This window comes from Electrophorus electricus, chromosome 2 (assembly GCF_041902795.1).
Source record: "Electrophorus electricus isolate QZ-2024a chromosome 2, ASM4190279v1, whole genome shotgun sequence".
NCBI lineage: Eukaryota > Metazoa > Chordata > Actinopteri > Gymnotiformes > Gymnotidae > Electrophorus > Electrophorus electricus.
In genome coordinates, this window is record NC_137498.1 from 23,536,735 (window position 1) to 23,597,054 (window position 60,320).

Sequence of the window (60,320 nt, forward strand, 5' to 3'; positions counted from 1 at the left end):
TATAAACTATGCCGGGTGAGATCACTGTATGGCCTTATAGCCTCTCCATAACAACAGTGCAGGTGGGGGATCTCCAATCAACCACAACAAAAGCTCCATGGAAGGCTCGTGTACAGTTGAAACCCTCAGCACCCTATCATGGAGACAGGCTGGATGCTATTCCAGTTTTCAGAAACTTAAAAAATGAGTATTTATTTTTTCTTTTTTGATTGTTTATATTTTAATGTTAATTTGAGAGTTTTGTTAAGAAATCAAATGTATTAAGAAATTAAGAACATAGGTTTGTCAATAAAGCCTTTTTAATTATATATTTGGAAGATGAAATAAATAATCAAATGGTGAGAACTTTATGCTTATTTATGAATCATACATAAAGTGTCATCATATTTTCTTTAATACCATTAAGGAAATGAGACAGTATGATTAGAGAATGTTCTTAAACCATCTGTGGGTGCACGTGTCATTACCACCAACTGTCATATTGAAGGAATCACCTCCAACTGTTTCTCAATTTCAGTGATCCAACATGCTGTTCCTCAAAAATTAGCCTCTCAACAAGGGCATCAAGAGCTCATTTTGACAGTTGCCATCTTACCTCATACACATGAATTACATGTCATTACATACAGCAGTTATGACTTTTACAGCTCTCTGCCTCTTTCTAACCAGGATTGCATTACAAGCTAAAATGTAAAGATAAATGGATTTTACCCCAATCAAGTGCTGATATAGTAAGTTGTTAAAATGAGCCCTTTGTTCTTTAAAAGGCAATAAAATGGCATTTAAACTACATTTTGAGGATAAAGGAGCGTTTAAAATTCAACTCCTTCCTCAACATGTTTTGATCGATAGAGGATTATTGTCAGACTGCAAATTACTGCCACTCTGGTTAAGATGAGAAATATCAACACGTGGGCTGCTCCATTGTGACATTCTCCTTTGATTAGATTCAATACATTACTTACACAAAAGCAAAGAAACCTAGACAGTCTATTTAATTTTATAATATGTTGAAGGTTTCATCTTGGTGCGCCGAACCAATACACCTCTTAACGCATTAAATTTAGAAGGGAGTGTTAACTGATATTTAGAACAAGAGGCCAAAAATCGGTAAGAAGAGAGCACAACAACAGAACAGAAGGCCACCGAAAAACACGGAACATATGACGGCCCTGAGAGTGGTCTCGCAGCGTGTGTCTCAGCAGTCTAACATACGCGCCCACCTTCCTACTCAGCGCTCGCCACCACGGCCAAACGTGAGGGGGGAAAAAAAACAAACATGACAGAGTAGGCGAGGAGCCTGACCGAAGAACACAGCTTGCTGTTTACAAACAGCTGCAGCGGACAAATATGCACGTCCAAGGCCGTCGCGGCACATGTCGTGGACGCGCGTCACCAGGAAGGCCAGCTGAGCAAGATCAGCTCTGGGTCCTGGCAGTCCACATTTTCCTTACTAGGCACGGATAACGAAACACCTAAAAGCTTTACACACACACACACACACACACACACACACACACACACACACACACACACACACACCCCAAGTGTCTCGGCAAACTTGGGCTGCAGATGCTCAGTCTGTCTATATAAGCCTTAAAAGCACAATCTGTTTACTTAAAATGTGCCAAATCAGCCTGCTAATAAATGTTGAGCCACAAGGGCCAACTGAACACACAAAATTTACTCAATTATAAGGCACCTAAATCTGGATGAGTCTAAAGAGAACATTCACTGCAGTGAATAAGATGGCCCGCACACAGACCATAAAGACAAAAGTCCAAGATCTTGTCAATGACTGGCTGTCAGTATCTTAGTAAATTAAAGATAAATTTACCAGTACTATTTTTAATCCTTACATGCTCATGTTGCAAGATTGTTAGCACAACAGCATAATTTCAAAAGCAGAGAAACAGACCTAATTACTAAAGGAATAAAATATTAACACAGACTTTAACCTATAGTATATTATATATATTTTATTAATCTAGTCTTGAAGGTTGTGATAAACACCTTTAAGCAATCAGTGCTTTACTAAGTAGCATCCATAGTGAAAGTGATGGATTGTCACCTTTTATAACTTATACAGTTCAAGCTGTCAGGAGGTCTATGTATCTGCTTTTGTGAGGACCCATCCAACTTTTTCCATTCATTCATAAACTACAGTCTGAACTGAGAGGGCAACTCTGGCTAAGCAGAAAAAAAGTGCTTAACTGCCAACTTGCCAAACTGCTCCTGCTCAGCCCCAAACCCAACCTGCACCCCACCTCCAGGATCGGCAGAGTCTGAAAGCAGCCCACCTCGGAGAACGATGGGGTCTTTCCCCTCCCGCTGCAGAGACTCAAGAACCACATGTAGGGGTTGGGAGGGTGATAGCCGGCCAGGGTCCACCGTGCCCTCGTCGTAAACGACGATCTCTTTGGAGAAAATCCCCTTGAAGGACTCTTTGCTCTGGCGGCAAGAGATGAGATCCAGCACAGTGATCTTGCCCTGCTGGAGGCGCCGACGGCTGATCTTATCCGAGCAGTTGATGTGCACAGCGCCCGTGATGTGGCTCTTGTTGTAGTCCAAAAAGGGCCTGCAGTCGATGATAACGGGCACGGGCCCCACCGGGTGGCCCATGGGACAGTGTGTCATCTTCTGAGCCAACTCGTTTGGAAGGATGACCCGCACGCCGGAGCGGGGGAGCCCCACAGTGAGACTGGGCGCACTGTGGGTCTCGCTTGGGCTCGCCGTCGGCAGGGGGATGCTGCCATGGCCACCAAAGCCGACTCCGGAGTTCAAGTTGGGGCTACTTGTGCTAACCTGGCTCAGGGTCGGGGCCTGGGTTTGGTTGTCCTTCTCGTAAGTGGTCACTGTGCAACAGCTGGCACTGCTGCACCCACACGTCAGGGAGCGTGTGGAGCCACTGGACGAGGGCATATACGTTAGGTTGTTCGCCTGGATCTTCACCACAGTGGTGCTGCTGATCACCGATTTGCTGACAGTGCCCACTGTGGCCTCCAGGTAGCTGGTGTCCAGGTGGAGGTGTAGTTCCTGAGGTCGGATAGGCCTTGACAGCGCCACCACAATTCTGTCGTCAAGGGGAGATGGAGGCATGGGGAGACCACAGAGGAGGGCTGGCAGACCACAGAGAACTCAGGTGTTCAGTCTGGGGAGGAGGGGCAAAAAGGTAAGTAGTATTGGTTATAAGTTGAGAAGTACACTCATTTACGTAGGGTGGGAAAACAGTTACTGAGGTCTGAATTCATAACGTAAACTATCCCCGCTCTGCACACGTCAATAGCCTATAAAAACGAACTGTAAAATATGCATCATCGGACACTGCAGTTAGGTCTACATCTACACTTCTCTGAGGGGTGTTAAGCTAACGTGTACCGGTTACTGATACTGACGCTACATGCGATCGTCTATTATATATATATATATATGTGTGTGTGTGTGTGTGACATATACAATGCTTGTCTAGTTCTTTGCGCATTCATGAACTACTGAGGGTGAGCTGCGGACCCGCGTTGAAAACCAACACAGCCCTGTTCGAAACGCGGCATGTGGACGTGCTGAGAATATGATATAGAGATACGTCCTGCATCCGACCCCAGACTACCTAATTTATGGTTCCTAGTGAAGAAATTAGATATTTACTCAGCCGTTTTTGCATACATCACACACGTCAATTCACAAACGTCAGCGTTCATTAAAAAAAAAAAAAAAAAAAAAGTTGCATGGGACAAGAAGCAAAATAAGTGTGTATAATTTTCCATATTATTACAAAATGGTAGCGTTTCTTCGTAAAGAATTGCTACAGAAGATATTAAGCTGACTATTATAAAAACAGCACATACCTCTATTTCAAAACAAGCAAGAGTCGAAGATTCGAGGGGTGGGACTATTAACCTGAGAGGCGCTTGAATGCTCACTGTGGCTGCTGTTTCGCACGGCGATCCAATAGCGAAACAACTTTCTCGCCCCGCTGTCCTGACGTTAATACGGAATACAAACACAAAACTTACCTTTGGCGTATTGATGTGAGATAAAGTCTCCTGGCCGATATTTCAAGACGTTTCTTCGAGTTTTCAGTTGACGACTGCTTCCATTCAGCCAGCACCGGCGCCATAGGTCTGCAACATTTTCACTTTCCGCCTCGCTCTGAGGAGTATAATATGAGTTACAAGAGAGGCTAACCAGCCCGCTGAAGTAGCACTTCAGAGTGACAAGGGAGTAAGCCAATAGATTTCGTCAGTGATGTAAGCCTCACAGCCGGCTGTCCCAACATCAAAACCAACGCAGAAAGGGGAGGAGGTTCAGCGAGTGTAAAGTCAGCTTTCGGTGAACAATGCGTAAGGGTCCCGTGTGTTGAAGCGAAGGGTGATGTCATTGACAACCAATCAAAAAGCTTTGTGGTCAAACCAGGAAAAAGAAGCGCAAACGCGAACAAACTGGATGGTGTCGTACCAGACAGATAAGACCTTCCAATTCAACCTCAGCAGGACAAAAATGGGCTCGGTCCAGCAGCCCGTAGGATGCCTATGAGCCTAGAGGAGCACAAATCTGTGCTCAGATCAGCAGTAAACATGACCAACAAGAGAGCATTAGAGAGAACCGTTCAGAACCCCCTGATTTTAATATAGATGAGAACGTCACTGAATGATCTGAATAGAGGAAGGGTGCAAATATTTGTAGACTGCCGTGTATATACAAAAAGTTTTAATATGTGCGATACATGTAACGAAGCAATAGCCCTGATCTCAAAATATTTCCAGAAGTAAAAATATACACAAAGCAACACCTCACAGTAAACCATATTATTTTGTTATACTGTAAATAAGGAGTTATCCTTAAGCAGTGTATCCTTGCCCTGAAATACCCAGTTTAATTATTGGTTCTATACCTGATGCATTAAATAAGATTTGTTGGCTCGCAAAAACTGCACACAAATCTAAGGACTGAGACGGGTGACAAGGGTATTAGCGCACAGATTCCAGAGCACAGTTTATATGAAATCTTTGACTAAATGGATGTCACGAAATGTTCTGTTGAATTGAATCCTGTTGAATTGAATTTCTATTTGAGACTGAAACTAGATGTTAGATGTCGGGGGGGGTTGGGAGAGAGAGAGAGAGAGAGAGAGAGAGAGAGAGAGAGAGAGAGAGAAATTAAACTGTTTTAAAGAATATAGCACTTTTGGAAAAGTTTAAATTTTGGTGTTCAGTCTAAAAGATTCTGTAATTTTGGTGTTCAGTGTTATTTCAAAATCAAGAAATATGTGTTTGAATGTGTGGAAAATGTGACATTGTGTGGTGTGATATTTACAACCCACAGTACACAGGAAGTGAAAAAACCACTTCCTCTTCCTCATTACAGGGTGCACTTCATGGAGCTTTGCTTTTCACAGAACATCACCCTGATAAGCTGATAGGAGTAAGTTCTTTAGCCTTTTTAAAACTGTTCTCAAAGAATTAGTAGAACAAAAAGATTCCAGCAAGATATTTCTGACTGATATGTATTATCCTGATTTGTTTTTTTCTTCCCTTCAACTACCTGGTCCATGACTTATCACTTTTGGAAGAACATAATGCAAAGGGGATGCATTGACCCAGATCTTATTTCTGATTTGAACCACATTTATCTCAATAAAAAAGATACATATCTATAAGATGCTTAAAATTAACTAACTGTATGAGAAATCAAGAGAAGAAAATTGGATTCATAATCTTGTCAAAATATAGACAAAGGCACTGCAAGACAAATATAAAAACAACAGAGACCTGGTTGCCAAAAATAAATTAAATAAATTCCAGTACACATTTCCAAAAGACATGTTTCTCTCCATCTAGCTAAAGATGTATTTTTCCATTTCTCCAGATGAGGATTATCAGAGGTCTACAGAACTGACAGCATGATGATATTTTAGGGCAACAGCAAACAGCACTTTTCTGTCTAGGGAAGGGAACAATTTCTGAAATTATTTTGTACTGTTTCAACATTTCAGGCTAACAAAAGTACAAGGAGTTCATCTTCTGAGAGCCATCCAAAACTAGCCTGTCACATGCCAAACCAAACAAGTTGTATTCTTCTTGTTCATTACACATTAAGTTTGGAAGTCACAGTATCAATTTCTGAACATTGGTTTAGCATTAAATTTCAAAAATTTATGCCAATGCCTCGGTTATATATGCTTTCCAGCAGAGTGACAAAGTATCTAAAGGTGTTCTGCTACTCTGTTATAGACATTGTCTTCTAACAATGTATGTAAAGGCATCACATTGATTGTCCTGCATCAGTTCTACATTCTCTTTAAAATCCTTCCTGCACTGGCACTTTCTAAAATGCATAGCCAGCCACAGCATTATCCTTTCATCCCACTCTTTGATTACAAGATGTTTAAGATCTATGGAGAAACAGAAGCATACATCAGCCATAGGTAGCAATGACCACCCTGGGGATAGATGGCATATAACAAGACTGTATTGTGTACATCAGTGTCTAGAAAACAAACATATACCAAACATTTAAGGTTATACAAAATAATAAACACCTCCTCAAAAATGTTTTGTACTGATGTGTAACCATTATGCATATTCCCTGTTTGAATTATAAATTTAAAAAACAGCACAGAGAGAAGCTTGAAACAAAGTATCTTAAGGTGATCTTCCATTCTGGTATAGACACTAATACTACATAGGCAAATGCATCACAGCTCAGGGAGGGGGCTGACCTTGTAGTCTGGGCAGTATGAATTTAATATAAACAGGCCTTGTTCTTTAACAATGATGAATAAACAAAGAGTAAATTATATATGATTCCATTTAGTTACATAAATTGTATAATTAAGCATGAATTATAAATCTATTCAAATGTAATGGCTATAGATCTTTAGAAGTTGAAGTAAGATTACCCATTCTTAATTACATAAACTAAATAACAATGAATGTTTAATACATTCAATTCAAAGTGCTTATAATTAGACTAATAGTGATGAATACCTACTATTAGGGTTAGGTGTGATTAATAAAATCTTACAACCCACATGAATACATTCAGTACTGTTAAGTCATCTTTAATATTATAGTTTTCATAAGACCCACAGATGACTGCCTCACCACCAGCCTTTTTAACCTTTGTGAGATAGACTGCATTATGAAAATAAGCTCCATTATTTCTGTAACTAGAGAATATACTGTTGCATTTTAATGTACAGGTTCATGTATGGAGGCTTAGGCCCAGGAGAAATGACAGCATTGCAACTCCTTGGGGGCACAGCAGACAGACATTTTTCCAAACCGCTCAAGACTATGATTCAGTTACTTTGTTCTCTTGTAGTGAAGTCATTGTCTTATTTTGGCTCAGCTGTTCCTTGATCAATGAGATGTCACAACATGATAGGCTGATGGCACTTTCACAATTACCAAGTGATTAGTAGTAAAGTTAATAATGGAGACTAGAGAAGCAAAGGTTAGATTTTACATATAACTTATTAATAAACTGAAACTTTTACCCCCACCCCCCAGAGTGAACATTAGCAATACTTAGAATATAGAATAAAAATACATTATACACATGTGCAACACATAACAGCAATAAATGAACTGAATACGGATCACGAAATAACATCTTCAAACGGGCTTTTTTTGAACAAGGCAAAATAGTGTAACTTTTGTCAAACATTTTTCTACTAATAAGCAAAGGGACCATAACATGTTAGGCACTGGCACAACCCAGTGGTCAAATCCAGGAGCACAACCAATTGCACATTCATAAGTCAAGACGATCACTTCTGTCTGTACTTGTCTTCCTTTTTCTCTTCTGAGTGCTGCGGGCCATTGAAACGTCCAAATACACTTTAGAGTAGCCTGTGTCTGAGATAGGAAGGGTTCCTTAGTTAGTTAAAAGGGTGATTTAACAAGTTAGAACTGATTTAAAAATAGCTAACTGAGCAGCTCTGAGCAGTTTAGATCTTTTAATATAGTTAATAATGTTTGCAGATAATTATATTAAATAATTATTCATTTTATTTTTGACATATGTAACACCTGAAAGTGCATGAATCAAAATGGTAGGAATATTTCAGACAAATATGATGCCATGGGAAACAATGCATTAACGGTAGTAAGGATATGAGCAATAATCAGTGGCCTCTATTGTCTGGAATGTCAGAATGTTTGGGTGACGTAAATTCATTTAGGAAGGTATTTCATCTTTCCTTGCAAGAGTAATGCTCATACTTACTGTATATACCAAGGAGAGTGATTACTTTGATTTTGACCTTCACCAGTTCTGCATTTTCTTTAAAATCCTTCCTGCAATGGCACGTTCTATAATGCATAGCCAGCCACAGCGTTTTCCTTTCTTCCCACTCTTTGTCTATTAGATGCTTAAGACCTCTGGAGAAACAGAAGCATACATCAGTCATAAGCATATAACAATTCTGTAATGTGTATGTCAGACAAATGTGCACCAAAAATTTATGAAGTGTATACAAAACACCTGATTAAAAAAAATTATATTTTGCACTTATTTAAAAGAAAAATAAAGTTGTTTTTCCAACCATTCTTCTTCACATAATTAAACCATTATACTGACAAGTTAATCATTCCTGACCTCAATACTCATATGATGTGTTAGGTTGGGTGGTATGAGCAGTCCCCCCTCTAAAGTTGAAAGCACACCTATGCCACTGCCCAGAGCTCTGGATGTTTCAGAGATTATGTAGTAAACCTGTTTTACACATGGCTGCTTCCAAGTGAGGAACCTGCTCTATTAAGTCAGAGATGAGGAGGCCAGCCACTGCAACACTAATATGAGGAGGCCAGTCACTGTCACACTCAACACTGTGGCTGTAGCCCAGCAAGTCTGCTGTCAATAAAAAGAACCAATCTCCTCGTTGGTAAAGGAGTAACCATGAAAAAACTTGGCCTATCATATTCCAAGTTTGGTGTCATGAAATCTTTGTTTCTCCTTTTATGAAGATATGTGCCTGTATAGAAGCTGGAGCAACCTGAAAAAAAAAACTGAACTTTTTTTGTGTTATTAGTGCAAAAGAGCTCAGGGTATTTTGTCCCATTCTTTTCAGAGTCATGTATTTGAAACAGTATTTCAGATACTATTTTCGAGTATATAGGTCTCTCCCCATTGGAAGCCTGGTCTTGTATGACTTGAAATAACTGAGGCATAGCCAAGATGGATGCTAAGTGGACAAACTAGCCTATGAGAATTTTTATGGAGTATAAACTAGTTAATTTGAGGACTACAAAAGCAATTTGATTCTTCATCTCATATAAGATGCACTTTTTAAAAATAATGACTTTCATAAATATTATTTGCTACTTTTTGGTAGTTAAAATAAAACTGCTCATTTACAGCCAATCTACGTATTCCCTATATGTTTATGGTTAGTCTGTCATTTAAACCTCTGTAGTGTCCAGATCCAAATCAGTGGAGTAAAGCTATTTAGTCTTCTCTTGAAGCTCGCCTGATAGAGCAAGTGGAGCAAGACACTAATAAGACCATCACGTTATCTATGCCCTGTATGTACATGAGTTAACATACATGCGAGGCATTTACAGACACATTCATTTGTTACAATTTTGCACAGCAGTACACGTCAAAATCAGAATGCAAACGTTAAGGATTAAAGCCTTTTAAAACCTTTTCAGCTTGTTTACCATTTTACCCTTACTTGCTTTTCAGCAACTTCAAAATGTTCATCAGGCAATTCCATGCATTTACGTTTGTCTTCCAGCTGGTATAGTCGAGGAGATTCATAGCAACACCAAGAGCCTCCTGTAGATCCTCCTGCACATCTGCCAAGGAGCAGAATAGAGGCTTAGAATTCATCCAGCCTGGAACCAAAGCCACTCCATAAAGGACAGGTTCAATATCTTTAACCAAATACTTTTTCAATCTTGTTGTTCTCCATTATTTATACTCGTGCACAACCTCATCAATATCTTAACTGTTGAGGACCACCACTCCTTCACAGTGTCTCAATGGGCATAAAATCAGTATGATCATGCAAGCCTTTAAAAAGCTACAAAGCTACAATAAACAATGGAAATTCACAGTATTGTTGTCATTTGTTGTACTGATAAAGAGGTTACTTTTTGTCAGGGTTTACTGACTTTAGTAAGAAAGTTTACAAATGGTTTGAATGCATTTCAGCAATTACTGCAGCTCCAAAAATCTAATGTAATACCAAAAATACTGTCCTATAAAATGTGTTCTGAATACAAGACAGGATTATACCTGGAGTTTCCCCATTTTCAAAAATATTTATCTGGTAATTTCTTAGTACTAAGGCTACAGGCACAGTTTTGCTATGTATAATTATAAATAATGGAAAACAACAATTTTACTAAGATCTAGGTTGAAAATAGCAAACTTATTTAATAACTGCTACTAGAACAGCAAATGGAGAACACACTGACTGTCACATGGTTTTAATTACATAAGGCAAGTTATTAAAGTGAATTTAAGGTTAAATTATTATTGATGTATTAATTCTTAAATTCTATTTCAAAGTGTAAAATGGTTATTTTAGATTTACCTGAGTTTAACAGCAAAGAGCAATATTCCAGAATGAGCTCATGACTGGGTACTAACGAGCACAAGACCTGAAAACAATTATTTGAGCCAAATATACATATCAAACACTTCTATTAGATACTTTGATTTAAAGTTTCAGAAACTATAATAGAAATCAATGGGTTAATCAAATTTGTTATACCTTTAGAGTTCTGATAAGTTTGATGTTGGGTGCATTGTGTCTCTTTAGAAACTGGTACAGGTAGACATGAGCATTTGGGTTTGCTGGATAATCCTTATTATAAGCATAGTTCTGTAGAACATTCAAAGCCTCTTCTTGATCATTGTAGAATTCCAGCATCTGTCCATTGCATAAGGTAGAAGATTTATTTCACATACAGTAACATGAGCTTTGAGAACAATCAAATCCAGCAAAATTTACACTCACATCGATGTAACTCAGAATGAAAGGGTCCCAAACTCCAGGCTGACTGATGATTTGCTGCAAGGTCACTGAGGCTTGCCTGAAGTAGGTGTGCATCTCTCGGTTACCTACATCAGCCTCTGCTTCAACAGCTATAGGACATGCCATAATATTTGTTGGTATGAAGTCTCAGCACTTGCACCCACAAAGGTCTCTTTTAATTAGTGAATCTGATCATTTCAATCAAACATTCATCATTAACAGGTGCATAAAATCAAGTATACAACCATGCAATCTCCACAGACATTGACAGCTGGATGGGTCAAACTGTTACAGGATGCCTTTCCAAGTTTCCAAAATTTCTGCCCTGCTAAACAGCTAATGTTGTTATTGTGAAGTGGAAACAACAGAGCAACAATAGCTAATTTGTATAGCAGTAGGTAGCAAGTTCACAAGACGAGCCATGCTGAGGGCTGAAATGCATGCTGCACAGAAACCATCTGTCCTGGCTTGCAGCGCTCACTACCAGATTCCAAATTGCCTCTGGAAACAGTGCCAGCACGAATACTGTACACCAGGAGCTTCATCGGTTGAACTGCCATGGCCAAACAGCTGTACACAAGCCTAATGCCAAGCATCAGCTGGAGTGGTGAGAAGGGATTGGCATATGCCAGGAGAACGCTACCTGCCCAAACACACAGCACCCGCTGTAACATTTCAGGGTGAGATAATGGTCAGGAGTTTTTGTTTTAGTTCGGTTTAAGGGGAATCTTAATTTTACAGTATACTTTGGCACTCTGTGAACTTTATGGCAATGGTTTGGGTGGGCCCTTTCCTGTTTCAGAAAAGCACCCATGAACAAATAAGCTTTAAAAAAAGAAATGGTTTGTTGAATCTGGTGTGAAAAAACTTGGATGGCTTCCACCAAGCCATGATTTAATCCCCATCAAACACTTTTGGGATGAACTGGAACCCCAGGTGCAACAGGAACCTAGGCCTTATTGCCCAACAACATTGCCTGACATCACAAATGTTCTTGTGGCTGAATGGAATGAAAATGCTTCAGCTATTACTGCTCAGTTTTGGAATAGGATATTCCAAAGCAAGCATGGACATGGTGTCCACTTACTTTTGGCAATGTAATGTATGCTGTACAAAAGTAACCCCAGAGTGCTTCAAAGCTCTGCTGACAGATCTAGTGGAAACATAATCCGGCCATGCTGAATGCTGCCTTTGGTTCTTGTTTAATCAGTGGTTGAGAGGGTGTCAGCAAAAAAGGAAGGGCTCAGTAACATCATCTCACCTACTTTAGCCACAGATGACCTCTTCATACACCAGATGAAGTAATCCAGAAAGCCACAGTATGCATGGATGAGCTTCAGCAAGAGAGACTGTGTTGCAGATTGCTTGCCATACCTCCAGCTCGCTGCGACTGATAGCTGTTGCTTGGATTCGTGAAAGTGTCCGTTCAAAAGCAGATGAAAAGAATGCTCCAAACAGATCTAAGAATACAGGAATATAAGGATTTTAATGATTTTTGCACGGGAAAAAAAGGGTACTTTGAAATAAACAAAAAATAACTATTCCTGACATCATGGGTTTAATAGTTTAGATGTATTCAAGACATGTTTTTAGAAATTCAGAGTACAAATACACCTTTATAACATTTTTATTTTGAATAATTGGATTTATTTAGACTATCCACTGGAAATATCACAGCAATTAATTTATTGTACTTTTATTTGATTTAAAGATAAATGTAACTTTAGTTTAAGGATGCATTGAATGAAGTGGAAGAATGCAGACTTGGTGGCTGAGGTGAGAGAATGTGGGTGGCAGGTTTAAATAAGGCCAAAACAGTTAGGTGCTAGGTCTCCTACATCCTTGCTTGTGGTAGTTGGTAAGTAAGAGTAGTTGTTAAGGAATTATCTGAAGTAGCTGAAAGGGTAGTTAGTGGCTGTGAATGAGGAGATCACAGGTTAGTTGGGGAAATGCATTATAAAGATGGCTGAGGTGTTTGGTGTCTCAAGTACATGGACGAATAGGCAGGTGAGTGGATTGTTGTGTCATGTCATTGTCGTGTCCAGAATGGTTGCTTGAGATGGAACTGGTGGCCCTCAGCATGCATTAACAGTGCCAACATGGCTGGGTAGGGCCTTAGTCACCAGGGAGGCCAGTATGGATCTGCTACTTGGGAAATGTTTAGTGGTATAGCAGGTAAAATCCATATGGAACTGGCAGCACTGACTATGCATAAACAGTGCCAGTGGGGCAGGGTATAGCCTGAATCAGGTAGGCCAGTGTGGAATTTATGGGTTAGGATGTGATCTGCTGCACAAGGGCAGCACACTGGGTAAATATAGGGAGATTAATTCAGGATATGCTGGCGGTGTTGTGTGTAGAGCCAAAATGGAGCTGGTGGCACTGGGAGTGGGTATGGCCTTAGTCATCAGGGAGGCGAATCAGGTTTTATATCTAGAGGGTTTGTAACTAGGTTAAAAATGAGCTTGGAGAGAGGTGGGTCTGGGACACCTGACCTCACTGCTGAAGCTTCTCAAGTTGTTGTGCACTTTATTCAGCGAAACACGAAGGGAGGTGCCTACCCTCTTTCTTTCTCCAACTCCTCATGTCATGTTGTTACTGAGCCTCAGCCCATATCAGCTGCCACAGCTCCTCCCGCCACCCCGATGCCCCCTGCTATAGCCCAAAACACCTCTAATCTATTCTCATGCAAGATGGATTTCGGACACATGCACACCGTCTAAACGAAACTAAGACTTCAAGAAAACTGGAAAAAACATTAATTGCTCATTTCTTTATTTTTCCTCTCACTACTTATGTTCTTTATTGTTACTATATTATTCTAGTGACCATTGTCAGCCAAAGGAGGATTCCTTCCCCCCCCCCCCTCCTTTGAGTCTTGATTCCTCTCAAGGTGTCTTCCTCATGCTATACTGGGTTTTGCTTTCCCACTGTCGCCCTTAGCTTGCTCAGTGGGGGCTTGGACATGGACATGTGTAAAGTTGCTTTGAAACAATGGCTGTTGCAAAAAGCTCTATATAAATCAATTTGCCTTCCAATCCTGTGAAGAGCTCATTAAGTTGCAAGGTTATGGTTTCTTTTATGAAGTAGGAGGCATGGGCCTTATGTGAACTTCTTATGGTCTGACATGTTATCCTGTGTGTATTTACAATACAAATGAAACATAAGAATCCACTTGATAAGTGATTTGGATAGTTCTTCCACCACTAACTTTTTCTAATTGTCAGACTGAAAAAGAAATAAGGTATTCCATTACTAAAAACTTGTGATCATACCTTAGCATAATTTTTCACCCCAGAGTTTTTCATCCGCTCATACAAAGCATTGAAGTCTTCCAGTTTGGAGTTTGGATGATGGTAAAGGATCTCAGTACCTAGTCTCCAGATAATCTGAAAAATGAGATAATTAAGAAATGTCTCACACTAAATTTGTAACCATAAATACAAAATCAAACTGATAATGTACTCTGGACCTGAGTGTCACAGTTATGGTGGACAATTGGTGTCCTCAGGGTATGATGAGGTGTAAGGGCAGTTCAGTGGATTAGTGCTCTAATAGAAGGTTACTGGCATGGCATAAAAACATGATACACCAAAAGGCAAGGACAGAGATTACATTTGCCAATCTCCTACCTCACCAGTGACAGTATATTAGTGCTAAAACGCAAGAATATTAACATTTGCCAGGATTTGGCATATGTAATTGGAAGGAACTACCATTTACCTCACTGACTATTAACTGCTTTTGGGTCGTAGAATCTTCCAGTGATTGAGAGTATGCCGCCAAATATTGCGCAGCCTCTTGCCAGCGATGGTGGAGCATAGCATCTCTCATGGCCTTCAGACACAGTCTCACTGATTTATGAAACCCGCTTTCTCTACACCTTCCTAAAGGGAAGAAAGATTTTAAGTGACTGCCAAATGCATAGAATAAAAGTTTTGTGAAGAGTACACTTAAATACTAACAACTGCACAGATATGCTTAACAAGTTCAAATAGCACTTCAGATAGCTAGCTAGCTACCTTTAATGGAAGACACGTGCAGCAAACCGGGAGGTTTAAGTGTCTTCTGAATTCTTTCATCCTCTGAAGACTCACTCTCCGCTTGCGCCTGGGGAATATTTAACTCCGCTTCGATATCATCCATCCCTTACTGTTTCAGGAGGTTTTAAATAAATGTTAGTTTCCTGCACTTGTTAGTTACCGCTAAAGAGCGCAACGTTATCAAACAAATCTGGGCCGGTTCTATTCTTAAAATTATTTCACAAAAATACCAGTATTATTTAGCGTAGCTTTATGATTCAAACAATCTACGCGCAACTAAAACGTGATCTCAGTCTTTAGCTAAAGTTTAAATAAGTATGTTCACAGGAGTAGTGAGCTACTGCATAAACCACACAGCAAGGTAAAAACAACGCTGTAATAGGGCGCCACGAGCTTCTTCTTCTCTAATCGACAAATATCGTCTCTCATATCCAGTGTGTTTACTGCCACCTACCGCATTAAGTGCTCATTGCGTTCTATGTAAGAAGTTATATTTCGCGCAGTACAATGGAAGACATAAATTTTTGGGAAGAGATCATTTATGTAAAATCTACTTAAAATATGTTGACTTTTTCTCAGTTACAAGCAATATAGACAGCATATATGGCTAATATTTGCTATTTACATCTGCTAGAACACATTCCCCCCAAAACCCAATAATCATAATAGTTATAATCACTACGGGTTGAATGCATGAAGTTTATCTGGAACAAATATAAATGAAACAAGATTATATCATAATTGATGTTTACAGCTTCGAACAATTGGAAAGAATATAGTATTAAATGATACATAATACACACGAGGGAGTTTTATTGTATGTATTTGGCAAATATATGTTTTGCACTTGCTGGATTTATGCTGTGTCCTTTTGCCTTTCTTGTGTCCACACACCACAGCTTTTCCTTTTGCTGCTACCACTTACAACCTCAAAATACTTAATACAAAACTACTTAGTTTATTAACCTCTCTCTCTCTCTCTCTCTCTCTCTCTCCTCCTACAATTCTCACACTTTTATTACAATCTGGTATTGTGGACACGCACACCACATATGTGCTACATGTAGGGGAGTGGCCCAAGACCTATGAATCTCTGGTTGAAAAAGAAATTGCAGAGTAAACACTGAAAAAAATGGTCCCACAGACCACACAAGAGATAAGAAGATGGCTCTCTTTTTAGCTTGGTAAACCACTCTACACAACTAAAAAACTCCAGAGGGTAAACCTCATGTCAAATATGTGCTTTATTTACCTGAAATAACAAGACCAATTTTTGCATATTTACTAATACATTTGCACTGGATAATATAAAATAAAATATAATCTTTTTTTAGGCCAAAGTGAAACTTGGCTCCACATAGATATAGCATTTATTATTTGTGTTTTATGTAGCCTGTGGAGATTGTTTCTTTTGTGATTGCTGTTTGTTAATTTTTAAATGTTGCAGCTAAAAGCAAATAGTTGAAAAAATAAATAAACCAAAACACAAAAACTTTTTAAATAGAAAACATTCACAGGGAATAAATAAAGTTCGTGCTTTTTCAGGAATTTGCTGGAGATTGTGTAACATGGGCTTGAACCCATGTCAGATGGGTGATGACACTTACAGATTACTGGGTGAGCAACCACACTCTAATGATGGTGGGCCTGTGTGCAGAACAGTTAGATCTTGAATCAGGTAAAACAAGAGGAAAAACTAAACACCACACTGAGCGTGGAAAAAGGGAGAACAAAGGGAAGAACGGCAACCCTGATGCACTGGGGAAAACCAAACTAAAACCTCCCAAACAAAACCAGAAAACAGGGAGGAACTTTAATGGCTCAGGGAAGCAGGGGGAGAAAGACAGACTCGAGAGGGAAAACTGGAGAGCACGTGTAAAAACACAGACACCCTTACAGCGCAGAAGTGAGGTGTGGCATGAGGGCTCATAGACCTTAATACCGGAAGTTACCAGCTAGGCGCTTCGCTCAGAACTTTGGCAAAGACACACCACTCAACGATTACGTCACTGGGCTTTTATAGATCTAGCCCAGCTGTTGGGCATCAAGCTTGATTAGTAGTGTGGTTGACTGGAGGCCTCCCTCTGGTGGCTGGAGGGGGCCTTGGCCTGGTGCCAACCCTTACAGATTGTTCTCTTTATTGTACTGACTTTGACTTAAAGTTCCTGACCAGCCAATCCAAGGCAATCATTACCTTTCCTGGAAAATCATGTGGAGATATGAACTTGCATCTTTTCCATGGACTGACAAGACCCACTGGTGATACCTGATGCAATTTTTGGGTGAAAGATGTAACAGTCTGTGGCCTTTCAATGCAAATATTACTGGTGTGTTTACTTTAGTTTGTGCAATGGTGTGTTTGCTTTGTGTTTCTCCCCAACTAGCCCCTGTCTAGCACACATAGACAGAGTTGCAAAAATTCAGTATGCAGAGAAATGTGTATTTTGCCCTTAAAAAGATACTGGACACTTGTCAGTACAATTTAATACATTATAAATTTCTATTAATTAATAATTAATAATAATTTTGTTATGAAATACCAGGTAACTGACTTAACATGTTGCCTGACAGTGTGTAATAAATGGGTCATGAGTCTATCCTTAAAATTCAAACTGTTTATTCATATTTATTCATGTTATTCACTTATATTACAGCTCTCAACAAACATCAGTGATGTAAACAAGACTTCTATGGCCATTCGCTATTTTCAGGTGTGTAAAGAGCAGCCAAATGTTTCATGTTTATATTTTCAGCATTTGCCAGACATTGTTGTGACCTTGCTATTACTATCACCTTGCTCTGCCTGCTCTACTAGGTGAGCCACAGGAGATGACCAAAATAATGTTCAACAAATATTTGTCAGTGACAAACAGGGCTCTGATAAAACTTAAATACTCCTTAAAACAACTTAAATACACCTTTAATAAACCTACATAATGATGATCAGAACCTATGTGTAGCTCTGATGTAAAGTGAATCAGACTGGTTCATGACTCATGTGTTTCCAAGGAGTCCACACTATGTCACTGCTTTGAACCTAGTGTGCTGTTGATTACGTCATTGTATGGGATTCTGCTTTGTGGGAAATATGTTTCTCTATCGGGCATTTTAATGGGATTTTGCATGGAGATAAAGCTCACAGTATCAGTATCCTCACTGCACACATACCACAGCTACATACTGGCTCTCAGTGTCTAGGTCATGTATTTGTGCTCCCCAAAACTGGGGTCAGATTAGAAATTATCTTGTAAGTCATACTTTGGGTGGTTAAGAGGAGCCCATGTCAGAGCATGTGCAGTGCTGCCCAAGATGAAGGAAGTTCCAACAGTGGAACCACAATTACATGAAGTACTGGATCCAATTAAGTATGTAAAGCCACAATCACCTGAAGTACCAGATCCAGTTAAGTATTTACAGCCACAATCACCTGAAGCACTGGATCCAAGTGGGCATTTTAACTTAATATATCATTAATTTAAAACTCCAGACATTATGTAGCATACACAGACTTGGATAACTGGTTATTTGTCCTTTCAGAGTCTGCAGTTTCAGAACCCATGTAATTTTAAAAAATCAATTAAGTTAAATTGCCTCCAGTTACACAAAATGTGATTCAATTATGTATGAATGACATAATATTATGTAGTTTGTAAGTTCTTAGTTAGTTCAAAGCTAAATATAAATATATATATAGTTTATATAAAATATAAAACAAATACAAATATAAAACATAAGACATGTTTTTGCGGCTACACCAGAGGAAGAGGGGAAAGCCCCCTGGAATTTCTTGGGGGTGCCTAGGGCTACCGAGCCAGGACTGCGGAAAGCTGAAGGACTCCATGGTGACCGTGGTATAGGAAGTCTGGTGGAGCTGGCTAGGTCTCTGGCTAGCATGGAAATAGCCTGTGTTCTCCCTATTCTGAGTGCAGGCCTTAAGTACTGGACGGGTTTACTCACAGTTTTGGAGGAGGACTGCCTCAAGGGGCTATTCTTGGGCGGCTGGTGATAGTAGGACCGTAGTCCATAGCAGAACGTCCAGACCCAGGGTGGACATGCCCCTTTTTGTGTGTCCTGTAGGGCCAAGGACGCAGCTGGTGCTGCGTCGAAGCGCCTTTTGTGTTTGTCCACAAGTGCATTTATTTGTTGTTGTGTGCACCCACTGTATAAGAGGGTGCGATATGTTGTTTGACCAGGCTGGGTCCCTCTGAGGACGTTGTCACTGCTGAATGCCGCAGCTACATCTTCGAAGCTGGTGGACCCGCCACGGAGCACAACCGAACTGCTCTGGGAGAGGCATGGACTTTGCCTTTCCCCCTCATGTACTGAGAGACCTCCCTTGTTGGCAGCTCCTAGCCCACCTTGTGTTGGGTGGGCACCAGGCACCAGGCTTTGCCATATATGTTATGTGTTTTGTGTGTATATATGTGCACAGCATATGCAGCATGTCCTGGGGATGGACGCACTGTGTGCCGCGCACCTTGGGAGGGGGTGGGAATTCAGTTTGTCTTGTTTGTAATGTTGTTTATGTTGTTTAGCACACATCTGCACCTGGTTTAGTCTCGTTATGTCTGTATGTGTTTAAATCCCTGTTGGTGTGTGCCTCAGTCATTGTTCATGTTATCTATGTTCGTATTCATATTCACCATTTATTTTATATGTGAATGCCATTGTCTTTTTCGTGCATTAATAAATGTCTGTCATCATCGAGGTACTCTGTACATCCTGCTCCTTGCCCTGCGGCACTTGGGCCGTTACAGAAGCAAATAGAAAATCTTTCCATTTTCTAGTAATCACTTGAACCAGTGCTAGTGCCACCTTCTTTTACATAAAACAGGTACAGTACTTTACTGACATAAGAAATGTTTTGATCTCAACCTGTTTAGGAATGTTTGGCTTAGAGGTGTAACTCTGAAACTATTGTGCTTACTTTATGGTATATCTGTATGGTGTAGATATGTCTATTTTAATTCTTTGTTGTTCAGTTCATCCAACCTATAGCTTGTCAAATTGTTTTATTCAAATATAGGCTGATACTTAAGCAAATTCGCCTAACAGCAAATGTAACCTGATATATTGGCTCTTATGCATGTGGTATGGATGAAACCCTTGTAATCACTTATTGAAGTTTGTGTGTGTGTGTGTGTGTGTGTGTGTGTGTGTGTGTGTGTGTGTGTATTATTTTTATATTAAGGTTATTTGAGTGATTTCCTTTTACACATGTGCTTTCCTTGTTGTTTTGTTTGGATTTTTGGTCGACTGTGTGACTGATTAGAACTTGACCTAAGGCAACCTGCTGTTGATTTTTCAGCATTTTGATTAGAACGGACTCGATTGTTTGCAGGTTGGGGGCGTAGACATTTATGGGATTACTGGCAACATTGATTGCTTCTGTGCAGATACCGAGTGTGCATTTATCTGTATTGTGCATGGTATTAAATTTGAGTTTCTTTACAATTGTATATAAAGACATTATAATGCATTTATATTTAGTAGATGTTGGTGGTGGTTGTGAGTGAATTTATTGTGATTTCTCATTCTATACTCAAAAGAAACAGATCTGCGTTGTTAAAATAGTAGAGCCCCAGTTGTCCACTGAGTGGTGTAGTTGATTACATTTATGTCTCATTCCAGGCAATGAGTGGTACAGCCCACTCGTTGCCCAGAATGAGTGGTATTGCCCTGCCAAGCCTCTGAAATGTAAACACACAGGGCTTAAACCTATTAACTGCTCATTAATATCCACCTTTATGATACTGATGAAGAGTAACTGGGAATGTTTGGTTTAAATAAATTCACCTCCCTTTCAGAAAAACTGAATATGCTAAATATACGTCATTGTAAGCCTACAGTTCATGATTTTGAAATAATGCACCATATAAAGCTTAGTAAATCCCATAAGTTGAATAACTCTTTCACTAAACTAGTGCATATTCTATTATGTTTTCCTACCAGTTCCAGGGCAATCCCCCAATGTTAATTTTAGCACTGTCAGTGTAACCCCATCCTCCATTACTTTTCAGTTTCCTGTGAGTCAGCCGGCTACATCTGATGTTGTATTTCAGTAGAATCTCACTAGCTACTCTATTACTTTGTGCTGTTTGACATGTATATTCCTGAAACTATCCAAAATAACAATTATCTATATTAAACTAACAGATCGGACAGACAAAGAGGACTTGGAAGAGAACCAAATAACCCTTTTTTCTGTATTGGGTTACTTAACAAGTTCTTTGTAAACACCTCAAAATGTTGATAAGGGGGAGTTTGCAAGAAGCAGTATCAGGTCTTCATCCCCAGGCAATCTTCCCAATGCATCCTAACTCCTACTTTGAATTTGCAGTTATCTGGTCCTGCAATTTATAAAAATACGTGAGTTCCAAATGCAGCTCATTCTTTATAATGTAGGTGGTAGGGGATGTTTTAACCATTACAACGTACGTTAATTGCCACTTGGGAAATATTCCGAAATGAGCTTCATTTGCCATTAACTAGTCACGAGACAGATAATAATCAAACAAAAGTCTAATGTGACTATGTCTCTTTAAAATTTTCCGGATTTTCTGTAACATGACTCTCCGTTTTTTTTCGCCTCCTAGGCTTGTGCCTCTTCGTTACGGGGGCCTCCCTAGCAGAACTGCTGACGTGTCGGCTTGGCTTGTTGTTCCTATGCTTAGGCAGCCTGCTGCCCTGGAATAACTTGCCAGCATGGCTGGAATCATTTCACATTTTTATCTTTTTATTGCGTTTTTCCATGTATGTTTATCAGAAACGTCGTTGGACCGGCGGTTTTCCAACTTAAAAAGATGTGCTGACGTGGAATGTAGTAGTAAGTAGCTAGTTAACAGATGTCGGGTTAACTTTTAGCTAGCGTGCTAGCTTGTTAGCTAGCATAGCTAGCGCTGATGCTGAAAAGGCGTCTATTGAACTGGCTCAGTGACAGCTGCTATCGCATTTTGTCGAAGTACAGCAGTTTATCTTCCAAGCGAATTGTTAGTCTATAAAATTGTATATTAGTGGTAGTTGTTTCGGGTATCTCGTTTTATAAGGAGTAGTTAAAGATTTACCTAGCAACAACTAACCTAACACCGTTGGAGCATCTATCTTATCTTAGGCTATTAAAGAAGCTCCCTGCTCAGACTAGGGAGTTGTTGACTACATTATCCGGTTCTGAATTTGTTCCTGAGAAGAAAATACAGATTTCTCTTTATAGCTTAGTTTAGCGTTTAAACGTTGTAGCTGGGGACGAAGACCTGATACTGTTATCTTGCTGTCGTAACCTGCGACAGACAGCTGATCGGGATTCTGACTCGCTAGCTAACCCGCTATATAACCACTAGCTTTATTATTGCCTGATTTGGCAAGTCCTTGAGCTAACACTCGTTACAGCTCTGCAATTGAGTTGTGCCTTATGTTAGCTAGCTGTCTTACGAATTAATAATCGTTTATGAAGCACCAATATAAAATGTGATTTTCCGTGCTGATAATTAAAAAATTGGTAATCCAAAATGTGCGGTCATCACTTTTCACTCTCTTAATCTGATATCTGATTTATTAGATTTTCTACAAAGCTTCCCAGGCCTACCAGTAATAAAGTAACTTACCATATAAATGAGTAGAAAAACATTTTCATCCTAAAGTGTTTTCATTCTTCTTTTAGTGCTTCTTTGTCGGGGGAAAGCAGCCAGGGATTTCTCTGGACCAGACTGTCGATTTCTGTCTTTTAAAAAAGGAGAAACTATATATGTGTACTATAAACTCTCAGGGCAGAGGTCGGACATGTGGGCGGGAAGTGTGAGTATGAATGTTAATGATTACCTGTAGTTGCTGGAGATCAATATCTAACAGAATCCGACCATCATGAAATTGTGCAGATAACTCTGAATTACATATTGGGGTTCTCTTGTAAATAAGTTGGATTTGTCTAAAGATGACAAAATATTAAATGCAGAAAATAATGTTTCTGAAAAGCTCTGGTCATTGTGCAATGGTTGTATAATGTTTAGCCTGACCTCTGATAGTAAAGATCAAATGAACTGTATGATAACTGGGCCTAGGATAAGCCTGAAGCTCAAAGATATATTTTATATTCTGATGAAGTCAGTGTTATACATATGAGAAGATGAAACCATACATAAATGTACAAGATCAATATTGCTTGAGAATATCTCCCCCTTCACCCTTTTTCTGTAGGTTGGTAGTTACTTTGGCTATTTCCCAAAGGACTTTCTTAACATCAATCATATATATACTGAAGAAGAAATAGAAGTACCTGCAGCGGTAAGTGTATTGTTTTGGTGACATCCATTCATATACTTGGGTGTGACTAGGTCTGTTTTACATGCGATAACCTGTTAGTTTCAAATGTTTTATGAAATTCTTAATGCCCAATGGCCAGTATGGTAACAATAGGGTTGGGCTTGGTTGTTTGATTTATTTTGTCATTTGCTCAATTAAAAAAAAAAATCTGCTTTAAAATGTTCAGAAGTCGCACAGGTCAATATGTTTTACCTCTAATGTATTTTATCAAATTAAGTTACATAAATCCCTGACCACTAATTTTAACAATTGCTGACAACTGTACATTTTTTAGATGTGAATCTCCTCATGGACCTGAATTGCAACTCATATACTCACTCATGTTTAGCTGATATTGTCCACAAAGCAGCACTACTGGTACTCAAGTAACTTTTATATTTGCTTTGGATACAACAGGATGTCTTTTTGCAGTCCTAATCAGTATTTACTTAATTCTATTCATAATTCTATTCAGCAAAAGGGCCTAATCAAACCATGTTCACAAGTACAGACTTTTTTTTTTTGATGATGCTGCTTTCAGTACCAAAAACAACTGTTATCTAAATTCATTCTAAAATACTAACTTGAGAAGACCATCATAATGATATAAAGTTGCCATTTAGAATGGCTACTTAGGTAGGGCTTGTTGGTCCTAAATTCAATATTTGCATAAGTATAATACACTGCCTGGCCAAAAAAAAAGGTCACCACCTGGATTCAACTAAGCAAATAGGTAAGAGCCTCCCATTGGATAATTACTGAATGGGTGATTGTTTCAGCTGGCAACAAGTTATTTAACCCTAACTGATGCAGTGAGTAGCTTCTCATTTGTTGAACAGCCATGTCGAAAGACATATCCTGTGGTTGTGGAAAAGATGTTAATCTGTTTCAGAAGGGTTAAATTATTGGCATCCATCAAGCAGAGGAAATATCTAAAGAGATTGCTGAAACTACTAAAATGGGGTTAAGAACTGTCCAACGCATTATTAAAAAGTGGAAAGACAGTGGGGAAACATCATCTTCGAGGAAGGAATCTGGTGGGAAAAAATCTTGAATGCTCGTGATCGGTGATCACTTAAAGGTGTGGTGAAATCAAATTGTAGAAAAACAACAGTAGAACTCGGATATGTTTAATAGTGAAAGTAAGGGCATTTCCACGCGCACAGTGCGAAGGGAACTCAAGGGATTGGGAATAAACAGCTGTGTAGCCTTAAGAAAACCACTTGGCAGTGAGGCTAACTTGAAAAAACGGCTTCAATTTGCTAGGGAGCATAAAGATTGGACTCTGGAGCAATGGAAGAAGGTCTGATGAGTACAGATTTACCCTTTTCTGGAGTGATGGGCGCATCATGGTAAGAAGAGAGGCAGCTGAAGTGATGCACCCATCATGCCTAGTGCCTACTGTACAAGCCTGTGGGGGCAGCGCTATGATCTTGGGTTGCTGCAATTGGTCAGGTCTAGGTTCAGCAATGTTATGTGCCCAAAGAATGAGGCCAGCTGACTACCTGAATATACTGAATGACCAGGTTATTTCATCAATGGATTTTTTTCTTCACTGATGGTATAGGCATATTCCAAGATGCCAATTCCATGCCAGGATTCATCAGGCTCAAATTGTGAAAGAGTGATTCGGGGAGCATGAGACATCATTTTCACACATGGATTGGCCACCACAGAGTCCAGACCTGAACCCCATTGAGAATCTTTGGGATGTGCTGGAGTAGACTTTGCACAGTGGTCCAAATCTGTCATCATCAGTACAAGATCTTGGGGGGGGGGGGGGAATTAATGCAACTCTGGACAGAAATAAATGTAACATTGCAGAAGCTTGTGGAAATATGCAACAGCGAATGCATGCCGTAATCAAAGCTAAAGGCGGTCCAATGAAATAGTGTGTGACCTTTTTTTGGCCAGACAGTGTATATCTGACACAATAAGTAACAATGATTTAGTATGCTCATTAACCTGATACCAAAGAGTGCGGCATCTGTATGTTGAGCTAATTTGCAAACTTGTTTGAAATGGAAAGATGGGTAGATTCCTTTGTCATTGCAAGAGTACAATGAAATTAAGTCATTAAAATAAAATTAAATTAAAATGTGAGTCCACGGAATAGACTTGTGGATTTGCAAGATGTGACTTCTAAGACTTTCAAGCCTACTAAGATCATAAATATTTGAACAAAATAGCTTCTATATTTTTATCTTGCAGGGTGGTGGTGGGGGGGTATCCAATGTGGGTACTTTATCGGAGTGAGGCTTCATATCAAGGACACTAGTCTTATTTAAGCATTTTGGTAGTAATATTTTTCTTTCAATGTTTTTCAGGAAACGGACTTTGTCTGCTTTGACACTGGACAAGACAAATTTGAAAGCTATAATATTGATTTGTTATTAAACAGCTCATTGTTATTAAATAAAAGTGATGAACAAAATGAGGAGCGAGAAGAAATGGCTACAAATAAAAATGCTGGGATTACTGCTAAAGATGTGGAGACATTCCTGGATGAGTCTCTTATTGATACAGATGCCATGAACTTTAAAGATTCTGAACCATTGTATAAAGAAAGTAAAGATGTGCAGGCAGATTATACAGAAGATGTCAATGATTTGGAACCTGCTGGACCTCAACTGCCATTAGAAACGGCAGCTTCAGATACAAAGGATAAAATGTCTCTCATAAAAGACACTGCTGAAAGCCAAGAGCAGAGTGTTCAAGGTGCAGATCTGGAGGAAACTTTAACCAAAGACATTGCAGATGAGCTTTTACCTAAAGATGCTGGTGTTTTACAGAAAAGTGACCCTGTCACACAGGTGGAAGCCATGCCTGAATTAAAAACGACTCTAGGCACAACATTTGATGCTGTTGTTTCTGATAATGAAGACACATGGAAAGTAACCCCCTCTTACAATGAAGAGGAAAGCAACAAATTAGTTGACCAACCCAGTGAACAACTAGAAGAAGGTCAGAAGGAGCCAGCCCTGCTTTCTTTGGCTGATCCGGCTGAGTCAAAGGGTGAAGATATTTCATTTCAGCCAACAGCAGCGTTACAGATAGAAGCCACAAAGGCAACCAAGGACATGTGGTCATCTTTAGGAGACACTGTTTTTAAAATTGTAAGTGGAGGTGAGAGAACTGATCTACCTGATGACAATGATGATGAGGAGGAGGAGGAGGAGGAAGAGGATGAGGAGGATACTGAGACAGACAAAACTGAGAATAAGGCACTTCAGGTTCAGGACTCAGAAACAACCGAAGAAACAGATGAAATAAAAGACTCCAACAGTGATTTTGGGAAGGAGGACTCTATTACATCAAATGCCACTCAATATATTGAAATGCCTGAGCAGGACTCCAAAATATTAAAATATGACAATGAAGCAGAAGAGATTGAAAGCAATGACAAATCAGAACTCTCAGAAAATACTTTAGATTTGGATAAGACAGAGAGTGAGAATAATGAAAAATCAGAACTATCAGAAAATACCTTATATTTGGAAGAAACAGAGAATGAAAACAATGAAAAATCTGAGCTCTCAAAAAAGAATATAAATTTGGATAAGGCAGAGATTGAGAACAATGAAAAATCAGAACTCTCAGAAAATACTTTAGATTTGGATAAGACAAAGAGTGAGAACGATGAAAAATCAGAACTCTCAGAAAATAGGTTAGATTTGGATGAAACAGAGAATGAAAACAATGAAAAATCTGAGCTCTCAAAAAAGAATATAAATTTGGATAAGGCAGAGATTGAGAACAATGAAAAATCAGAACTCTCAGAAAATACTTTAGACTTGCATGAGACAGAGAATGAAAACAATGAAAAATCTGAGCTCTCAAAAAAGAATATAAATTTGGATAAGGCTGAGGTTGAGAACAATGAAAAATCAGAACTCTCAGAAAATACTTTAGACTTGGATGAGACAGAGAATGAAAACAATGAAAAATCTGAGCTCTCAAAAAAGAATATAAATTTGGATAAGGCAGAGGTTGAAAACAATGAAAAATCAGAACTCTCAGAAAATACTTTAAATTTTGATGAAACAGAGAATGAGAATGAAAAATCTGAGCTTTCAAAAAAGAATATAAATTTGGATAACGCAGAGATTGAGAGCAATGAAAAATCAGAATTCTCAGAAAATACTTTAGATTTGGATGAGACAGAGAATGAGAACAAAAAATCTGAGCTTTCAAAAAAGTCTTTACATTTGGATAACGCAGAGATTGAGAACAATGACAAATATAGACTCTCAGAAAATACTTTAGATTTAGATGAGATAGAGAATGAGAGAAATGAAAAATCTGAGCTCTTAAAAAATAATTTAGATTTAAATGAAAGAGAGATTGAGAACAAGGAGAAATCTGAACTTTCAAAAAAGACATTAGAAATGGATGAGGTACCTGCTGATGCTGAATCTGAACTTGACACTCAACCATATAATTTAGAAGATAAGAAACCAATGCTGGACAAACCAGTTACAGAAGAGGCAGTAACAAACAACATGGAGTTACACAAACCTGAGGATCTCTCCAAAGCACATGCTCGAAATTCACCACAGTTTGATGCAAAGAGAGATGAACAGATTGACAGAGTGGAAAATGACGACCATTTATTTGAAGACACACTGAAAACAGAAAGTAAACCTGAACCCGAAGACGATCTTGATGCTTATGAAGAGAATGAAGATATTGACGAGTTACTAGAGGATGAAAATGCTTTATACTCCACCAAAACTGAGTTCACAAATGAGGTAGAAGAATCTATGGAAAACAGCAAAGTTGAAACTGAACTAGAAGACACAAAATTGGCCCATCCTAAACAACCTGCTGTACCCCAAAAAACAAATGAAAGCACACAAAAACAAACTAGTGAACATATGAATGCAAGTGTGGTAACATCTTTGGACATGTCAGTGCCAGCATATGATGAAGAAGCTGATACACAGTCTACTGAGGTTGATGATGCAGATAAAATTAAACAGGATACTACTCCCAGTGAAGAACCTGAGTACCGAGACAGTGTGCTGAGACTCACACTGTTAAGAGACCACTTTAAGGATGATGATATGGAACGTCTTCAGCGGTACCTGGACCTGAAAGACCTCTTCAAAATTGAAGCTATGTTCACTGAGTTGGATCAGAAGCTAAGGTCGACCTTAGAGTCTGACTCAGAGACTGGTGATGACAGGGAAAAGAAACTGGAGAGCATCTTTGAGGCTTCTGACACCACCATACTTGATAACATAGAGATAATGCTGGATGCCCGGAAGCAGAAGGCTCAGGACCGTGGTCAACAGATCAGCCTAAACATGTCTGATGATGAAGCTGCCATCTTGGATGATTTTCAGGAGTTTATTTTCTATTTGTACCAGAAACATTCTGCAGTCAGTGACAGTGTCCCATTGGTTGAGGAGGGCCATGCTCACTCTGAAATGGGTAAGGCATGTCCTCAGAGTTGACTTAGCTTTAATTACACTTGAATTACAAGGTAATTTTGTATCATGACTGCTCTGATATAGGAGAGCAAAGACTAGTCCTGCCAACATCATGTAAACTAGCCTAGAAATAGGTATGTGTAACACCCCCTCTCGCATTGCTCTATTTTTTTGTGGCTGCCGGTCTTTTTCATAGCATAATAAGCTGCAGGCAGCATACATCATGTTACTGGAGCCTGCCATCTTCAGGTTTAGAGAACTCTGTTGCCAAAAGTGAAATGCACAATTGATCTATTTGTGGAATTTACATACCCTTTGTGTTTTGTTTTAACAAACAGCATGCATAATAGCATATATAAACTCTCATGTTAACTTGGGGCATATTGTTAGGGCCAGACATCTCTTATTTGAGTCCTGCATGTTGCATAAAAACTGCTTTCCACATTGATAGGAAAAGGGAGCACAGTCTGAATTGGAAGCTGTGAATTTGTTGATCGACTGAGCAACCTTTTTAAAGATTTGGGGAACGTAGCAGATATACGTGGGTGGGTGGGTGTGTGTTTCATGTTTTCCAGTGCATTAGAAAACTAATCCTGAGCAGATGCTTGAACTAAATCATAACTACAAGTTTTGTTAGCATATGCATCATAGAAAAATAAGGCATAGATGATCATAGCAGCATGTTGTGTTTCAGAGAATCTGCTTGCATCTGAAGAGGAGGAGGATGCAGCCAAAAATATCCATATTTCTGAGGTTACTGAAACTCCCAAGGTCCATGAACAATCTAACAAGATTTCCAGTGTAAATGTTCAGGAGGACAACAACTATAGCCAAGACATGAGTCTTGAGGAGGATGGCGGCCATTTCAATAAAAATAAAGACATTCAATTAGACTTTAAAGAGAGAGAGGAGATTCAGAGAGGACCACAAGCTATTTTGGAGAATCCTGTGGACGTAGCATTTGGCTTTGAGATGGAGCCATCTTCAGGTTTGTTTGTTTATTTATAATCATGTTATAACTGACTTTTTTAATCTAATATTTTGTATTTGTAATTTTCAGGTTCATTGGGGTCTCCAAGGGCCTCTGATTTCTGTGACAATAATGCCAACTATGACCAAGCAAGTGCATCAATCTCAGAACGCCTTTGGGAGTTGGTTGTTCTTGGCTTTGGATTTCTTGGATTGTATTCAGAAACTGTGAGTAAAAATGTTATGGTACTCTGTTTATTTTTACATGGCCAGGCATTTCTGTACTTTAAGAATTGTTTGGAATTGTAAGTAAGAGGAAATGTGAGACGTTTGGCTATTGGCTATTGTTAGGTCGCAGCTGTGACGTATGTTGTGATGTCAAAATTTTGTTCCAATGTTGACGTGTTATAAAGTGCAGGTTGAAGTACAGGCTTTCGTTTGGCAGGCCAACGTGTTTTGTTTGTTTGTTTGTTTTTAACAGTTGGCGTAGACGTATTATATGAACTATTTAGATTGTCTTGATTAGTGTTAGTGAAGAATAACTTGCGATTAAGTTACGTTTTAATGGTCTGTGACAGGATAACCTTTAGCAGCTAAACTAGCCAGCTTCCTATTTGGCTAGATAGCCTAACTGTTTAGTTTCAGCGTTTGATATGACGGGACTTAGCTAGCTAGCAGTCCGCCATTTAGCCAGTGTCAGTGTATATGAGCGTCTAAATCAGTTTCAAGCGACAGAAGTGGCATGGATTCGGAAGTGATCCATACTTCTAACCCGTCCGGAGTACTTAACCAGTGGACTAATATAGACGTCGTTTTTCTGTCGGGTTTTCAGGAAGTAAGGTGGCATGTTTTCTAGTTAGCTAGCAAGCTAGCTAGGTTAGCTACCTATCTCGGACAGCTAGTTAAACATAACACCGCTATTAGCAATAATTCAACCCTGCTTGAGGAAACACATATTTGTAGCTGGAATAGTTTCCCGATGAATAAAACAACCATTCAGCTAGCCATCTGTCTGGCGTTATGTTTAGCTTCAGAATGTCCATGGCAAATGTGTTTCCGCATTACGATTGAGTCTCGTCTAATATGTATATTTAGGCGTAATTTACCAATACTTGTTGCACTGATGTAAAATGGCTAAAATAAGTAATCCACGACCACACAATGGAATTAGATTTGAGTGCACCGGGGTTAAAAACATTGGGAACTCTAGCTAATCTTTGGATAACCAGTTTATACATTTGCAGTTGCAAAGGACCCTTGCCAAAGGATCAAAAATCTTTTATAAATATTGCAATCTTACAGTATTCCCTTGTGTTCTTTTTAAATTATTTTATGATTTTGGTGATTTTAGAATTTGATAGCTAGTCTAGCCTTTTTGGTTAAAAGTAAAAAACAAATACACAGTCTAAAAATAAATCAATGTTATAGTAAAGAGTATTGTAATTAGTTGAATTTTATATGTTGCCTAACATTAATATTCACCTTCTTTAGAAGTTAATGTTTTTAAAGGTTACTTTATCTTTGTGGGTCTTCTTCTAGCTGATTGCTGCCCTGCCAGAGGAATGGCAGCCAGGACCCACGTTCCACGGACTTCCCTGGAAGCCTGTGGTTGTAACGGCTATTGTTGGAATCCTCACTGCTCTAATGTTGATCTGGAGGACTGTTCTTGCTGTGAGATGTTCTTTTAATGTCATTATTATTCTCGTTCTATTCTGACAGATGATGACCCCTAACCTACTTGCTCTCTCTTAACCCTAGGTCAAAAGCAGAACATACCTATGTAAGTGTCTCCTCATCTTCTGTATGTAGTAGTTCTTGCATCATACTTTTGCCATTATATCCCAACTTCTTGCCTATTGTCTTATGCCAGATCTTTTTTTTTCTTGTTTGCTAGTAACTGAAAAGCAGCTTTCAGAGAGGATCCGACAGCTTGTTCGTGAGAAATCCGATGTCCTCCTCGAAATAACTGAACTGAACAATACGGTAAAATTATGGTGACCTTTTCTTTCAAATCAAGAGTTTTGGCTACTGAGGGTCAATAGAGATTTAGTAAATTGAGATTTTATCAATTTTGCTTTTTTGTCATTTTTAGATCAAGCAACATGAGGAAAAGCTGAAGGATTCAGAAAAATCCCAGTCTTCTATGCAGGAGCAATATGAAGACCTTAAGGTTAATCCTCAAATAATTCTTGTTGGATGTGGCAGTGAGTCAGCCTAAACTTGGTCCAATTAAATCCAATCAAATTTAGTTATATAGCGCTTTTTACAACAGATGTCACAAAGTAGCTTTGTGGACAAATGTCCAAGTCCAAGCCCACAGTGAACAAGCCAAGGGTGACAGTGGCAAGGAAAAACTCCCTAGAGCATGAGGAAGAAACCTTGAGAGGAACCAAGACTCAAAGGGGGGCATCCTCCTCTGAACAGTAATAGTTACCACAATAGTAACAATTTTAAGAGAAAAATAAATAGTAATAAAATGGAAAAAGCGATTAATGTCTTAGTCTGGTCCCAATGGTGTGCGTGTGTCTGAAACCCATCCCACACAAGAACGTTCATAAGGGGCAATGGAGAAGTAGTTGGCTGGAGTGGAGGTGTGGTGGGCTGGAGACAGGGGTCATCAGGGGGATGTGGGAGTAGCTATGGCAGCTGAGACAGGTTGAGGGTCAGTGACATTGACATCAGTGGTAGGTGTACCTTGGCAGAAAGAGAGAATAGTTTATTAGGCATGTCCAGGTACGAAGTTGTGTAATTTAGGGAACTGTAATGTGCAAAGGTTTTATTATGGCAGCACAGCTAAAAGGATAGAGCCAGAAGGAACCAGAGGCATTAGGGCACCTTGAAACATCAGCACTGCCGCTCTCAATCGACAAACGTGCATGTTATTTTTGCAGCATATCCTGTACTACCACAAATGTGATGTAAATGTAGTCAGTGTCATATTTAGTCATTTAACTTCCTACCCACACTTCTTCTGCTCTGCAGGTACATTATGAAGAGCTCAGTAGACAGAGGGAGGAGCTGTCAGTTACTATTTCTCATCTTGGCCAGAAAATTTCAGATACACAGGAAGAGAAGAAAACTCTGAACGAAAAGGTATTTTTTGTTTTCCCTCTGCTTTTGAAAAACATTTCTCTGCTTTTGGAAATAATTTTTGTAATTTAGAATTGTGAAAATTGTTTGTTCATTTTTAATAAAGGTGATCATAATGCGGCAGAGAATTGAGAAGTACCAGAATACACTAAAACTCTATGATGAGGAGCGTTCAAAGGTACGCTTCACAAATAAAATCTTGTATTCAGTAGTTTTGACCAGTGTCTCCACATTGAAGCTGGGTATATGACACCGGCATTTGAATCATGGTTCTCTTAACTTTGATATTACAGATATATATGAAAAGGAATCATTTTCTTCTGGTCTCTTATCAATGGTTTAGGTTCAGGTCCTTATGGATGAGGCTAAACTCAGGGAAGATGCCCTAAAAGCTCAGGTGTTCTCCTTTGAAAAGGACAATAGTGCCTTGAAGGAACAGAAGAAATCTGTAAGTAATGAGACCTGGTCAGATTTCCATGCAAGTTTAATTGCATACATGTCATGTCCTTTTATGTACTTTATCCATGCAGCTGTTGCGTGATGCCAACAATTGGCAAGAGAAACACGACAAGCTCAGTGAGGAGATCAGAGTGTACCATAAAACACGGAAAGATTTAGAGGACTCCCTTGTGCACAAAGAGAATGAAATTGATGTGAGTTCAGTTTCCATAAATTCCATCCTACGTGTCTTTAGAAAGCCATGATGGGCTGTTCTAGCCTCTGTAATTTAAAATGCACCATGTCTAAATATTGTAGGTTCTGTCCAGCTGCATTGCTGAGCTGAAGGGCTTTGAGGTGTGTGATGCTGTAGAGCTACAGAAGGGCGATGCTAAGTTAGCCAATGGGGAAACAGGTGGTGAGTGGTCTGTGATTTTGCACTTGGAAAACTGAATTATCTTTTTTGGGGGTGGGGATCTGTCCTACACTGATGTGTACCCTCTATTCCTTTCAGACAAGAAGGGTGACCCCATTAAATTGCGTCTCAAACAGATGATGGACGTCTCAAGGGTGAGCCTGTGTAGGGCTCACATTTATACAAAACTGACTTTTGTATATATTGAATTTTTTTTTAAAGGTTGATTGTTTCTTTTTTCCCCTCCTCAGATCAAGACCACTCTTTCTGTTATTGAGGATGAACGGAATCACTACTTGGAGAACTTTTTGGCAGAACAGAAAGCTAGACAAGAACTCGAAGGTATGTTCATTATTTTTTACTTGGGTGAATGTCGTGTTTGGTCCTAGGATTCTGTAACTAACACACTGCACTTTTCCAGGTCAATTTCAGAAGGTCGTACATGACCAAACAAATCTCAAAAATGAGAAGACCCACCTGGAAAGCCAATACAAGAACCTCCAACAGAGACTTGAAATTACAACTGAATTGTACCAACAGAAAGAAAATGCATTACAGCAGTAAGTGCCATCTGCAGATTTCTAAAGTTTGGTGTGCTACTTGTGAAGAATATAAATAAAGTAGCAGCACTGCAGGTTACCAGCTGCGGTACATTTTCATTCCGTATTGGTGTACATTTATGGGCTTTTAATAATGAGGACTAAAGGAAAGAATTACAATGAGCTGAAATAACAGTGAGTCACCAAATATGCAAAAATGAGCTGGACTGGGAAAGATTTTGTTGTGCAAGTCATTTCAGCATATACCATGTAACTTTGTATGGTAGTGGTGTCAGCACTGCTCAGTGTTTACACTCACCTCACAGGAAGCTGACCCAGGAGGAGCTGGAGAGGCGTGAGAAGGAGACCAAGCTCTCTGAGGTGGATGGCCGGGCCTTGCAGGCTGAAGAGGAGCTGAGCAGCCTCAGACAGAAAGTGAAGGACATGCAGGAAGAAATGCAGCAAAATGAGCGAACCCTAAAGGCGGAGGTGAGGCACCTGTTTGGTTTTGGGTCTTCTGCTATCTTCTTCCATGTGGTTAAGATGTTGGCCCATCCCATTCTTTGCCATGGAATGTTATACAAATGTGATGTACTAATATTTGTCCAATTTATATATATATTTTAATAGATTGCCGTCCAGGAAAAGAAAGCTCATGAGAACTGGGTAAGGTGTATAGATTAATGGTAAATTACAGAAGGCTGTATTACATTATCAGTGTATAATGTGTGTGTGTGTGTGTGTGTACATACACCCTCCGCAGTTAAAAGCTCGTACTTCTGAACGAGCTCTGATAGAAGAGAGGAGAGAGAGTGCCAACCTTCGTCAGAAGTAAGTGAATTTAGGTTTGTCAGAGTCTTGTGCAGTCTTGGTTGGTCTGATCTCATGAGCTGCATTTCTTCCTCAGGATTGTGGAATGCAGTGATAAAATGGCTGATTTAGAGCATGCACTGTATAAATCCGGACCTTCAGATCGCCACATAAATCCCCTGCGGATAGGTAGGCCACCCCCCCCAAATTCCTGTCTGCTTTTTAGTTCTTCGTCTCATTATTGTTTTGGACGTTACTTTTGTTACACTTCTTCTTGAGAGCTGTATGCTGTTTGTTGTTGCTTTCTGAAACCTGCTCCTTGAAGCAGTTTTGTTTTGTTCTAATTCACTTGCTGTATTCTAGTAATTGTTTTTAATCTGGTATGATTGATATGTTTGTTGGCAACATTGTGCTGGTATGATCTAAAACAGGTGATTCATATGGGCCATCCCCTGTGAGTGGGGGTGCTCCATCTCCACCTTTAATGATAGAAGCTCCTGGACGTCCCCCTTCTGCTCCTGTGGGGCGAAGAAATGAGCCATTTGGTGAGTTGGCTTGTCAGTGTCCCATCCTTTCTTCTTACCTCATTCCAGTTCACTCTGATCCCGGTCATGTCCCTCTTTCTTATTCGTCCTGCACATGCTGCCTTGCTGGATTATACATATTCTCTAATTGGTCTTTGTTTCATGTTTTTGCTTTTATGCACTTATAGCCTTTTCTTTATTTTCTTTTTCTAATGAGCATCATAAAATCTCAGATCTTTCCCACACATCACCCCGATTCTTTTTGCTTGACATCCTCTCTTCTCCACGTTGTCTTTTCTTGTTCCTAATGCAAGAATTATAGTATTTCTGCACATTTTTATATCACCATTTAGGCTTACTGGCATCAGTTCCTTCCTAATCTTATAGATGAAAATTTGCTAAATTAAATGTTTAATCATCAACAATTGATTATTCTTCCATTTCATTGGCTTAAAGGATTTCCATGTCATTTTACCATTTTTAAGTTGGCTGTCTAACTATAACAAATCTCATGGTTTAATTGCATGGTTTAGACAAGACAGTTAAGTAATGTAAGATTTTATAACTTCACTTAAGGTCCTGTGAGAATTGTAAATTATGCTTGCAGTTGCTTCTTGTGATATAGACCATCACTTAGGAAGCTTAATTGGGTGCTCTGGTTGCTATACCAGGGAGCTGGCTTTTTGTTCCCATGGTCAGAGCTCATATTTACCTCCTGATGGACTCAGGTGCGAGTGCTTGGTATGGTGGCTGCCTTCAGCCTTTTATACATTGTGTCTGAAGTGGGATTACAGTGAGGCCATCAGGAGCATGCCCCAGGTTGATGATCCCAACCCTGCTGTAAGGGGAGGGTGTAGCCCAGTGTGAGGACCCCTGATGAGGGGCATGGGTGTGGCCCTGTTGCAAATGGAAGTTGTGCACAGAGGGACATATGGACAGTGTTACGCAGAGGGGCATTCCCCAGAGGTGAAGGCACTGTGATGGAGACCGTCATTCTCCAAAGTGGAGGATGGTATAATGGAGACTGTCACTTTGGAAGGTTAAATGGGTGCTCTGGCTGCTACGCCAGGGAGCTGGCTCTTTGGTCCTGTGGTCACTTCCTGTCGGAACCGGGTTCGAGGCCTGGGTAGGCCTTCAGCCTTCAATATACATCTTTAATATGAATTTGAGAGAAATCCTATCCCAAGCTTGTCCGGTATTGAGATTGAAATACAGGTCCTGGCTGTCAGTTGACCACTGGTTCAACCTTTTCTCTGTCAGGTCCACGATCTACTCCTGACACTGGACGCTTCTCTGACCTTGGCCACCCGCTACAACCTCGACCAGGTATACAGCAACTTATTCAAGTGTCCCCTTATCAGATCAGTCACATATTAGGAAATATTTGGTTTCAAAAAGAGCTCACTTGAATCCATTTTGTTGTCCTTTTAGAAATGTTTGCCCCTCGCACATCGTCTCCTTGCGCGCAGGACAGCACGGTAAGTGTACTGATAGCACCAGATTTTTTTTAGGTCTTTGTGTATTTGCCCATATTGCCATTCATCTCAGTTTCAGTATGTACAGGGAAATGGGCTTTCCCCTTAGTCATTAAATGTATATTTCTTCCCCTTTATTCTCGTGGGTGTGTTTGCTAACAAAAGTTGACAGCCCAAGTAGAAGCAAAGACTGAGGCCTCAGAGCAGGCCTGCGCTGATACTACAGAGGCAGTGAGTATAGCATTAGGGTGCTGGAATATGAAAAGGGTGTATGGATGTATAGTCTATGCTTCTGCACAATAAAATTAAAAAAAAGCCCTATAGGAGGTTGCTGGTTTTGCACTACTTTTTGTGGATGCCCGGGTGAACTCACATAGCTGTTAACATACAATTGTACACCTGAAAGAAGTGGTATTGTTTTGCCTGGATTCTTTCTGCAGCACACCTAACAAACATTGTGTACTGGTTGTTCCTGTTCCCTCTGTCCGAACAATCCTTCATTTCTTTCTGTTCGCGGTGCATCTTCAATCACTGATACGTGTGGGATTCCTAACCAAACTCCAAACAGCTTAGGTGCATATGTGCATGGCTGAAGTTGTTTCCCTGAGCTCAGTTCAGTTTGTGGAAAGGAATAAAGTGAGCAGTCTCATGAAGAATCCTAATTTTTACTATTTCTTTATTTATTCAATTATTTTTTTAGTTTCAACTCTCGAAGTCCCAGAACCAAGGATTATTTCTACCATCACCTATCAGGGATTCTCCTGGCCCTGCTTCAAATCCCCCATCAAAGGCTTATGGCTCCCAACACATTGCTGGACCGCTTCCGCCTCCATCTAATGGACCACTTCCTCCAATGAGCCGCCCGCCCAATGGCCATCCACCCATAATTTCTTCTGGGCCACCTGATGCAAGGTTCAGACCACCTCACACAGACTCCTATGGGTCTCCACCTTTGCGCCCATTTGGACCTATCGCTCCAGCTTTTGGTAAGAAATGTTCACCCACTGCACTCTGAGCGCCTGAATAAGCACATTGCAGAAACTCACCCCTTCCACTCTTTTTAGCCCGAGGGCTGCCACTGAGAGAGCTCCCTCCTATGGGACCACCTCCACCACCGTTCGGTATGCATGACTTCCCGCCAGACTTTACCAGACCTCGTGATCTGCCATTCCCACGTCTGCCCTTCGCTCCTGGTTCTCTGCCACCCCCTGGAGCCATGGTCCCACCACCATTTGGTAGCCGTGAGCTGCGTGGACCCGTTCCATTGATGTCTCACCCCCCAAGGGGCAATGAGGACATCATACAGGCTACTGGTCATGCCACAGAAGGCCCATCGCAGCAGGGGGCTGCCCAGGACACAACCACCTCTGTAGTGGCTGAGCCTTAAGCTAGTAGCGATCACAAACCAGTAAAAAAGGCCACATGCCCACTACTGGACTTCATTATTTTTCTATGTTGAACAGCATTTGAAAACCCTTAAAAATAATTTCCACATTGATGCATCAAAAAAGTCAAATCATGCTCTACGTCATAGTATTTCAACCACATCTTGGTCAAGGGGACAAAGTTTTGCCACTCTTGGTCCAGGTTACTGTGCAATAACATTTTCTATTTTTTTTTAGGTGGTGGTGTTTATGATTTTTATTAGTTTTTTTCTTATGCTTTTCTTTGATTAGGTTGTGAAAAGGAAAATAAACTTTCCTATGGAAATGTTTTAAAATTTTTTGGATGAAAAAACAAAATTCGGCCATATTCTTATGCAGGTAATATCCACTACATATCCAGTGCTGTTGCTTCAGTGAATTGTTTAGGGTAATTGTGTGAAATTTTAGAAACCGAATAACTTATTTTAACACACTTCCTGATTTAACCAACTATTGCAGTTATGTGACGTCCCTGACTCGAAGAAATATCTGAAAAAGACCTCTGCCTGTTTTTCTCTATTAATGAACAAATGCTCCATTGATTTGTTGCCTTTGTTGATCAGAAATGGTGTAAATTGGACAATGCATTGAAAAGTTAAATCGCCAAAATGTCAACAAGGAATTATTCATCAGGTCATCTATTTTTGTAATGTTTAATTTAGCGTATTGTTCTTATGATTTCTTTTCCTAGTGAAAAGACACATACTTGCTGTCATATTGACAAAGTATTAGTACATTTCCCTCCCATTTCTGTGTGTACAGTAAAATTCATATGAATCAGAAAACAAATGCAGTGCAGTGTGCTGTAGGATTGAACTGAATGTGTCTGCATTTGATGCTGTTATGCTAGTTTATCTTTCAAACATATTCTTATACAGTACTTGCATAGCAGTGACATCACAGAATATTTCCTGTACCAGAACTGCAGAACTCATGGATTATATATGGAAAAATTTCTGGGTTGAACTTTCAAATTTCACTTACTGAGAGCATTGTTTTTCTTGTCCAAAACATTAAAGTAAATGTATTCAGGGAATTAGAAGTGTCTGTTGTTCAGAACAACTACTTGTAGTGAAATAGTATCAAATGATCAAATAAAAATGATTTGTTGTGATTATGTAGAATGTGTGCAATCCTAATGAAACTGAAGTGCTGAACAGAAGGTGTTTTTGATGCCGTATTTGCCCTGCAACTTTCTGCTGTAAGTCATAAATTTAGCTGAAATTACATTCTACTTAGTTTGATTCCAAAGAGTTACATACATGAATTTATAATATGAGGCTTTGCCTTTGTACTGCAGAATATAAACATTGCTAAATTAGTTTGATCCCTCTGCTATAAACTTTTCATGCTATTCTTGTTGAACTCAATTTTCTTCCCATGGCATTATGTCCACAGGTGGGTGCAGTACATATACAAACACATATTCAGTTACTTGCTGTGTAGCACTCAGCGATATATTTCCACAGGACTATTCAGGTGAATACATAGGTGTTAAACAGCAGCATCATTTATTGGAAATTAAAGCAATCTGAACATGCCATGCCAGGCATGATTTGTATTAAAACTTGTATGAAATACTTACAGAAAAGCAATACATGCACACTGTGCTCACAATAATGTTTTTTAACCTAATTTTTCTATGACTTATGTTCTAGAAAATTGAAAAGTACTGAAGTAGGAAAAAGTAAAATGTTATCAACAAAAATTTCACCAAAATATGTTTGTTAGTTCTGTAATAGCTTCTTGATTACTAAATAAAATCTGGCCATTTCTGAGCAGTGCTATTCGTTATACCTTCTATTAAAGGTGTATATTTCTAATTAACAGGTCTCATGAAAATTATGTATGAATAAACAAAAAATCAAGGAAACGGAAACACTAACTTCAATGGCTCGTACAATATAAAATGATCAAATGGTCAACTTCATTTTAGTTAAAATGCACCTTCTAGCTCCAAATAAATGAGCTCATACCCAGTTTCATTGCATGGTCTATTACATGTATTATTTAGCAGTCATAAAGTAGTAATGTATTTTAATGCAATTTCCAGCCTAATATTAGATTGCGGGTATGGAGTTATTTACCTATACATTCATATTTGCAATGTAGCCTTCTACTGGGAAGTTCAGAAGGAAATGTTTAGTGATTTAGGGTTTGTCTTAATATCAAGCAGAAAAGCACTTTCTTACAACAGTGTTTTTGTTTTAACCCCAGAGTATGGCTCAATCCATCCTATCTCTTCCATAGTGGTAGCTGACAATGGGCCATAAACACTAGGTAATGACACACTGCCAGTGCTAGGCTTGGAAACCGGCCAAATAATAAAACGCCAATGTCAATGTCCTCTTTGGTTATTTGGTTGTTGCTTTGGAGGACCAGGAGTGTGCTGGTCAGAGAACATGCAGAAGAAATTTTCAGAAGAATACATACTCCACTTTGCCAGCAGTCTGGCTCACTCATTTATTAGATGTTCACTCAGATGAAGTGTTGCACCAATATGAACCCCACATCAGAACTTTCAAAGCTGAGGTCTAGGATCCATACTTAGATATTGCTGGGAATGTAGGGGGTGATGCACCAACTTTAATCACATAAAAATGCTGATAAGTGGGAAAAAAGTGTTCTTTTGTTTCATGTTGTCCCATGTGCTTCCTCAGTCTTTGTGCAAAGTCTGATGCAGGTGAAGATAGAGTGGTTTCTTTGTGAGAAGGTTGAGTTTCTTCCTCTTGAAGTCAGTTGGCTTCTTGTACCTTAGATTACAAAACATGTTCTATTTCAACAAAAGCTATTAAAAGAATTGGAATCATGAAGACAACTGTTCAGATATTATCATGAACTAGCATTTCACCCTGGGCATACACAACTGTCTAATATATAGTTATTGTTCTGGGGAACAAAAGCAGTCTTTTACATGTACAGTTGTTTGAGTTTTATCAGTACTCACAGCTCTATGACAATGGGACCAGGTTTGATCTCATCCATCTCCATGAAGGCAAAACACTTAGTGCTGGTGAACCTCTTCTTGGGCTTGTAGTGTTTAAATTCAAAGAAAATAGCTGCACCTACAGCAAGAAGTAAACATAAACATATTCTGTCAAAGCAGCCATAGAGGAAAGAAGGTCAGGTAACAGAAGTTATTTTTCAAAAGGCCTTGTAGACCTGAGAAATAGATAACTGATTAGACAGCACTTTTACATGTTATGACGAATGATATATTATTAACGCTGAACTGTATATAGGCAATACATATAAGACAATCAATCAATGTTAAATATTATCAGTGTTAAATATTATTCTGACCTTTTGGTAGTTTCTCAAGATGTTTCTGGATTTCCACATCAACACTGAAATGAATGTACGTGTCTTCCTTACGTGTTGCCACTGGAGTGTCTTGAACAGGGTTCAAATCAACACCATTCATGTCTGTGGTAGAAAGAAATATTCACATTCTGAAACATGGGAAGTAAATTTAATCAGCTGTTTCAGTAGCTGTCATTTCATAAAGTATGAAGAAAAAAATTTGCACGTTTGTCATCCAAATTAAAAACTAAAATGCCAAATCTACCTTTCACACTAATTGTCATGTAAGGGTCGATGCATTGTCCTGCATCTTTCAGACCAATCTTCTCAATTTTCAAGGTGAGTAGTGTCATTCCTGGCTCTGAGGGAAGCCGTGGTAATAAGGTACCTGTTGTGAAACATTAATATTTTCATAATTCCCAGTTTGCTAGGTTTGACTGACAGAAGACTATTGTAGATGACAGCTGAAGAGCTATACATTACCAAATTCTAAGTGTAATTAAGGAACGGAACACAGTGTTTACATGTTACTTTGTGCAAAACACTAAATGGTGTAACACAATGATTAATTGCTCTCTGGCAAACTTTCTTTCACTGTAAATCAAATGAATGAGTGTGTATTTACTTACAGTATATACCTCTTCATAATAACTGCTTTAAAAAACATGGTTTGACTAAGTAGGCCTTGTGATAGATAACAGACACTGACAAGAGAAACAAGCTACCTGGCACTCTTGTGGTGAAGGACTGTGTCGAGCCAACCCCAGTGGCTGTGTCCAACTCCTCATCAACATCTAGGTTCTCCTCCTCCCCTGGTGCAAGGATTTTCCTAAGAGTGGGAAGTCCAGAAACAGCAATAGCAGTAATACCCCCACTCTCAGCTCTCCAGAATACCTAGAGTAAAGAATGAAATGCCCCAGGCCCTGATGTAGAGCATGAGGGAATCTTCCATTTACCTCATAGGCACTGGTTGGACATCAAAAGGGAAATCTTTGTTGTAAGTGAGAATATTCTTGATGACTGTTTAAAGTCATTAAAAGACAGGAACGCAGAATAAGAAACAAAAATACATAACAGAAAAATCATGTTTTTTTTTTCCATAACTAGATGCCATAGCACAGTCAGCCCTATTCATCTGAGTAAACAAAATACCCCAAAACAGATCAAGTTTAATCCAGGCTCCACACACATTATTTACATCAGCACCTTCATTTGATCTGTTTCATCACAATGTAAATTCACCAATATAGCAGATCAAATTATACATAAATTTAACAGCGATTAATATACTATTATTATACTATTATACTTTTATTATAATACTGGACAAGTCCACCTTGAAAGATGCATGTATCACAGATGAACAGTCAAGTGCTGAATGTTCATAATACATAAATGTTCTAGAAACTGTTAGAAATAAACACAGCAACACAAAGCATTTTGATTTATCATAGTTGTATAAAAAGTAATTAGTTAATTACTGAACATAAAGTCAGTAAATCATAAAAAAAGAAGGGTCTTCTATAGAAATCTCTTTGGATAACAGTATAAGCTCAAATGAAGTTTGTTTTGTTTCTTGCTATTGTTGAATATAGTATACATACTTGGTTCCAGTTTCTTCAGGTCCTCTAACTTAAATTCTTCTTGGCACTGTGTGCTCTAGCAAAGTGAAACAGGAGAAAGATGATAAATAAATTCTGTACACTTCTGGATTGAAATGTTGGCTGTGTCACCTAGCCACCACAACATGCATTTGCATAGTGCAGATTTTTGTAAGCCTGTTGCTTAGGAACATTTGAAGCAGATGATGTGTCGTCCATAGGTTAATTGGAAACGGCTTTCATTAGAACTACATGCATTAAACAGAGCACTAACTTTTTAACACGTATGCAGCTCTGCTAGTGTCCTCGGTGTTTCTTTAGCATGGGCACTGTATATTGTTCTTGAAGTCACAAAACTACAGTTTCTAATAACGTGAAAAAATTGTTGCAAAGTCTATAGCAAGATAAAGCTTACAACCTGCAGGATACTCACACATCCTACTACAAAAACATCTAGAATTTTATGAATGCATTTCACTCAATCTAGCCCTTGTGCTTTAATTAAGACATGCACTATGGGATAACGTGTTTCTGAATAGTTTGTAGCCAAAATAAACTAAAATCCAGAAAAAAGTAAAGATACTTAATATTCAAGTAAAAACTTTCTAATGAGTTGAGAACTCTTACATTAGTCCATCTGATATGGCCCAAAGAACTCTGGGATATTCTCCCACCTTATCTACCTAAACTCTTTAACTACACACATAATGTGTTGCAGCACTCCAACTTCTCCATCTTCCAATCCTTCTCTTCCTCTTTTATGTGTTTTGCATTGTGATCTTGACTTTTGGAAACCTTGTATTTTTGTTATAGAAGCAGCACTACAGACCTGTAAAGATGCACTTCGCATTTCAAGACATGTTGCAATCTTTCCCAGAGTTTTCTGGGAATAAGGAAAAATGACTGATCAGTTTAAAAATAAATTTTGATATCACAACTAACATTTTTGCTTCATTTTTTGTGATTTACATCGTGAATCATTATGCATTTGACTGAAGAATCTGACTATTAATTAGTCAGTTACGCTTTATAATTAAATTTTTTACATTTCATTCAGACTCTAAGAATATATGACTGAAATATTTACCTTTTGATCCTCTGTGAAATCATGTGAATTTGATGACTGGACCTCTTTCTGCAATTGTCTTGCAAGTCTGTTAAAATACAAATAAGTAAATAAACACTTACGGATGGTTTCGTACAATTGCAAAGGTTCCAAAACGCCATCATTGTCTTTAAAAGATACTGACTGTTAAAGATGTAGAACGAAGAGTATTTGAGAGATGTAATATAAATTGAACTAATTTTCCCAATTTAAAATATATTCTTAAACTAAACTCATTCGAGGAAAATGTTTAATTACACTTTCTTAAGTAATCGAAAACATCTGATTGTGCAAAGCGCCACAATACAAATACGATTAGGGAGGGAAAAGCTCCACCCACAGGAAAAAGAGGGTGTGGCGGCAATTCTGCAATATCTAACGCAGGACTGGGGGATTCTTTGCGGGCTGCGTTTGCTGTGTCGAGTAGGATTAAATTTCTTGTTTGTAAAAGTATCGCAATACGACCTGCGGCTTTTAATGCATAAAAATACAACTACGTAAGTGCTACTGGTGAAAATCGTAACTTCGTTATCACTGTGCAGCTACAAGTTAATTTACTTCATGCAAAATTTAAGTAGAACAGTTCCACGAGTTTACAAGACAGTGTTTATTTCAGCAAGACACGCTGGATAAGATAATATTCTGTGTATTCATTAGTAGCCTTCGGATCCACAACAACGTAAAAGATTATGATTTAAAGCCTAACGTAGCCAACTTACATTTGGTACTCATCTATTGCTTCCACCAACTGTCCCCACGAATCAAAGTCCGTGCCCTTTTTAAAACTTGCGTGCCATTTCTGAACGGTCTTGGTGACATCTGACATCTTTTCAAGTTAAACTTGCAGGAGACGTTTCAAGTTAACATTGCTAGTAAGAATCCTATTCCCCACCCTGCATTGTTGTGCATGAACTAGCTGTCCACAAGATACAGATGAACCGGTGATACCGCTACGCACTGACCAAGCCCTTGTGCAAGTGCAACCTAACTTACTGCATGACATAATCGGAAGTCTCGTTGCTTTTTGTAAAGTAATGTACAATTGAAGAGTCTCAGACAGCATGTGCTCCGTCTTGGTTCATGTGGATAGTTTCTTCCGTGCTGTGAACTATAATATTCAAGTTTAATCCGCTAATTCTCAAGGTACTTAGTCTTTTTTGGGTTAAAAGAAATTACTGCATGGCTGACATGGCTTGCCATTTCAAAATAAAAGCCCTCAGTGACATGCAAAAAGGAGTGGTCTGTTTTTAGTTTATCTTTCACAAGTGTAGGAGAGAGGCATATATATGTGTGTGTGTGTGTGTGTGTGTTCGTTTCCAACAAATTGTGATATCAGGCACTAGACAGTGAACATGCAAAAATAATGGATAAGTTATAGTATAACAGTGAAGTTTCTGAAGATCTATGGAGCAAAGACTTATCAGCCTTCTCATAAAATTAGGTGTTTTTTAAAGGTAGGAGGTGATGAAATCGTTATAGTTCCTCAGCATTCTATGTAATTAAAGCGCCTAACTTTTCCCATTGCATCTCATTAGTGCATACTGAGCCACACCCCACCCCCTCTTCTGAAGTAAACTGCTGTCAAGAGAAAGGTGTTGAAACATTGACTGGTTTGTGATATAGCACTTTCAGATCTTCCTTATCGTTTCCTGCAGGGTGTCGTTGTCTCATTGTTACTATTGTTACTACAGGTCCTTCACTGTGGTATTATCAGCAAATATCAAACAGCAACAAAAATTGTACTGATTATCAATTGAAGTCAATACGGAGTATTTTATATGTTATTTTTTAAGGACTGTTTTTGAAGGACCTGTAGCAACAATAGTAACAATGAGACAACGACACCCTGCTACACACACACACTGGACTGCTACCAGATCATGGAGAGTGCATTCTGTATTAGCATGGTCCCATTCAGCGTGTTCTTCATATGTGCCATGATTTACTTCTTAAGCACTTAATTTGGAATAGCTATGAGTACAATAGTATATGAAGTAAACATGCAGATGCCTGGCTGTGGTCTGAAGTCAGCAGTGGGTGTTTTTCCCCACTCAATATTTTGTCAGCTGCGTACGTATTGAACACCTACTCAGACACAAGATGGCACAGTACATTTGGATTTCACCACTAGGAGGCGTCAACTTTTGTTAATTTTCACGGATGACTGGCTATCATACCAGGTTGAAACCAGTATTAAACATCCAAAGTTAAAAAACACTTATATTGAATACAATGAAATATCATCTGAAATATAGATAGATTGGAAGAACATGATGTAGATTTTGCTATTTTAGTAGAGCCTTTTATATCAAAGGATTTGAACATTACGTGTCGTTTTAACGTCAGCGATGACGTGGGTAAAACATTGTGTTTATTTCCTGGTTTGGATTATTTGTGAGGTTTGCCAATTACCTACAAGATTTGACAGTTGTACTGTCTACTTTTTCTGGTAGGAGGATTTTGTTTAAGGGAGTGCTTATTCCGTGTGATTATCGGTAACTTGTTAGCTACAGACTTTCTTACGTATTTTGCTTACAGTGTTGTTTATGTTGCGTAGCTAGCTAGTTAGCAAGAAGCTAGCCATTAGCTAGCTATCATAGCAGGCTAGAGTTTATGGTTTGACATAAGATTGAGCATCGCTAACATGTAGCTAGCTTGCTAACTAATACGAAGCGTATAGAACATAACACTTTTTAAAAATGATTAGATCGTGTCATGTCCGTTGATGCAGGAAAGAAGAGACAGGAACCAGTGCGTTACCTTGTGGCCTTTTATTAATACAGAGCTCTGGAGATGTCACTTCACAACGCAGTGCGAGTGAGATCTAAAGTATAACTTTGCAACAGACAGACTTATAGTTTTCTCGCCTCTCGCCACTTCTGCTTGTGTACTTTACCATCTCAGCCGTCACCTCTGTCTGACTGTCGCTTACACATGTCTTCTTGCACAATCACACATATGCACATCTAGGGTATTTCCTGTTATGTCTGGACATACAGTAATTATTTTATTAATTCAAGCATTAGTCCTATTATTTTTCTGCGCATTATTCTCTATTAGTGTAATCTTAGCATTCATTTAATTTTATGCAACCCCACAATCGTCAAAAAAATGCAATCTAATATTTCTCTGGTGGAATATGTTAGCGATCCCGAACGAACACGTAGCTAGTTGATTTATGTGTACCGGCAGAATAGGCTACGATTATATTGTATTTTCTTCAACGTAGCTAGACTAGCTAGGATAATTACTTGGCAAAACGAGCAGACGTATTTACTTATGAAAACATTTATTAATTTGTGATATACACATAACTAGCTTGTATAGCTATTTGGGCAATAAATGTATATTAAAACGTTCTGCTCATCCCACAGCTAGTTGAAATCGTTTCAAACACCATTACGCAAGTTATGGCGGCGTCAAAGAGATGTTTAGTTAGAAGTGTTAGCTAACCTAGCTAATTGTGTTTTTTCAGGAATTGTGGTTTTTTTTTCAGGACTGCTAATAGAAAACATTCTCATCCTAACTAAACGTTGTAACCAGGTGTCTGCCTAACCAGCCGCATAATGACGCACTGGTTCCATCGTAATCCTTTGAAGGCAACAGCACCCGTGTCATTCAATCTGTATGGAGTCGCATCCAGTCCCGCTGCCAGTAAAATTTGCAAGTAAGCTTTCCCTAAGAGTTGATGTGAGTTTGAATGGCACACTATGTAAATAATATAACAAGTAAAACGTGTATTTGCTTTTGGACATGATTGTTTACTGCTTCATTCTTCATTCTACTGCATATATACGTAGAACCCATAATGGCATAATACTGATTCTGCCTGTGTTACAGCGACCTTAGAACAACAAGGGCTAGGCTTTTGGATATGTTCACAGATGCCACCTGCACTCCAGAGATCATGAAGAAAGCCACTGATGAATATTTCTCCCTTTTACAGGGTTCGTCTAGATTCCTTTTTATGCCTGTTACCAACTGTGTGTCAAACCTAATCTGATCTAATTCTTTGCACCAAATGAACACCTGCAGCAACTGATTTCCTTGTACATATGATATTTGGCAGATAAAGATTCTGATTCTGAAAACACAAGCTTCAAGCTGATGACTTTAAAAAAAAGTAGACCATGCTCCAACTTACTGGAACATTGTACATTTCCTGCCTTCTGCATATGTTATGATTGTAATGAAGGCCAAAGTGCAATTGTTGTAGTGTATGTATTACTTTCAAAGTGGGACCTGGTCTGATGTAGCTTGTGTGCCAGTACTGCTGAATACATGTTGTTTATTCAACGATGTGAGTAAAAGTGTTTTTGTGTTGCTGATAACAAGCTCTTGCTGCTCTCCAACTGCTTGGTATGCATAGGGTTCATTGTGTCTCTGGATGGTACCACACAAGAAAACAAGCTGCGGTTCATTCAGAACTTTAAGTGGACTGACACTTTGCAAGGAAACACACCAAGGTAATGAAACATACATAGGAACATTATTGCTCACAGTCAGAAACAGGGGGTAGTGCCAAACTAAAAATCTTTTTCCATACTAACATTAAGCATGTGTGTGCATTAAATGAATTTGTCAGCCAGGGAATAAATGTAGCACACAGAAGAATCCATGATACCTTTGGGTCAGTTGTGTACGTAAATTTGATGTCAATTGTGTATATAAATTATTTTTGCCATTTTTCTTCTTAATCAGTTCTCAGCAAGATGCTGTGTTTGAACTGGTGTCCATTGGATTTAACATTGCCCTTTGGCATACCAAATTTGCATCAAGGCTTGCTGGGAAGGAAAAGTGGGTACATTTATTTTGTTCTCTTTAAACTACGTGTGAAAACAGTGTTGACTGACTTTAATGTTTGAACCGTTACAAGGTCCCTGTGTGAGGGGGAAAAAATGTAATTTTTATTGTAGTGTCACTGAAGATGAGGCAAAAGATGTTCATAAGAGTTTGAAAATTGCTGCTGGCATTTTCAAATATCTAAAGGTAAATGTCACTACAGACAATATCCATGTTACTGACTTTAAAGTTGATACCTTTTGCGCATTGGATGTATTGTGCCTCCTGTAGTGTATATCCTGGTTTAAGGGATACAGTATGAGCTGGGACAAAAGTCTGTTTAACAGCATTTCTTTGTTCCAGGAGGCTCAAATACCTCGCCTCATCACTCCAGCTGAGAAAGGCAGAGACCTAGAGACCAGAGTCATAGACACCTACATTGTCCAGAGTCAAGCAGAGGCTCAAGAAGGTGTGGGACATTCTCAACATTTACCTTCACCTTACTATCAGTTTTGGATGACAGTCAAACAAGCTTCCTTGAAGTCTCATATCATATTCTTCTCTTTGTCTTTAGTGACCATCGCCCGTGCAATTGAACTGAAGCATAATGCTGGCCTCATAGCAGCTTTGTCATTTGAGACGGCAAACTTTTACCAAAAGGCCGGTGGGTTTGGCTCAAATATGCCAGTATAAAAGCACATTACTCTGGCCTATTTATAAGCATTGTATCCTGTACTCACTCCTTCCTCTACTACACTTTTGACTGACTCTGAAAAATCAACCCTGATTGAACATCATTGATGCACTGCATCCATATTAACTGGTTACAGTGAACAAAGTCTCTCCACATGTTCCAGATCACACTCTGAATACACTGGACCCAGAGTACAGCAGCAAGTGGAGAAAGTACCTGCAGCTGAAGCAGCACTTTTACATGGCTTATGTAAGTTTTAACAGTATTGATTGGCATATGGGTGAAAAGAAAGTGTGGTGGTTGTGGAACCAAATGCACAGGCACAGAAGTATTCAGAGTTTTTCAAATTTCATTTTAGCACATGATGCACATAAACATTAAACACACATTTTTTATGAAAATAAACATGACTACAGGAGTATCCATTAATATTGAAAAGTTGGATGTGTATTCAGAACCCATAGGCACTGACTAGTTCAAATTACAGGAATAAAAGAGGTGTGGAGAAATGCATCTTTGCATTGGCCTGCACCGAGTCTTTGTTTAGCCTAAAAGTGATTGCTACTCTTTCTACTGCTGTTTTAGTTTTATTAATCGACTAAGTGGACCTGAATTGTCAGAAATAAGACATACTTAGCAAGTTACAGATAATAATGACGTGTGAAAATGAAATGACAGATTTCATAGATGACATCTGTTAAGCAGTTAATCAGATAGTATACAAGTAAATCATAAGGCCAAAGATTAATTGAATGTTTAGTGGTTGCTGAGTAAAACGGTGGGTTATGATGGACATAAGGAAAATATATACACTTTTATAGAGCACTTTTTAGAGATCCATTATTTATTAGATTTCATTTGAGCAGAAAAATACTTAAAAATAAAATTAGCTGGTCTTTAATATGGTAGTTGAGAGTGGAACATGCATCACTGTGACCACTAATTTTCACAGGCTCACTGTTACCATGGACAGACTCTCCTTACTAGTGACAAGTGTGGAGAAGCCATCCGATCACTACAGGAGGCTGAGAAATGTGAGTGTACAGCTAAGCAGAGGATGAGTCAAGCAGTTTAAGACTTGATCGTTCTGTTCATGGCCGTCAGACTAAAAGTTGTACCTGTTGGGCCCCTGAGCAAGACCCCTAACCTTCAATTGCTCAAGTTTACTCAGTCATAATTGTAAGTCACTTTGGATAAAAGAGTCAGCTAAATGCCATAAATGTAATGTAAAAAATGTAAAACAAACAAAATCAATGTTCTTTTTTGCTTGTTTTTAAAATTCATTTGGAAAACACTTTTGGGCAAACTCTATGCCATAATTATTAGCCTAAACTGTAAGAGCTTACTTTTAGTTTAAATGTACTTCTTACCTGCATACACAGTGTGGGGCGTAACACTTCTGATTTGTGGTGTTATGTCTAGCCCTGTGAGGCCCACTGTTGCATCAGGGATAACACAGCTGCCTTTGAGCTTTCTTCTCCCTGCTGCAGGCTATTCACGTGCAGAGGCACTGTGTAAAGAGTACCGTCAGACCAAAGGCCCAGGCAGCACTGCTAAGCCTTCGGAGCAGCTCTTCTTCACAAAGCTTGGAGGCTTGATCAAAAACACCCTGGAGAAGTGTGAGAGGGAAAATGGATTCATGTAAGTGTGTATATACACCATGGTAAGAGACGTAGTATTTATATTGCTCTCAACATTGTATTAGTGCACCTTGGGTAAACAAAGCCACTTTTTAAAATGACTATCATGATTAAAGTGTTTTGTGTTTTCAAGCAATGTTCAGTTAGTGTAACAGCTCCTTCATGAACACAACATTAGGGAGACTGTTCCAGTATTGCAGTGCACCTTTTGTGCCAGATATATAGCACATTCTGTTCAGACATAATGGTTAACTTTGCCATTGTCTTAGCAACAGCAGTTTTCCATACTGTATACTTGTGCTCTATTATTCTTGGGCAATCATAAATGCTCTCTTGCAATACATTCTTTAGTTTAGGCTCAATGCAGGATGAGGGTTAGCATATGCCCAAAATCAGTATATTTTCATATATGGCTTAAGACCAGAGTTCCAAATATCACATACTTAGAATGATAACAAATCCCTTAACCTACCAAGTTTGAGAACTAAGTAAGAGATTGCTAAATACTGTGAATTAGGTATGGTTAATTCAAAGTTATTTAACCAGAGAAAATCATTGATTCTTTTATTAAAATTCTAACATAGAATCAACTAGACCCAAGTAAGCAGGCTTCCCTAATATTCTTAAACTTAGTGAATATCTTGGTCTAATTACATGGTTTGTAAAGTTTCAGAAAGTTGCTGTAATACTTGTTTGACAGATACTTCCATAAGGTGCCAGCAGAAGCCCCCATTTTGGAGCTGAAGGCGAGTTATGGTTTGGCGGAGCCCGTTGCCTTCGAGCTCCCTGCTCTGAACAGCCAGTGCTCTGCTGAGGTCTATGCCACATTTGATCTCACTAGAGGACCGAAAGATGACAAGGTAGGACTCGAGCAGCTTTAAGCCCAATTCTTCCCAATTCTATGGAAATTCTATGGAACTATACCTCAGACATGTTTCTGTTGTGGTGTATCGTAGATTTGTTTACATATCGAATGTCAAATGTTTTGATTTCTCGTAGGCGAAGATGAATCCCAAGCCAGAGGAGGAGATCAAGCCCATGAAGGAACCTGATCTCAAACCTCAGAAAGACACAGGATGTGTAATTTCTTAAGCCCTTGCTGGAACCAAGGAACCAAGTAGTGGGTCTCTTCCTATAGTATTTAGTAAGGGAGTGCAAATCCTTTTCCATTCTCATTAAAGCTCAATATGAATAATTTTTCTTGCCCCAGACCCAATGTTTCCAATCATGCAGATGTAGCTTTTTGTACTACTTTTCTTTTGCTATTCTTTATTTGTTTTTCTAGATTTTGCAGCTACTAATTTTACTTGAAACAGCATACACTTTTATTTTCAGTACACGTTTAGTTAAACAAAATAGTCTTCTGACTTTGAAATGTTTTATTGGACAGTAGAGCAGGACTTTAGAGGATTGAATTTGGTGCCGTGAGGTGCTGTAGAATGCTGGAAGACCAGGCAGTGCTAATATTTTCTTTTTGTTAAGTCATTAATTTATTTTTGTTCATCACTACTTTACAGTTGAACTATGTTATTCTTGAATAGTTTAATATACAAGTAATTTAGCTTACTATTTGGCTCAAGTAACAGTACTTGAATCGATTTCACCGCTCTTCCGCTGAAAATCCAACTGGTCTTGTAAGGGATTATTTTGTGGCTCTAAAGATTTGTGTGTTTTTTTTTTTTTTTTTAAAGGCTATAGAGAAATGGGATGGAAATGGGCATTCGTCTTGCTGATCTTTGGGGCAACATCTCAATAAAACACATATACAGTGTTTTTAATGGTCATGTTGACTGAATCGTCTGGTTAATTGTTCTGTTTTTAATTTATAAGTGAAATAATCCATGTAAATGACCACTGGGTTTCCCAACTATCATATTACAAATGAAAAAGCTTGTAATATTTAACATTGGCAGTTTATTGAACAAAACGGGTACTGTTTGTACAGCATGTAGTACTGGAAAAATAATGGTAAAGAGGATAGTAATTTTCATTTAATCTGGTAAACATTTTCAAATATTTGCTCTTGATTTCAGGATGATACTTAATACTTGCTGCTTATTGGGTTATTATTGGAACGTCCTTAGCTGGCTCACATGCAAAGTTGTACTAACCAGCACAAATTTGTTATGCACAAAGATGCTCTTTAAGATAGCTCCTGGTCACATGTTTCTTCACATGTCATAATTTTGGTTGATTGTAATCTTCACAGCAAATGTGTAAAGTTCAATTATATCTGTGCTAGATGTCAACCTTTTGAGGAAATTTTTTGGGTCTATATATTTAACACAAACAACCTAATAAAGTAAAATGACACTGTATATTATATGAAGTTTCAGTATCGGTCTTGGTGGCATTTTCGGTGTTTTAAGTTTCCTTTTATTTGATGTGTTTTCTCTTTGTCTGTTTTCAAACTCTGGGGTGAAGGTTCAGTTTGAGAATAAGGTTGGCATTCCAAGGAACCAGTAGGACTAGTTTAGAAGAGTAAATTACTGCAGGAAGTATGATATAATTTTAAGTACAGAGACTATATTGCATTGCTCAGTAATAAAAAAAAATTGATTTGATGTTTCATATACAGTTATGCACACATGCTAATAAATGTTACAGCTATTAACCATATTTCCCCACACTATAAAGTTTGTACATCCTAACAAGTTGGCCTGTATTACCAACTATGACAAACATCACTCTGAAATTATGGACACATACTAATACACTTGTTTTAGGTAGTTCAGTGATTTCAGTACATGCATTTCTCTTAAATGCAGAGGCTGAGAAATGTAAGCACTTCTTTTTTTTTCCCTTTTGCTTATTTTTGAAAATTTTGTTTTGTGGGTAGCATGTATTTTTTAGATGGTCATAGTTTAATTTACACTGCAGAGTTTTACATCTAGTCAACATATAAATATGGTGTTATTCATAATATATACTTCCAGAATGTACTGCCTGTGACTCAGTCAAGCATTTAATGTCTTCCTCCATTAAAATGTGTGTCAAAAGAGTATTTTGAAATTTTGTCGTGTCCTGTTTTACTGTATCGGCATATTCTGTAGTATTAAAGGTACTTGAATTCTAGAATGCATATTCAACATAGAAATAATTAATGTTCAAATGGGAACATTTTTCACTGCTATAATTGTTACCTACAGGAATCATTTTGCTTTAATGCAATTACTCTTGATGAATGGGCTAATAAACAACTGCAGAATAATCATACTTGATTTTAAATGTCTAAAGATGTTGTATATTAACTTGAACATGAAAAGTCTGCATTATACAATGCACAGGCACCGCCCCATGTAATACGGAAGGTTGGCGTTGATACCCTGTTCACCAAATGACTGTTGCTTTTGCTGACACAGAGCAGTAGCACACAGTCACTGTACTTTAGTGTGCTTCAGTGCCATCAGTCAGGCTTAGTGACCTGGAACATGGGTCTCGCAAGTCACTCTGGTTTATAAATAAATTAAAGTACACTGGAAAGAGACACTAATGAATTACTGCTGAAGAGAATGGCACAACAATAAAAATGAACAACCTTTGTAAGGTAAGTGCTTTGCTAATCAAGTTGCACCTTATTCATTTTATATATCTTTACTTTCACTTTATATATGCTATAAGTAAAGAAAAAAATAACCGATTTTTTGTTTATACTTTTACAATGTGTTACTCAATTTACATTATCGCACATTTGTGTGTAAAGACCAACCTTTCGTAAATAGACATGCTCACTGTCAAGACTTGGTGGAGAGCAAGGTAGCGTTACAACGTATTCCTTGATAACTTTCTTGTGAAATACTTCCAGAACTTTAGGAGCAAAATTTTATTACACAACATACAAATTTTTGGGAGGATATGTAGTATATCTATGAAGAGCTTAATGACTCATCTTACACTTGCTCTCTTGTTGTTTTTCAGGAAATGGAATTAGGTACTGAGGTTGAATCTCGACAGAAGAAAGTCATCCATTTTACCAGTGGAGAAATGCTAGAGGAGGATGACACGGAAGAAGAACTAGTTGAACAAGCACACACACATACATTCAATAGGTCTGGCATGGTCAGTATAACAATGCAAGAACATTATTATTTTATCTTTTTTTCTTTATTCTTTTCTCAAACATTTGTTTCTTTAATATATTAGTAGTAAGTAATTATACTTAGGTGTGTTGTGTTACATCAGACTAACTTGACTTGGAGAGAGCATTCTTGGTTTTGGGCAAGACAAGTTGTCTTTCAGAGTAAGTCAAGCTCCTGTCCATATTTTGTGATTAGGCTATCCCCAGAGGTGTAACAACATTCTAACTAATTAATGACCTTTGTGTTTTAAGATGCTGAAATTGTTGCTTAATGAGGTCATATTTAATCAGCTTAAAGTACTGTTATATGAATGTCTGATTTACATTTACCAACAGCTTGTGATTTCCTTGGAGGGAAATTAGCTGCGTTACTTGGACTTAGTCTTGCAAAATACCAGTATGCTATTGACGAGCATGACCGTAATCACAAGGTATGACATTTAATGTTCTACTGCTAAGTGTTGAAAACCAAGACTTTAAAATGTTACATTAACATTATGTTTCAAATCAATATGTCCATCTATGCAGCTTAAAATGGAGAAAGAGGAAACACTTCTCACTGACACAGCGACCACTGGATATGGAGCCACAGTGCATACCATGGTCCCTCAAGCTTCTCCTGAGAAGCTACAAGCAGGTTTACAGAATAAGGGCTTTACCCATGATGAGTAATTAAACATGTAGGCCATGTTGGAACTGCATATTTATCTAACAAATGAATATAATATATTGAAGAATATATGATAACTACACCCTAGTAAGGCTTATGATTACTACACAAACACAACTAGATTTGCATTAATACAAATATACATAACTGCAACAACTGTATTAGTATTTCTGATTGATCGCATAAATGCATGAGCATTTTTGTCATCCTTGGACAATATATGTAGAATACTGAAATGATTTTAAAAAAAAATCAAATAAAAGAATTTTTTTAAATGTTGCCGCCACTCCTGTCCCTTAAGCATGCAAATCAACTTTGCATTGTACATGAATGATCTCTGTAATAAGGCCTAGTTTAGTATATTTTGAGTGAATTTTAACTTTACAAAACTACATGACAAGGATAGGACTCCATCCCATGCCTGGGAAGCACAATGATTTCTGTCACCTTAGCCACTGAGCCAGGTCATCTTAAGTGTAAATCAAGTGAATCACATGTCTGCATGAGAGCTTGGTAGCTGTACTTCTTATTTATGCTTTTAGAAAGCTTATCTTTAAGAGCCTTCCTAAAATACTAAAATACTAAGAAAGCAAGTACTTTTTAAAAAATAAAAATAGTATGTTAATTGTAATAAGCTAAAACTTTGAATAATCTTCAGTAGACATTGTTTTGCATCCAGACCATTAATACTCTGCTCCTCAGAAATGTGAGAAGGTCAACCGCCCCAGATGTAAATATGGGATTGGTCCCATTAAATGGAAAGTAAAGGTTATATCTCTTATATCTCTCACCACAGACATATATCAAGATGCATGAGATATTGAGGGTGTGGGCATGGAAGTCAAACACCACCCTTAGATACCAAAGCATTTAGGGATGCCAGTTTAAATGAGGTTTAGTCACCCAAAAGTTTTACAATTAAATAAAAGAGATGCCCCAGACTTAACCCACAGAGCAGCCACATTAAAACCATCTACCTAATATTGTGTAGGTACCCCCTGACCTGTAGGACTGACCTGTTGAGTCAAGGACTCAAATAGACCTCTGGTAAATAACAAGAGAAGATACAGACCACCCTCTCCAAACTTCCATGTTGCACTCTGCATGTAAGATGAGGTAGCCAAGTGGTTTAGGCGATGGACTGCTAATCCATTGTGCTCTGCATGCAGGAGTTCAGCTCCCATCCTTATCAGATGGTTTGCTTAAAGTCCACACAAACTATATGAACCCAGGCCTTATACCAGAGATTGTTCATATACAATACAAAGTTGTGGTAGACACTTAACCTTCTGAAGTGCTATATTCACAAGTAGAACTTTGGCATCATTTGTTTTCTACACAGGATATAGGGTGCATGTGGACTATGCAATGGAAATAAACATTTTTAGAAAGTGTCACATCCCCAGACCATTCCAGATCATCCTCTCTGACAGGCCAACCATGCCCACCTAGAGCACCATCGCCTGAGTATTAACAATCCACATCTGCTCCCCATCTAGGACTTCTGTACATATCCAGGTTCTGTCCTTACTCCTTTGTCAACACAGTGTTTCCTTTAGTTAATACTCTGGCTTTTTGTCTCTGAAATGGTTTCCTTTTTTTTTGGCAGGTAACCATTTTTACCTATCAATGCCTTTTGCCTTTGTTTCATTCTCTGTTATGTTCTTCTGTTTTTTTTTTTCTATTTTCTGTCTCCATTTTTTGGACCTTATTTTTCTGTGTATTAAACTGTGTCGTGCATTTAGATCTCCTGGGATGTATCAGTACACCTGGGTGCCATCAGGTGTCCCAACAGGGTGGCAATGTGGTCGCCTCCGCATCCAAGCATGCGTAGCATGAATTTCTCATATGAGCAACAGGTTGAGTATATTCCCTGCAGGGACCCAGGATCCATTCCTCCAGACCATAGCCCTCCAAGATTTATTGTAGAGTGCCTTGAAGCCTTTGAGAATCCAAGAATGCCCAAACTACATAAACAGGTTCACTGTTGATGTCCAAAGGATGAAGAGGTGACTCTATCACTGGGGCCAAGGAGAATGGACTATAGTGAACTAGTTTTAGCAGGGACACATGGAAGACTGGAGAGACATGCATGGTAAGCAGGATCTGGAGGCGGTAAGAATCTGGGTTAATGCTTCTCAGAATTTTGAATGGATCGATGTACCTGGGAGAGAATTGTTTCAGAAAGCAGCGAGTTCCTGGTTAACCCTCTCAGTTTGCCCATCAGTCTCCGGATGATGTCCTGAGGAGAGGATGTTAACATACAGCTTCTCACAGAATGCTCTCCACATGCAAGAGATGAACTGAGGACTGCTGTCAGACATGACATCAGGCTGAAAAATCAGAACATGTAGGTGAATAGCAGCTCTGCTAATATGAAAGCGGGAGTGGGATTTTAGGAAGGGGTAACAGGCAGCACATCTTGCAAAAAAGGGGCCAAGACTGTGGTTATGGCTCTATTGCCTTTGAATGGGGGGGATCCAAGAGAAAATTGATTGTGATATGCAACCAAGGCCTATGAGGAACCAACAGTGGGTGTAACTGTCTGGCTTGGGCTAGTTTGGGCACACTTGTGTGAAGGGAGGGCATGCAAGAACAAAGTCACGCACATCATCAATCAGTGAGGGCCACAGCCTAAGCAGGTTGTTGGTGTGGGTGATGCCAGGGTGAAGTATTCTGTCATGACTTACGAGGACAGGAGAGGATCCACATACATCATTTTATTATGTAACTGAGGCACAGAAAATTGCATTCCAAAAAATGAAGGCAGAGAACAGGCAAAAGTAAAAAAAAACAAAAAACAGGAGATCAGAACAGGCAGTGGTACAAAATCAGAAGGCAAAAAAAGGCAAGGAATAAACTGAAGGAAACACTTTTGTTGATAAAAGCCAAAGAATACGTCATAAAGAGAGTGAAGATGGGGAGCAGGTGTGGATCACTAGTGATTGGGCAGCATGGTGGCTTGATGGCTAGCATATCTACCTCTCAGTGGTAGGGTCTTGGGTTTGAATCCTTGTCTGGGTGGAGTTTCCCAGTTTCCTCTTATGGTCCATAAACATGGAGGTTAGGTTGATTGGATATTCTAAATTGTCCTGTATGAATGTAACCTTGTATGTGTAGGTCCAGTGATGGGTGGTGCTCTGTCCTGGTCTTAACCTCCTCCCCTGCACCTGGTGCAGTTCCCTGGGTGGTTGTGGTTTCTGTTAGAGAGTATGCTGTGTGCAAATTGGCTGCTGCTTCTCATTGGTGGGTGAATGTATGAAAAAGCTGACAGCTGTCTGTAAAGTGTCATTGAGCCTGAGAAAGGTGCTATACAAATGGAACTAATAATAATATGTATATGGTATCTCTTCTTGTTATTTAAGCTTTCAGAAAGTTTTTTGAAGATATCTTTAAGGGTGTTTTTATCTTTAAGGGTCTTTATAGGGTCTCTTTAAGGGTCTGTAACAATGTTAGGTAGGTGGTTCAAGTCAAAATAACATCCATATGAATGCCAGGTCCCAAGGTTTCCCTGCATTGCTCAAAGCATCACACTGCCTCCACTGGCATATCTTCTCCACAGAGTGCATTCTGACACCATCTCTTCTCCAGGGAAGTAATGCACACACACCTGGCCATCCACATAATGCAAAAGAAAATATAATTGACTAGACCAGGCCACCTTTTTCTATTTCTCCACAGTCCTAATCTGAAAGTGCCCATTGTCGGTACTATTCAGGAAAGGACAAGGATCAGCACGGGCACTCTAATCAGTCTGCAGCAAGGCAGCATCACATGCAGCAAGCTGTGGTGCACTGTGTGTCCTGAACCCATTTTACCATAGCCAGCATTAACCTTTTCAGCAATTTGTGCCACAATAACTCTTCTGTTGTATCAGACCAGACTGACTAGCCTTCACTCCCTATGCACATCAGTGAGCTCAGAGTACCCATGATCCTGTTGCCAGTTCACCAGTTGTCCTTCGTTGAACCAATTTTGGAAGGTACTAATCAATGCATGC

At 38.9% G+C, this 60,320-nt stretch overlaps 6 protein-coding genes across 16 annotated transcripts in view; 3 read left to right on the plus strand and 3 right to left on the minus strand.

Moving 5' to 3' along the window:
- dusp10 (dual specificity phosphatase 10) overlaps positions 1-4,534 on the minus strand; it is a 6,731-nt gene extending 2,197 nt beyond the window's left edge. The window contains exons 1-2 of one of the 2 annotated variants that reach the window (XM_026999806.3): positions 4,014-4,534; positions 2,301-3,151 (exon numbers count right to left, since the gene is read on the minus strand). In XM_026999806.3, the coding sequence (XP_026855607.2) occupies positions 2,301-3,099 (799 nt within the window). In that variant the 5' untranslated portion in view covers positions 3,100-3,151; positions 4,014-4,534. The remainder of the gene's footprint in view (positions 1-2,300; positions 3,152-4,013) is intronic. The other variant, XM_026999799.3, reaches the window with a different exon arrangement.
- A 1,918-nt stretch (positions 4,535-6,452) lies between these two features.
- On the minus strand, positions 6,453-15,424 carry taf1a (TATA box binding protein (TBP)-associated factor, RNA polymerase I, A). Of its 2 annotated transcripts, XM_026999877.3 has the most exons (10): positions 15,013-15,424; positions 14,714-14,877; positions 14,266-14,379; positions 12,252-12,450; positions 10,973-11,100; positions 10,727-10,885; positions 10,547-10,613; positions 9,680-9,803; positions 8,230-8,384; positions 6,453-7,859 (listed from the first exon to the last, which is right to left on the minus strand). In XM_026999877.3, the coding sequence occupies exons 1-10, from the start codon at positions 15,134-15,136 to the stop codon at positions 7,756-7,758; spliced, it is 1,338 nt and encodes a 445-aa protein (XP_026855678.2). In that variant the 5' UTR covers positions 15,137-15,424; the 3' UTR covers positions 6,453-7,755. The 2 variants fall into 2 exon arrangements, with proteins under 2 accessions (XP_026855678.2, XP_081552307.1); XM_081696181.1 differs by lacking the exon at positions 6,453-7,859 and having other exon boundaries at positions 8,259-8,384; positions 9,666-9,803.
- A 6,110-nt stretch (positions 15,425-21,534) lies between these two features.
- Positions 21,535-39,561, plus strand: mia3 (MIA SH3 domain ER export factor 3). Of its 2 annotated transcripts, XM_027001443.3 has the most exons (28): positions 21,535-21,859; positions 22,691-22,824; positions 23,224-23,310; positions 25,656-28,764; positions 29,458-29,751; positions 29,824-29,960; positions 31,272-31,403; positions 31,491-31,512; positions 31,627-31,715; positions 31,825-31,902; positions 32,715-32,825; positions 32,929-33,000; positions 33,166-33,270; positions 33,353-33,475; positions 33,579-33,678; positions 33,775-33,830; positions 33,927-34,017; positions 34,097-34,235; positions 34,541-34,703; positions 34,845-34,880; positions 34,978-35,045; positions 35,122-35,213; positions 35,456-35,569; positions 36,809-36,874; positions 36,980-37,026; positions 37,189-37,254; positions 37,724-38,009; positions 38,088-39,561. In XM_027001443.3, the coding sequence occupies exons 1-28, from the start codon at positions 21,739-21,741 to the stop codon at positions 38,408-38,410; spliced, it is 6,261 nt and encodes a 2,086-aa protein (XP_026857244.2). In that variant the 5' UTR covers positions 21,535-21,738; the 3' UTR covers positions 38,411-39,561. The 2 variants fall into 2 exon arrangements, with proteins under 2 accessions (XP_026857244.2, XP_026857253.2); XM_027001452.3 differs by lacking the exon at positions 37,189-37,254 and having other exon boundaries at positions 21,724-21,859.
- A 376-nt stretch (positions 39,562-39,937) lies between these two features.
- aida (axin interactor, dorsalization associated) lies at positions 39,938-45,632 on the minus strand. Of its 2 annotated transcripts, none has more exons than XM_027001473.3 (10): positions 45,450-45,632; positions 44,439-44,505; positions 44,181-44,234; positions 43,355-43,409; positions 42,707-42,770; positions 42,476-42,579; positions 42,016-42,138; positions 41,751-41,873; positions 41,395-41,512; positions 39,938-41,200 (listed from the first exon to the last, which is right to left on the minus strand). In XM_027001473.3, the coding sequence occupies exons 1-10, from the start codon at positions 45,452-45,454 to the stop codon at positions 41,104-41,106; spliced, it is 810 nt and encodes a 269-aa protein (XP_026857274.1). In that variant the 5' UTR covers positions 45,455-45,632; the 3' UTR covers positions 39,938-41,103. The 2 variants fall into 2 exon arrangements, with proteins under 2 accessions (XP_026857274.1, XP_026857266.1); XM_027001465.3 differs by lacking the exon at positions 45,450-45,632 and adding an exon at positions 45,176-45,433.
- Positions 45,633-46,809: 1,177 nt separating this feature from the next.
- brox (BRO1 domain and CAAX motif containing) lies at positions 46,810-54,576 on the plus strand. Of its 7 annotated transcripts, XM_081696214.1 has the most exons (14): positions 46,836-46,905; positions 47,188-47,273; positions 48,000-48,123; positions 48,297-48,403; positions 48,826-48,922; positions 49,158-49,253; positions 49,373-49,445; positions 49,602-49,707; positions 49,813-49,902; positions 50,096-50,181; positions 50,885-50,966; positions 51,423-51,573; positions 52,273-52,432; positions 52,572-54,576. In XM_081696214.1, the coding sequence occupies exons 3-14, from the start codon at positions 48,023-48,025 to the stop codon at positions 52,662-52,664; spliced, it is 1,242 nt and encodes a 413-aa protein (XP_081552340.1). In that variant the 5' UTR covers positions 46,836-46,905; positions 47,188-47,273; positions 48,000-48,022; the 3' UTR covers positions 52,665-54,576. The 7 variants fall into 7 exon arrangements, with proteins under 7 accessions (XP_026856696.1, XP_081552348.1, XP_081552367.1 ...); XM_027000895.3 differs by lacking the exon at positions 47,188-47,273 and having other exon boundaries at positions 46,810-46,905; XM_081696222.1 differs by lacking the exon at positions 47,188-47,273 and having other exon boundaries at positions 46,812-46,905; positions 47,953-48,123.
- A 345-nt stretch (positions 54,577-54,921) lies between these two features.
- On the plus strand, positions 54,922-56,576 carry LOC145651144 (protein FAM177A1). The gene is made up of 5 exons (XM_081696250.1): positions 54,922-55,119; positions 55,491-55,631; positions 55,755-55,812; positions 55,987-56,081; positions 56,179-56,576. Exons 1-5 carry the CDS (start codon positions 55,102-55,104, stop codon positions 56,320-56,322), a joined length of 456 nt encoding a protein of 151 aa, XP_081552376.1. The 5' UTR covers positions 54,922-55,101; the 3' UTR covers positions 56,323-56,576.
- Positions 56,577-60,320: the final 3,744 nt, after the last annotated feature.

What these genes read in the sequence shown, in the direction of transcription:
- taf1a (XM_026999877.3), bottom strand. Translation starts at nt 15,136, where the DNA reads ATGGATGATATCGAAGCGGAGTTAAATATTCCCCAGGCGCAAGCGGAG. An exon ending in GGGTGAAAAATTATGCTAAG is followed by an intron (nt 12,451 to 14,265) that starts GTATGATCACAA and finishes CTGTATTCTTAG; the next exon opens with ATCTGTTTGGAGCATTCTTT. An exon ending in TTGAAGTTGCTGAAAAGCAA is followed by an intron (nt 8,385 to 9,679) that starts GTAAGGGTAAAA and finishes CTGTTTCTCCAG; the next exon opens with AGGTCTTAAGCATCTAATAG.
- mia3 (XM_027001443.3), top strand. Translation starts at nt 21,739, where the DNA reads ATGGCTGGAATCATTTCACATTTTTATCTTTTTATTGCGTTTTTCCAT. An exon ending in CAAAAGCAGAACATACCTAT is followed by an intron (nt 31,513 to 31,626) that starts GTAAGTGTCTCC and finishes CTTGTTTGCTAG; the next exon opens with TAACTGAAAAGCAGCTTTCA. An exon ending in AGCTAGACAAGAACTCGAAG is followed by an intron (nt 34,018 to 34,096) that starts GTATGTTCATTA and finishes GCACTTTTCCAG; the next exon opens with GTCAATTTCAGAAGGTCGTA.
- aida (XM_027001465.3), bottom strand. Translation starts at nt 45,282, where the DNA reads ATGTCAGATGTCACCAAGACCGTTCAGAAATGGCACGCAAGTTTTAAA. An exon ending in CATGACAATTAGTGTGAAAG is followed by an intron (nt 41,874 to 42,015) that starts GTAGATTTGGCA and finishes TTTCTACCACAG; the next exon opens with ACATGAATGGTGTTGATTTG. An exon ending in TCTTGAGAAACTACCAAAAG is followed by an intron (nt 41,513 to 41,750) that starts GTCAGAATAATA and finishes TTCTTGCTGTAG; the next exon opens with GTGCAGCTATTTTCTTTGAA.
- brox (XM_027000895.3), top strand. Translation starts at nt 48,023, where the DNA reads ATGACGCACTGGTTCCATCGTAATCCTTTGAAGGCAACAGCACCCGTG. An exon ending in GCTGCCAGTAAAATTTGCAA is followed by an intron (nt 48,124 to 48,296) that starts GTAAGCTTTCCC and finishes CCTGTGTTACAG; the next exon opens with CGACCTTAGAACAACAAGGG. An exon ending in GAGGACCGAAAGATGACAAG is followed by an intron (nt 52,433 to 52,571) that starts GTAGGACTCGAG and finishes GATTTCTCGTAG; the next exon opens with GCGAAGATGAATCCCAAGCC.
- LOC145651144 (XM_081696250.1), top strand. An exon ending in AAGACAAGTTGTCTTTCAGA is followed by an intron (nt 55,813 to 55,986) that starts GTAAGTCAAGCT and finishes ATTTACCAACAG; the next exon opens with CTTGTGATTTCCTTGGAGGG. An exon ending in AGCATGACCGTAATCACAAG is followed by an intron (nt 56,082 to 56,178) that starts GTATGACATTTA and finishes CCATCTATGCAG; the next exon opens with CTTAAAATGGAGAAAGAGGA.